This window comes from Nicotiana tomentosiformis, chromosome 11 (genome assembly GCF_000390325.3).
Source record: "Nicotiana tomentosiformis chromosome 11, ASM39032v3, whole genome shotgun sequence".
In the NCBI taxonomy this organism is placed as follows: Eukaryota; Viridiplantae; Streptophyta; class Magnoliopsida; order Solanales; family Solanaceae; genus Nicotiana; species Nicotiana tomentosiformis.
In genome coordinates this window covers 12,536,215-12,608,303 of record NC_090822.1, presented here as the reverse complement: position 1 = coordinate 12,608,303, position 72,089 = coordinate 12,536,215, and the positions used below count along the sequence as shown (strand labels likewise).

General features: G+C 38.0%; 2 protein-coding genes, 1 long non-coding RNA gene and 1 pseudogene across 4 annotated transcripts; 2 read left to right on the top strand and 2 right to left on the bottom strand.

Moving 5' to 3' along the window:
* Window positions 1–40,399: 40,399 nt before the first annotated feature.
* LOC104086935 (uncharacterized) lies at window positions 40,400–45,789 on the top strand. 2 transcript variants are annotated; one of them, XM_009591295.4, is made up of 10 exons: window positions 40,400–40,559; window positions 42,648–42,729; window positions 43,377–43,451; window positions 43,549–43,585; window positions 43,875–43,958; window positions 44,045–44,105; window positions 44,232–44,338; window positions 44,540–44,605; window positions 45,283–45,423; window positions 45,494–45,789. In XM_009591295.4, the coding sequence occupies exons 1-9, from the start codon at window positions 40,478–40,480 to the stop codon at window positions 45,376–45,378; spliced, it is 690 nt and encodes a 229-aa protein (XP_009589590.1). In that variant the 5' UTR covers window positions 40,400–40,477; the 3' UTR covers window positions 45,379–45,423; window positions 45,494–45,789. The 2 variants fall into 2 exon arrangements, with proteins under 2 accessions (XP_009589590.1, XP_033509487.1); XM_033653596.2 differs by having other exon boundaries at window positions 45,283–45,789.
* Window positions 45,790–48,538: 2,749 nt separating this feature from the next.
* LOC104086934 (uncharacterized) lies at window positions 48,539–49,538 on the bottom strand. The gene is made up of 2 exons (XR_684197.1): window positions 49,450–49,538; window positions 48,539–48,735 (listed from the first exon to the last, which is right to left on the bottom strand). It is a non-coding gene; the product is annotated as an uncharacterized lncRNA (long non-coding RNA).
* Window positions 49,539–57,055: 7,517 nt separating this feature from the next.
* On the top strand, window positions 57,056–60,223 carry LOC108943503 (class V chitinase CHIT5-like; annotated as a pseudogene).
* On the bottom strand, window positions 59,964–62,607 carry LOC104086933 (nod factor hydrolase protein 1-like). The gene is made up of 2 exons (XM_009591293.4): window positions 61,448–62,607; window positions 59,964–60,304 (listed from the first exon to the last, which is right to left on the bottom strand). The coding sequence occupies exons 1-2, from the start codon at window positions 62,553–62,555 to the stop codon at window positions 60,279–60,281; spliced, it is 1,134 nt and encodes a 377-aa protein (XP_009589588.1). The 5' UTR covers window positions 62,556–62,607; the 3' UTR covers window positions 59,964–60,278.
* Window positions 62,608–72,089: the final 9,482 nt, after the last annotated feature.

The window sequence follows — 72,089 nt, the reverse complement described above, 5'->3', positions numbered from 1 at the left end:
CAGATCTGCAGTCGCATATGCGACCGCATAATGCTTCTGCGGCCCACATAATGGGTCGCAAAAAGGCCCTCTGAAACTGGGCAACAATGTTTCAGTCTACGGCCATTATGCAGTCTGCATACCTGTTCTGCGGTCGCATAATACATCGCATAACTGGTCTGCGATCGCACAATACGCCGCAAACCTGATCTCCAAACTCGCCTCACTTGCTTCACTCTACGGCCATTATGAGGTCCGCAGAGTGATTCTGCGATCGCATAATGGACCTCAGAAACGCATTTCTCTCCCATAAAATTTTCTTTACTCCCCAGTGCATTGTTCAACTTAAGGTCCGATCCGTGGCTCGCAAGTTCGCCGCAAAAAAAATTCTATAATCTTTGTACTATTGATCTACCTCGGCACCACAAAATCTTAATTTCTTTACCAAAAATTCTCAGGGGTTGTTACACATAAGTCAACATCCGGTCAACCTCACCGGACCCGAACTAATCACCCGGCAAGTCACATAACAACTGTAAAGCATAAATCGAACAGTAAATGGGAGGGGGGGTTGTAATACTCAAAACGACCGGCCGGGTCATTATATTAAATGTTATTGAGCTTTTGATATAATATAGTGTATGCTTGTCACAAAATTCATGTCCCTTACAATAGTTATGGGGGTCACTATTTATAATGGCGTCTAGGGAATGAGGTCCTAGGATCAAGCCCTTCTTTAGTGACAATTATGAGGGCCATTGAAGAATGTATAACGATGAACAATGAATGATATATTCTCTATAACGGACCGTTCACTTAATACTATGGAATATTCCTCATTAAATGCTACCAGGTGGTGGGCATTTATTTCGCCTTTATAGATATCATTCTCTCTGATACCAAGCGAGATTATTTCCCTCAAGCCTTTTTGTCTTCGGATCCACGTGTCACTCTCTCATGCTAACATTAAATATGAACATATTTTACCCCATACAAATAGTCCCCTTACTTTCCGGTGGCATAATTTTGTGTCATTAGGAAGTTGGTAGAGATACCTTTCTTGGCAAAAAATTCTCTAACCCCCTCTGAAAAGTTTCTATCGGTTGATTAGAGGCACGTCTCTCCACATTTAATGCCCTGAACACGCATCATCCCACAATTCAGCATCACTTTTGCCGGTTATCGAGGTAATTATGGCCACTATTTTAGCCATCTATTCCTTTACTTATACGCATCAAACTTCTTCGTCAGAGAAACTCTTCCTTCCTTTATGATAAAAATGGCTTCTTATTCTAAAAACCGTAGTTCCTCAAAGAACAAAGGTAAAGTCGACGATGTTTCTCCTCTTACGGTGAGCACCATCATCCCAAGAAATCTTGTCACAACTAAAGACTTCAAAGAGAAGTTTCCTTCCGCTAACCCTCGTACGTGGGCCTTTGGCGTGTACCCTTCTTCCATCTGTCCTTCCGGTATTTCTGTTATGAAGGAAGACTACCATTTCCAATGATTTAGACATTATCGTTTCTGATCTAGTGGAGTGGGTAAATTTAACCAAGAAGGGTTTTACGTATTTTTATACATATCCTTTCACTTTTGGGGACATTCTCTTTGAGTTGGGAGCTTGATTCTGTTATTGTGGAGTTCTGCATCCGTTACCAGGTGTACCTGGCACAAGTAAGTCCTTATGTGTGGAGGACAGTTGCTTGTCTTTGACGTCTATGCTAGGAGACTGGAGAGGAATTAACTTTAGCTTGACTAATAAACCTTTACTCCCCCAAGATTCGCGGGGGAATGATAAATTTCAACAAATATGGCCATCATGCTCTATTAGTTAACATTGATGATGATAACGACCATGGGTGGATGAAAGGGTTCATTGCAATAGCCACCAGGTAAATCATTCCGGCCACCAGGTAACCTTTCTTCTACTGTTGAATTCAGGTCTACCCTAGGGCTCAATTGTCATCCCCGAAGAGGACGTTTTGGCTAATCCTGCTGACTCAGCAAGTCTGCTACATGAGGTTTTTACCCAAACAGGTGTCCCGGGACTTGCTTCTGGTGCGAGTGCCTCTACTTGAAGTCCCCGGCCGGAGAACAAGCAACAAAAAAGGAGACGTTCCCTACGGTCGAGAAAAATAATAAAAAGGTAAAGAGTGTCATGCCCGAGCCGTCTTCGGATACCGTGGTGACGGGTGCCACATCTGAGCTGTTCATAGACACTATGGTGATTGACGATGATAGGAAAGCCAATGATGAGGGGACTTCTCTACATAGAAGATGATGACCTTCATCATCTCAACAGAATGCTCAATTTGTTGAGTTAGTTACGTCAACCGAGGACTAAGCCTCGACACTATGGAAGAGTTTCATGTGGTGGAAGATCCTAACTCCTACTTCTGAGTCCCAATTTCCATGCCTGGTGTTGTGAGGCTGAGTACCGGGTCCCTTCCATCTTCGGTTGACGAGCAACCAATAACCAGCACTGCGTTCGTCGCAGCTGCTTCTCAGCCTACAACGCCATCAACTTCATCTCCTTCTTCGCCCACTCTTCCTTTGCCACCAGCAATTGTTACATTATCTCCACCAACCACAGCTGCCTGAGATGATGATGTCCCTCTTCCCCAGTCCCCAGTTCATGGGAATTTGGGGCAAAATTATGTTGTCCCTTCCGAATATCCCCAAAGGAGAAGGAGTGTTACCCTCTCGGTCTCTATTGGGTGCCATCTGTTATCCCAACCGGTGGCGCTTGCTAACTATCTGAAGCCTTTAGCTTCAAAAAAAGATAGGGATAAGATACAAACTCTCTCGGGAGAGTGTTTGTTGAACAACATAATGCACAACACATCAACGATATAATCTTCATTTCCTCAGTTGTTTCTTCTATCTTTGTTATGGTAGATTTTGAATTTGCATTTTTGTTTTGTAGGCCAACTTCCTTGCTTCTGAGGGTATTCAAAAGCTGATTCGTGATAAGGAGGAACTTACCTCCGTGCGAGATCAACTTTTGGCTGAGCGAGACCAGACTGTTGCTCGCCTTTCAGAACTGGAAGCACAAGCTACTGAGGTCGTTGAGTTGGAGGTTCGGTTTCAGCAAAATGAGCAAGAAGTAGTGTCCCTTAGCCAAGAGGTTGCCCCATCAAGGGCACAATTTGAAGAAACTAGGGCCAAATGGGTTGAAGTCCTTAATGTCGTTCTTGCTGTATTCGATCGTGAGGCTGCCTCCGCTTAAAGGTTGAGAAATTTTGAGGTAGCCTTAAACTTCAAAACTAAAGAAGTTACTGATGCCAAGGCAAAGTATGCCCGGTTGGAGGAGAAGCATAAAAAGACCATCGAGCACTATAGAGTTTTCAGTTCCACTATCTGCGACCTTGATGTCAGCCTTCGGGCTGCCAAATACGTGCGGGATAACCTTTCTACTGAGGTTGGCCAGCTTAAAGAAGAACTTCAATGCCAAGCAGCTTCCCTCATTATTGAATATATATATATATATATATATATATATATATAGCATGGGGACAAAAACCTTTGAAGAGGCCAAAGTGGGTGTCACTGGCTTTGATGCCGAAATCGCTAAGGCCCGGGAGCTGGAGTCAACTGCAAAAGGGGTCTTCCGATCCGGCCTGATGCTATCAATTCTTCTGGTTCTGATTTTGAGTTCTCGGGAACTGAAGAAGAACCGTAAGGTGATGATGTTGAAGGCAAAAATGATGAAGGCCAAGATATCGAACCGTTGGCGGATCTACCTACTTCTCCTGGGGCGTAGATGTTTCTCTTCCTCCAAGTTCTGGAGATGCAACTTAATTTTTGCTTTCTTTTTCACACTTTTATACTTGTGTTGTTTGGCACATTTATTGTGAATAGAAGTATCTTTTTGTTCACGTATTGTGCAAGTTTTTCTCTTTACGTCCTTTTTGTTTAAGTATTTGCACAAGTTTGCTCTTTGTGTCTTTTTTCATTTAAGTGTTTGCAAGTTTTACTTTTTGCATCGAATTGTGCAAATCTTCAAGTGTATTTTCCCCCGAAAGCATTTTGGATTTCGGGCATAAGTTCTTTCGAAATCAACCCTTTAATGTGAGGGTTTTCATAAGAGAGGGCCCTCTTATGTTTACTGTTCTCTTGAAGAGGATGTCTCTTGTTCATTACATCACTAGAATTTGAAGTACTTGTTTAACTTTCAAATGATAAAATCAATTCATCATTCAGACAAGAAACAAGATAGAAATAAAAGGACTTTACTTTATTCCTTCCATTTTCAAAAGTACATAAGCATTCGTTGTGCTAAAAAGAAATTGCTATTTCTTGTGGCTAACTTATACAACTTGTTTCTACGGGGTTGGTCGCGCAGTCCCCGGTCCCGATGATATAATTATGTTTCTGGGTTTCGTATTTCGGTCGATGTGGGAGTCAATTCATGCCGTATCCTCATATCATTCCCCCAATGTTCGAATACAAAGAATGCGAATTTGAACATTAATTATTTTGCACCTTTGAGGTTCCACTAGTGAATTGCTAGATAATCTTCAGTTCAATAACAAACTTCACTTCCCCTTAGGAATTTATGCTATCGAGCCAAAGATTTTCTAACAATCCCCCAATGGCTTGCACTTGTGAACGATCGGGTAATCTCTGTTCGACAACAAACTTAACTTCCCGGTAGGAACTTTGCTATCGATCAAAAGACTATCTAATCGCTCTGTAGTGGTTCTTTGCTTATGTGCCTTGTCATTTAAAGGTCTTATTGTTGCTGCTGAAGCTTCCTTCGTAGTATGCTTTCCATTGTTGTCTCGTTAAAAACCTTTCTAGAAAAATCCAATTAGGATAAAAACTGGACGAAGGGAAAAAGAGTGCAACACATACTTTTAGTACATACGATGTTTATCGGCAATAATATCTCTTGAGGTATGCCACATTCCAGTTGCTTGGCAACTTTTCTCAATCTTGATTTTCTTACTCGTATGACCCTTTCCCAGTGACAACTGAAATTCGGTAGGGGCCTTCCCATGTTGGACCTATCTTCCCCGCATTGAGCTCCCGGGTGTTCTGAGTTACTTTCATGAAAACCAAGTCTCCTACTTTGAAATAACGAAGGTTGGCTCTTCGATTGTAATATCTCTCTATTCTCTGCTTTTGGGCTGTCATTCTTATTGCACCAAGTCCCTGCGTTTATCAAGTAGATCCAAATTGACTAACATTGCTTCATTGTTTTCTTCTTCGCTTGCCCGAAAATACCTCAGGGTAGGCTCTCTTATTTCCACAGGGATCAGGGAGAGAGATGTTACAACCCATGTTTTCGTACGTACGAGTACGTCGTAAGTCAATTGATGTAAACTCAGAAATGAAATCATATTTGAAAAGTTTACAAAGTAAGTTAATCATGTTACCTCGGAGCTTACAAATATTGAAGATCATGAACAACAAGTACAAAGATGGTTGGAAGGTTCTAAAGCTAAAGGAATTGAAAAACATAATATTTCATCGAAAATCGACAAATTGGGAATGTTATAGCATGTACTTTTGGAGTGAGACCAGGGTGTTTGACATGATAAGGAGGTTATGTTATGAGTTATGTTAGTAGTATGATAGTTGTGTGTTATGTTTTGACGTCAAGCGAGTGGTGGAACAAAAGTCGATGAAAGTCATCACAAGTTACGTTCATAAGTTTTACTGAAACTTTGGGTCAAATGTAACTGAAATTTTCTCCCAATATACGTAGATTTATGGGGTGTTCCACCTATCAAATTAAAGATCTATAAGTCTATTTTCCAACACATTAAACCGTTTGTCAATACGATATTGGAGTAGAGAGATATGGGCATTTTTGCGAGACTGCGCAGACTGTCACCTACTTGCTTAAACGAGAATCCAAAACTGGGCTTGTTCTGGTCGTCCAAAAATAGGCCAGTTCGGGTCATTCAAAAAGGCCCTTTTAAAGTCTTATCCCCTTCATATATTAGGCTGATAATAGGGAAAAATAACCGGACTTAATCTCTGCAAAAAATCCTCCCATAAATTTCCCACAAACCCCAATTGATTTTCTCTCCCTTTCAAGTTCTAATTGGAGGTAAGGCCTAGAGTTTGAAGAACTAAGATAGAAGCCGAGTTATCCAACAAATAAGGTATGTTTACTGCTCTCTTTCATCCTTTTTTTCTGCTGTAGATGCATAGTAAGTCGTTCTATATTTGTAAGAACTCACGGGACGGTGATCGGAAGCCGTGAGTTCGAGTTATTCACTTGTAGCGGACTGTTTTGTGGACTGTTTTGTGGTGCTGTTGGGCTACGTGTTTTACTACTATTTTGTGGAGTTTTGGAGGAGGAAGGGTGTGGAGAAACACCACATAAATGCAAGATGTTGGGTTGGTCGTTCGTCGTAACATATTCGGGTTGTTGACACTACTACGATGGTCGTTTTGTGTATGAAGAGATTGGGGTGTGTTGGGCTATTTTGTAGTATTGTATGGTGTACATAAGGTTGGAAAATAATGTATATATGTTGTTATTTTTGTTTTTGTTGTTGTTGGTGTTATCTTGAATTTGGAGGAAGTAAGGATTATAGGGGAGATGTTGTCCGTTTTAATACAAAATAAGCTTGTCGTTCGTTGTGCGTTAGTTGCACCTTTCGTAACTTAATGATAGTATTATTATTGTTATTGTAGATTAAGGTGAGAAGAGGCAAGTTCAAGTTGGTGATTGGAAATATTGTGATAAGGTATGTTAAGGCTAAACCTTTCTTCATTTTGGCATGAACCCGTAACTACATGAGTTTGATAACGAGGCATAAAGAGAAGTTCATATTCCTGAATTTATTCAAATTATCCTAGTATCAGAAGTTACAGTATTCTCCCTTATCGGGACTTCATATTCAGTTTAGTATTGTCTTCGTTCAGCCAAGAGAGCAGAGAGTGTATATATATATATATATATACAGTATTACAGTATTTTCACCACCATCGAGCTATAATCGATGGGCAGGCCCCTATTGGGCAACCTCTGATCAGATGGTAAGTTATATACCGAACCTACTATGGCCGAGCGCCTATGAGCGAGCCTAGAATGGCCGAGATACAGAGCCTAGTATGGCCGAGCGCCTATGAGCGAGCCTACTACGGCAGGGCAGTTACACATACCGAGCCTTATAGGGCCGGGCAACTATTTTACATACTATATGGAGAGAGTTGAGTCAGTATCAGCAGGTAAGCATGTCTTCAGATTGTTTTTGACTCCCAGTTACATTCAGTTTTTATATCATCAGTTCAGTTTCAGCTTTCAGTTATTCTGTTGCCTTACATACTCAGTACATTATTTGTACTGACGTCCCTTTGCTGGGGATGTTGCATTTCATGCCTGCAGGTCCTGATAGACAGCTGGATAGACCTTCCCAGTAGACAGAGCCAAATATCAGCTTGGTTGGTAAGCTCCACTTCCCCGGAGTTACCAGGTCTAGACCTTGGAGTCCGTTTTATATATACAGGTTTGATGGGTAGGTCTAGGCCATGTCCCGACCATGATACTGTTCAACTATCTCTAAAGGCTTGTAGACAAGTCATGTATAGTTTGTATATCAGTAGATATTCATGGCGGCCTCGTCAGCCTGCACATTTATATATAGATATAGATATATTTAAATATATATATATATATATATATATATATATATATATATATATATATATATATATATATATATATATATATATGTTTTTGGGTATGTTTACCCCTCAGATGAGGGAGACGATATTTTCAGATGATTCAGAATATGGCCTTATCGGCCTAGGTTGAGGGTTACCCCTCTAGAGTTCACAGTTACAAAGTGGTACGCTCGGGTCGAGTATGGTACCGGGTGCCGGCCACGCCTCTTCAGGTTTGGGGCGTGAAAAACTTGGTATCAGAGCAGTTCTATCCTAGGGAGTCTACAAGTCGTGTCTAGTAGAGTCTTGTTTATGGGTGTGTTGTGCACCACACTTATAAGCAGGAGGCTACAAGGCATTTAGGAGTCTGTTACCCTTCATTCAAATCCAAATCGTGCTATAGAGCTGAGTCATAAGAGTTCGAGCCAAAGCTTATGTTTGCTAGTGATATAGTGATGCTTTCAATTAGAAAAAGTATATCTAGCTAGAGGGCTAATATAACAGCAGGTAAGGGCATTAGTAGAGAGAGAATTCTTGACAACGTGGCCCTATTTGAGACCCTATTAGATCATGCTTACCATATATGTGATTTTCCCATTTACCCTAAGACGGGAATATCTAACATACCCCGTGAATAGCAGGCCATGTGAGTATCAGAAGGTAAAAGTATAAGTTTGAACAGGTAATGGAAGCAAGGTGAAAAAGGGTACGAGGTACCTAGTTACTGAAGATTATCCGAATTTCCATGGCAGGCAGAGAAATAAAAGGATTCTAAGTTACCTTCAACAAAAATAAAGTATGTACAATTGGTCACACCCATCTCAGTTATGCCCTATGAGAGCTAACATATATAGTTTAAGAGAAGGATGAGATATCAAGATCCATCTTGGGTTAGAGTAACCCGAAATGGTGGATTGAGCCAGAGGAGCTAAAAGTGAAATAATGTTTTGTTGAAGTTTTCAGAATAATGTGATAAACAGAAATATTATCAGGAAAATAAGAAGAGAGTAAATGAAGTATTATGAGTAAGATGTGATAAATGGTTGATAACGGTAAATCAAAATATGATATGATGACAGAGTCTATAGTCAAGTGAAGGAAAAAAACAAGAGGTGACAGGTCTTGAGACAATAAAAGAGTATAGGCCAAAAGTCATATCCTCATTTCGAGAAATGAGTTGGTGCGTCCAACGTGATTACCAAAACAAAAATATTTAGACCCCCGGAGTAATAGAAATCAGCATGGGCTAGTGAACAAGATAAACTGAACATCAATTAGGGATCGAATGAGGTGATGATAGTCGACATCAAGAGAATTTCAAAGATTGCATTCCAGCAATAATACAATCGACAACAGAAGAATAACCTTTTAAGGTCACTCAGGAAGACGCTTCCCTAAAGCAAGCACTTTGAGCAAAGTTAAGCTTAAGGGACTAAGTGTTCCAGTTACACTAGGTATCTGATACCGTCGTGTGTAAGATATTCAATTATCCTTGGTACATAAGGGTTACTGCAAGGCGAGTAAGAGTCAATAAAGACGTGAAAAGACGTCGAAGATGAAGAGGTAAAATATTTATAAGTAAGTCTTCATAGCATTAAATGTTAATACTCTCCAAAGGGGGGAAGATGGTGTAATATGGTATTAAATTGGAGGTAAGTGGTTTAGGTAACTATGGAATAGTAAAGGAAGAATGCAGTAAATGGCGAAAGGAATGATATTGCATTTATTCAGATCCTATAGACATGATACGACTCCAGAACATTATGCAAGCACAACGCCGAGGAGAGGCAGTAAGGGTTCTCACACCAGATGTTATTGATAAATAAGTGCGAATGAACACTTGATACGTTAGAAGCCAGTGCAAAAGTTAAGTTAAGGTAGAAAACATAACCCAAGAGAGGTTACCCAGAATGTAAATATGAGCATGGACTGGCGAGTAGTTAGTAGTTCATTCAGGAATATAAGAGCCTAGTCATGTCTAGACAAGAGGTCTCAGATAAATCAGTAGATCATGCAAGATGAACGAAGTGAAAACCAGTATAGGAAATTCGGTCTCGTAGATATGACATCGTAATCCTTGAGAAATATTCTGATAGGAGTTGGGTAGTAAAAGGTACCGTATAAGTGTTATGGAAATAAAAGAGAGAGTGCCACTAAGGAGATAATAAAAATTTGAGTGCAGAAGTAACCCTACGAGCATAAGGGCGCAGAGATAAGTAACTAAGGATAATTATTGGCGAGTTAGTACATCAAAATTTTTGTCGGGTATACGATGTAAAAAGCTCCCAGCTTTGCAAGAGTCAGAGGGTCTTCCCTAAGTGCTACAATGAAAGACTAGCTGAGGAAATAAGGAACAAGGCATCAACATAAGCATAGTGACCTAAAGAAGAAATGATCTTGTAACAACAGTCTCACTAAAATATTGTATACACTCTATAAGAAAGTGGCACCTATCGTGGCTAATGAACGGGAAGTAAAAAAATTAAAAGTAATATTTGAGATCATATAAGTTGCACGAAATTCCAATAGGTGTGGACACTAAGATAAGCCAAGTATTCATGCAACAAGTGGCAGAACGACCGGGATAAGTAATTGCTCACTTTTAAAGAAAACTGAGAAGACACGAAAGGAATTATTCAATCAATGACCCAGAGCTAGTTACGTTATGACCGCACTTAACATTTCAGAGTATTATCCCTGCAGCATATATGTTGACATTCCTACAGCTATAGGAGACTCCAGTATAAAGTTAAAAGAAAGAATTGAGTCTACCTCACAGACAAAGGCTTGAATTGTTAGAAGATTATATTATGGATATTCCATGGCGTCCACAAAAGGCGAAAGTAATAATACCCTGAGCAGCAGATCAGAAGATAGCTTAAGCCTACTTAAAGGCTGGAGAGAAGAGGAAACTAATGAGTTACATCAGGTAAGTGAATTAGGAGTTTGATTATTAGACAAATATAATTATAGAAATCATGATTCTGAACATTGCAAAATCACTCTTAAGATTAGAGGTACAAGAAAGATAGTACAATGGCCATATTCTATAACGGCTCTACAATAAAGCCAGAAAAAAAAGTACCAGTCTTATAAGGATTAAGTATGAAGCTCCCACCGGACTGTGTACGCACTAGATGTGCAAGTTTATAGTAGAGCTTCAAGTTGTGGATGTGAATTCTACCTATGTGGAAGGGAGGTTATGAAAGAGACAGAAGATACAATGCGATATTAAAAGCTAAGTAAGGTAAATATTAAGAAGGTACGAGATGCTCAAGTGTAGAAGGTTGTGAATAGTCCATACATCAGATAGAGGGCTAGAAGCGCTGTGATTGAGTATCCACAAATGATAGTGGTGTTGTCAGTGACATATCTTCTAGCCTATAGTTTCCAAGTACCGAAAGGTGTAGTTAAAAGAGTAAAGAAAATTAGAGACAATTTGATGTCTCGCTTGAAGTTCCAGAATAACATAAGGAAATTTATAGTGCTAGAAAGTTAAAAGAAGGTTGTGAGTACTATAAATAGATATGGGTAGGTCGTAACCTAAAGTATGGTAGAGAAACAAGGCTATAGTAGGACGTGAGTAAGGATAGGAAAAGGTGATTGAGAAGGTGACGAGAATAGGTAAGGCCTCAGAATTAAGCCCATCAAAACAAGAGAGCTAATGGTTTCCGTAAGTTATAAAAAAAAAAATTCAGTATAGCTTGAATGAACTCAGAAGAGTCTAAGACTATGTGCAATTTGAAGAGATAAAAGGTTGCCCTGGTAGTAGAATAAGGGTGTAACTGTGATAGATAAGAGGATGACGTTAAGGCCATTGATTGGTTAATGATTCAAAGAGAAGGGATCTCATGAATTTCATGATATTAGAATACCATTCATAAGATGAATCACATTGGGATGTGATGAAATACAGTTATTGAAGTATAGTATCGTCCCTAGATGGATCAAGCAAATAACTTCAGATGTTTCCTGATGAGACGTGATCCTTAAGGACAATGTATTACGTAAGAGGTTTCAAGTTATCAATGGTAGATTATAGATCAATATTAAGGTGAATCAACAATAGGGGAATAAAAGTTCCAAAGTATGAGATGCTATTAGGTCATTATTCTTAAGATGGACAGTAATGTGGAAGAACTAAAGGACTTAGATTTATACATATAAGATAAGCAGCGGGAGGTAACCTAGAGTTGGGTAGCAAACCTCGACAATAATAAACTGAAGTAAGTGTGATAGTGTAGTATAACCTACCTAGATGTAGTAAATCCATAAGGATATATTTACAAGGCTACGAAACAAGATATCGCAAAAGTCGTAAATTTGACAAAGTACCGAGTGAAGAACTTCACTGCACCTATATACACCGGGAAGAACAACTTGTCATAGTTCTGTATATATTCCAAAAGTGAGGCCTAGAAATGGGCTAAACTCTGGAGGAAAAGGAACAGAAGAGTCGCATAGGTGCACATACAAGGACAAAGTCGTACAGGCTGCATAACAGAAGGTCACAATAATTACGTGATTGTAAGTATTCCGATCACAAGTCGTGGAGTGAGAAAGAAGCCTAAAAGGAGGAATGCACTGGCCTATGGATTTATTCATAGAACAATTTCCTAGATGGAAAGGCCAGCAATAAAGTATCTATGAGAGCTATAGGTTATGAGACTGATAAGTTCACCAGTCAACATTCGAGGCCGAATGTTCCAAAGGAGGGAATGATGTTACAACCCATATTTTCGTACGTACGAGTACGTCGTAAGTCAATTGATGTAAGCTCAGAAATGAAATCATATTTGAAAAGTTTACAAAGTAAGTTAATCATGTTACCTCGGAGCTTACAAATATTGAAGATCATGAACAACAAGTACAAAGATGGTTGGAAGGTTCTAAAGCTAAAGGAATTGAAAAACATAATATTTCGTCGAAAATCGACAAATTGGGAATGTTATAGCATGTACTTTTGGAGTGAGACCAGGGTGTTTGACATGATAAGGAGGTTATTTTATGAGTTATGTTAGTCGTATGATAGTCATGTGTTATGTTTTGATGTCAAGCGAGTGGTGGAACAAAAGTCGATGAATGTCATCACAAGTTACGTTCATAAGTTTTACTGAAACTTTGGGTCAAATATAACTGAAATTTTCTCCCAATATACATAGATTTATGGGTTGTTCTACCCATAAAATTAAAGATCTATAAGTCTATTTTCCAATACATTAAACCGTTTGTCAATACGATATTGGAGTAGAGAGATATGGGCATTTTTGCGAGACTGCGCAGACTGTCACCTACTTGCTTAAACAAGAATCCAAACCTGGGCTTGTTCGGGTCGTTCAAAGAGGCCCTTTTAAAGGCTTATCCCCTTCATATATTAGGCTGATAATAGGGAAAAATAACCGGACTTAATCTCTGCAAAAAATCCTCCCATAAATTTCCCACAAACCCCAATTGATTTTCTCTCCCTTTCAAGTTCTAATTGGAGGTAAGGCCTAGAGTTTGAAGAACTAAGATAGAAGCCGAGTTATCCAACAAATAAGGTAAGTTTACTGCTCTCTTTCATCCATTTTTTCTGCTGTAGATCCATAGTAAGTCGTTCTATATTTGTAAGAACTCACGGGACGGTGATCGGAAGCCGTGAGTTCGAGTTATTCACTTGTAGCGGACTGTTTTGTGGACTGTTTTGTGGTGCTGTTGGGCTACGTGTTTTACTACTATTTTGTGGAGTTTTGGAGGAGGAAGGGTGTGGAGAAACACCACATAAATGCAGGATGTTGGGTTGGTCGTTCGTCGTAACATATTCGGGTTGTTGACACTACTACGATGGTCGTTTTGTGTATGAAGAGATTGGGGTGTGTTGGGCTGTTTTTTAGTATTGTGTGGTGTACATAAGGTTGAAAAATAATGTATATATGTTGTTATTGTTGTTTTTGGTGTTGTTGGTGTTATCTTGAATTTGGAGGAAGTAAGGATTATAGGGGAGATGTTGTCCGTTTTAATACAAAATAAGCTTGTCGTTCGTTGTGCGTTAGTTGCACCTTTCGTAACTTAATGATAGTATTATTATTGTTATTGTAGATTAAGGTGAGAAGAGGCAAGTTCAAGTTGGTGATTGGAAATATTGTGATAAGGTATGTTAAGGCTAAACCTTTCTTCATTTTGGCATGAACCCGTAACTACATGAGTTTGATAACGAGGCATAAAGAGAAGTTCATATTCCTGAATTTATTCAAACTATCCTAGTATCAGAAGTTACAGTATTCTCCCTTATCGGGACTTCATATTCAGTTTAGTATTGTCTTCGTTCAGCCAAGAGAGCAGAGAGTATATATATATATATATATATATATATATATATATATATATATATATATATATATATATATATATATATATATATATACAGTATTACAGTATTTTCACCACCATCGAGCTATAATCGATGGGCAGGCCCCTATTGGGCAACCTCTGATCAGATGGTAAGTTATATACCGAACCTACTGTGGCCGAGCGCCTATGAGCGAGCCCAGAATGGCCGAGATACAGAGCCTAGTATGGCCGAGCGCCTATGAGCGAGCCTACTACGGCAGGGCAGTTACACATACCGAGCCTTATAGGGCCGGACAGCTATTTTACATAATATATGGAGAGAGTTGAGTCAGTATCAGCAGGTAAGCATGTCTTCAGATTGTTTTTGACTCCCAGTTACATTCAGTTTTTATATCATCAGTTCAGTTTCAGCTTTCAGTTATTCTGTTGCCTTACATACTCAGTACATTATTTGTACTGACGTCCCTTTGCTGGGGACGCTGCATTTCATGCCTGCAGGTCCTGATAGACAGCTGGATAGACCTTCCCAGTAGACAGAGCCAAATATCAGCTTGGTTGGTAAGCTCCACTTCCCCGGAGTTACCAGGTCTAGACCTTGGAGTCCGTTTTATATATACAGGTTTGATGGGTAGGTCGAGGCCATGTCCCGACCATGATATTGTTCAACTATCTCTAAAGGCTTGTAGACAAGTCATGTATAGTTTGTATATCAGTAGATGTTCATGGCGGCCTCGTCAGCCTGCACATTTATATATAGATATAGATATATTTAAATATATATGAGTTTTTGGGTATGTTTACCCCTCAGATGAGGGAGACGATATTTTCAGATGATTCAGAATATGGCCTTATCGGCCTAGGTTGAGGGTTACCCCTCTAGAGTTCACAGTTACAGAATGGTACGCTCGTTTCGAGAATGGTACCGGGTGCCGGCCACGCCTCTTCAGGTTTGGGGCGTGACAAGAAAGGCTCTCTTCGAGACATTTACCTTTAGCTGCTTCCAATCTCTTTTTGAGATTTTGTATAATTACTTTGTTCATTGATTCTGCTTGGCCGTTTGCGCTCGGATGATAGGGTGATGATGCGATCCTCTTGATTTTCAAGTCTTCAAGGAACGTTGTGACCTTTGCGCTTATAAATTGCGGCCTGTTGTCGAATGCTATCTATTTTGGTATCCAAATCTGTAAATTATGTTCTCCCACAAGAAATCTACTACTTCACGTTCGCCGATCTTCTGATAAGGACCTTCTTCAACCCACTTAAAAAAATAGTCAGTTAAAATTAAAAGAAATCTTACCTTACCGGGGGTCGGTGGTAGTGGTCCGACGATATCCATTCCCTACTTCATGAACGGCCATGGTGACAAACATAAGTACAATGGCTATGCTGGTCGATGTACCAACAGTGCGTAGCGTTGACATTTATCACATTTTTGAACATAAGCTTTGGTGTCTTGTTCCATTCCGGGCTAATAGTATCCTGCCCTAATTAATTTTAATACTGAGGAATATGCGCCTGAATGATTTCCGCAGATCTCTTCGTGAACTTCTCGCATAACATAATTAGCTTCGAAAGTTGCCAAACATCAGGCCAACGGGCCTTGAAAAGATCTTCTATACAATTGACCCCTTGAAGCTGTATCAAGTTGCTCTAGTGCATAGTTCCCGAGATGCCTTAGGATCTTTAGGCAATTTCCCGTGCTTGAGATAGTTAATAATCTTGTTTCTCCAGTCACAGACCAAATTAGTCGCGTTTGCCTCTTAATAGTTATCCGCGTCCAATACTGAATGCATAATTTGTACTATCGTACCAGAGTCTGATCCTTTCATATTTGTGGACGATCCAAGTTTAGCTAGTGCATATGCTTCTATATTGTCTTCCCTCGGGATTTCTCCCAAAGGCATGGTTAACATTATGCCAATCTCGAACCCTTTCACATTGGAAGCTCCGTCCGTGAACAAGGTCCAAATGCCTGATGTCAATTCCGACACCATTACTGCTTCTTTGGTAGCCAGGTAAAAGTCTCGGACTGAAACCAGCCACAAATTCGGCCAAAACTTGCGACTTAATTGCAGTCATGGGTTTATATTCTATGTCAAATTCGCTCATTTCGACGGCCCACTTAGACAACCTACCTGAGAGTTTAGGTTTATGAAGAATATTCTGTAGGGGAAATGTGGTCACCACAATTATCGGGTGACATTGGAAATAAGGCCTTAGCTTTCGAGCGGCGACTACGAGGGCTAAGGTCAATTTTTCCATATGTGGATAGCGAGTTTCTGCTCCTATCAAAATTTTACTTATATAATAAATAGGAGATTGCGTACCTTTATCGTCGCAAACTAAAACAACACTTACCGCTACCTCTGAGACCGCTAAGTAGATCAGTAGTTGTTCGCCTTCCTCCGATTTTGATAGTAACAGAGGACTTGACAAATACCTTTTCAGATCCTCCAAGGTCTGTTGTCATTCCGGTGTCCACTCAAAGTTATTATTCTTTTTGAGAAGTTCGAAGAATTGATGACATTTTGTCGAAGATCGGTAAATGAATCTGCTCAAAGCGGCCAGTATCCCCGTTAGCCCTTGAACCTCTTTTTTGCTTGATAGCTGGTCCGGGATGTCTTCGATAGCTTTGATTTTATTAAGGTTAACCTCAATCCCCCTTTGCGACACGAAGAATCCCAGAAACTTACCAGAGCTAACCCCGAATGCACACTTCTCGGGGTTAAGCTTCATGTTGTGTTTCCTTAAGATATCAAAGGTCTCTTGCAGGTGTTTCAGATGGTCACCTGCGTTAAAAGGCATAGCCAACATATCATTTACGTAAACTTCCATAGTTTTCCCTATTTGCTTCTCAAATATTTTATTTACGAGCCGTTGATAAGTGGCTCCGGTGTTCTTTAGCCTGAAAGGCATCACATTGTAAAAATATGTGCCAAAGTTCGTTATGAACAAAGTTTTTTCCTGATCCTCTGCGTTTATCTTGATTTGGTTGTACCAGGACTAAGCATCGAGGGAACTCATCCACTCGTTCCCGGTCGTCGTATCACTCATTTGATCAATGTTTGGCAATGGGAATGAGTATGTTGGGCATGCCTTATTTAAATCCTTATAGTATACGCACATGCAAAACTTATTATTCTTCTATGGAACTTACTACTATATTAGCTAGCCAGTTAGGACACTTTACCTCTCAGATTGAACCGATATCAAGCAAGTGAGTTACCTCTTCTTTGACAAATTTGTTTCTAACCTCGGCAATAGGACATTTTTTTTGTCTTACCAGAGGGATGCTAGGGTCCAAGCTTAGCTTGTGCACGACCACTTTTAGCGGGATACCTATCACATCTGCATGCGACCACATAAAACAATCGATATTAAATTTAAGAAATTCAATACATCCAAACCTGAGTTCGAGGTGCAGTCCTGTCCCCAAGTGGAACTTCCTCTCCAAGAACTTTTTGAATAATGTGACTTGTTCTAGTTCTTCCTTTGTAGACTTTGTTGCGTCAGTTCCTTCTGGTACCTGGAAATACCTTGGCACCTGATAGGATTATGACAGCTCTTCCCCCTGGTTGACTTCACTTGGCTCGGGAGCAGGTGCCGATTCCTGTAATTGCTATGCCGCATGCTCCTTCCCTTTGCTACTGGAGACCGATATTGTATTCATCTCCCTTGTTGCCGATTGGTCACCTCTTGTTTGTTTAATTCCCTCGGGAGTTGGGAATTTCAGCAACTGATGATATGTTGATGGCACAACCTTCATCTCGTGCAACCATGGTCTCCCTAGGATGATATTGCAACCCATATTACTGTCTACTACCTCAAAAAGGGTCATCTTAATCACCCCCTCGACATTCGTGAGCATCAGGATCTCTCCCCGTGTTGTCACACTTGACAAATTAAACCCGGTGAGAAGTTTCGTGGTAGGAATAATACTTCTGGTGAGCTTGACTTGCTCCAACACTCTCCACTGGATAATATTGGCCGTTTTAAATTTAAAATCTAAGACATTTTGAGAGATCACTAGGGCGTTGTTATGCGGTAGCAGCAATCCGTCCGCATCTTCCTCCGTGAAAGTTATGTCGTCCTCAGCGACTTCCCGGTGTCTCTTGCAGTGTGTTACCGACACCTTTGTCTTTTGTGCCGCTGAAAATGTCATACCATTAATCTTGTTCCCCCCGAAAATCATATTGATCGTCAAATGTGGAGGATCCTCTCCTTCTTTTGAAGGCTCCGTGTTATCGCGACTGCGGCCGTAATTGTTTTTAGCCTGATCACTCAAAAATTTCCTAAGATAGGTGTTTTTCAGCAATGTTGCCAACTCTTCGCCCAAATGCCGGCAGTCCCCATTCTGGTGACCGTTTGTCCCATGGTATTCACACTACAAATTAGGATCCATTTGGCTAGGATCGAATTTCATTGGCTTCGGGAACCATGCTTCTTTAAAGTTCCTTATTGTCACGACCCAGAATCCATTAAAGGTCATGATGGCGCCGGACACCGCGGTCAGGCAAGCCAAAAATAAATACTTAATTTGGTTCTCAATTTTAATATTTCTGAAATCATATTTCCTTCAATTAACTAGTAAAATATGAAGTTTACAAAATAAATAATAATATCTTTAAAAATTCCAAAACAATGCAACCCATAATCGCCCAAAAATCCGGTATCACAAGTGCATGAGCATCAACTAGAAATATAAAATAAAATACAACATCTGTCCGGAATACAAATTGGACAGGAAAATATAAATACTCTGATGGAGACTCTGCTGGCTGCGGACTCGTAACGTGGAATGCAGCACACCTAAGTCCCCGCAATAACCGCGCCTCTGCGCCCGCAAGGCCATTAGACATATATGCACCTGCACAAAAACATGCAGCAAGTGTAGTATGAGTACGTAAATCAACACGTACCTAGTAAGTATCCCGCCTAACCTCGAAGAAGTACTGACGAGGGGTCGACTCCGACACTTACTAAGGGCCAACAATATGATAATATGAAATTCTAATTAAACAAGATATATATAACAATAAAACTCAGAACAAGAAATAACTGAACAATTCATCACCATATTTAAGAACCCAAATCACTTCCTTCATTTAAAACAAATGATCTTTCAAATAAAGAATTTATACCAATTAGAAAAAAAGACTTCCAATTCTATTTTCACTCACAAAATTCCACCGAGGACGTTCGGCCTGATCCAACATAAATGTAAATTATACACTGCCGAGGGTCGAACGACACGAACCATAGATGCATCTATTAACCTGCCGAGGCGAACGACCCACTCCCATGAGAGTAGTAGAAAGAAATACCCCGCTCGTGGATCATACTTGCGACGCGGTCAAATATAAATTATCAATAAATCATGACTCTTTCTTGATTCTTTTCAAAATAAAGATAATTCAACTTGAAGCTTATAAATCCTTGACTTAGTTCCATTTGATACAATTAACAAATATAATCAAATAACGGTGTCCACAAAGCATGGTGTAAACCTAAAACTACCCGCACATAAACATGAATAGTAGCTACGTACGGACTCTCGTCACTTCGTGCGTATGTAGCCCCCACAAATAACAACACATATTAATTAAGTTCACATATGGGGTAAATTCCCTCTTACAAGGTTAGAAAAGAGACTTACCTCGCTCCGAAGTTCCATCACCCGCTCTCAAGCCCTTCCAATAACTCAAACCAATGTCCAACGCTCTAAAACTAGTCAATAAACGTGCAAATCCATAAATATACACTCTAATACTTATTATAATACAATTTATAATAATTCCTAACTCCGCTTGAAAAGTCGATAAAAATCACCCTCGGGCACCGTGCCTGGATTCCGAAATTTTTTGAAGATAATCCTTACCCGTAGCACTACGAACTCAAATATATAATTTATTCTCAATTTCAAGCCCAAATTCGTGATCAAAATCCAAGAATACCAATTTCTAGGTTTTTCTTCAAAATCTCAAATTTCTACAAATTTTCATGCTTGAATCCATGTAAAAACCATGTATTTAACTCAAAATGTGAAGAAATCACTTATCCCATTATAGTTGATGAAGATGGCACTCTAAAGTGCTCCAAAATCGGCTCCCATGGACGAAATAAAGTGAAAATAAGCCAAAACCCCGTTTTATAAAACCTCAGTGCCTAGCGACTATCGCACCTGCGGTGCTTTGGGCTACATCTGCGGTCCCGCACCTGCGGCAAATGCCTCGCATGTTCGCCTTTCCCTCAGCTGGCCGGGCTATGCATCTGTGGACAAGGAGGGCCGCTTCTGAGAGCCTATCCGCACATGCGACCATGTCTCTCCCACCTGCGCTCACGCAGGTACGCCCAATCTTCCGTATCTGCGAATTCTGGGCTGCCCTCTATTTCTCGCTTCTGCGGCTCGTGGTTCGCACCTGCGGCTCTTTTCACACAGGTGCGATTGCACCAGGTATCAGTTGCCTCAGCATTTTTCTTAGTCCAAAAATCGATCCGTTAAGCATCCGAAACTCACCCAAGGTCCCCGGGACCCCGTCCAATCACACCAACCAGTCCAATAACTTAACACGGACCTGCTCGAGGCCTCAAATCACATCAAACAACATCGAAATCACAAATCACCCTCCAATTCAAACTTAATGAACTTTTGAACTTCCAACTTCTACATTCAATGCTGAGACCTATCAAATCACATCCTACTGACCTCAAATTTTGCACACAAGTCACATTCGACATTACGGACCTACTCCAACTCCTGGAATTGGAATCCGACCCTGATACCAAAAAGTCCACTTCCGGTCAAACTTCTGAAAAACCTTCAAATTTCTAACTTTCGCCAAATCACCCCAAAATGACCTACGGACCTCCGAATCCACTTCCGGACGTGCTCCCAATACTAGAACTGCCATACGGAGCTATTCCCAGTCTTGGAATCCCAAACGGACATCAATAACATTGAAATGCACTTCAACCTAAATTTATGAAATTCTTTCAAAATGCCAACTTCCACAATAGGCACCGAAACGCACCCGGGTCATCCAAAGCCCGATCCGGACATACGCCCATGTCCAAAATCATCATACGAACCTGTTGGACCCTTCAAATCCTTATTCCGAGGTCGCTACTCGAAATCCAATCTTGGTCAATTCTTCCAACATAAAGCTTTCGAAATGAGAATTTTCTTTCCAAATCATCTATGAACTTCCGAAATTCAATTCCGACCACGCGTACAAGTCATAATACATGAAGTGAAGCTGCTCATGGCCCCAAACCGCCGATCGATGCGCTAGAGCTCCAAAATGATCGGTCGGGTCGTTACATTCTCTCCCACTTAAACATACGTTCGTCCTCGAACGTGCTAAGAATTGCGCTGGAGTTGTCTGAAATCACTGTTTAGCACCTCGTGCACCTACCCATGCTACCACAACCCAGTTGAGCACATTTGCTCGAGCAAACATGAAAATCCTTCATTTTAGCTAGTCAAATAAGCCTTAGAGCCAAATTCCAACATCTGAAATTCTCTACCAGGTCTGTTCCAACATACGAATATCGTATCCATCACTACATGATGTACCAAAACACATGATTGTATACCCTTACTGAATTCCTACCATGCACCGCATAATTTACATGACCAAAATAACATCCCCTGATAACAACAGCCGAAAACCCACGAATCTGATGCTCACAACACACCTCATGAATCATATAAATCATGTCCCAACTCTTGCAATATTGTCACGACAGAGAAGATGTGTAGAACTCATAACCACCTGCCGAATCACAATTTATGGAGTCTCTCCTCCCGACAAGAACCATTACCTCATTCTGGACTGAATAGCAATATTTACTCTTTAATATGCTTCATATAAATCCGATCGCACTGATCCCAGGTCCAATAATCTCGTCTCACCCAGTACAAGCTGCTCAAGCAATAAGCCACCTCAGACACTGCCAAAAGTTTCATAGGATGCCACAATGTGCCAACAATCCACAAACTAGAATGTGGTACATAAGGAAAAATGAACTCTGGAAAGAGTTACTCAACCCACGTAGCTAACTAAACAACCGAAAGGATGTTATGAACCTTCCTCAGGAAATGAGAAGCAAAACACGCAATAATAGATATGGAAAACTGTACTCAATAATACATTGTTGCGGCGTGCAACCCGATCCACACATGATACCGTTGCGGCGTGCAACCCGATCTAACCAAGATACCCGTGGAGGTGTGCCACCCGATCCAATCAACATATCCGTGGCAGCATGCCACCCGATCCAACCATATGCCTGTGGCGTCGTGCCACCCGATCCGCACATAATAATCTAAAAAAGACACATATTGAGTTGTAACACTCATACACACAAAATGCCCGAATATCAACCATAAGCACGCCAAGTGCATAATGCAAATCCTGGGGAGACGGGTAGCATCACGCACTACAAAACTCAAGCACCACTAAGGTACGATATATGACCTGCATCTCGAGAGCCATCCTGCTCACATAATACCACAAACCATATAGGATCAATACAAGTGCGAATAATCAAACCACCTCACAACCCACTTGGTATAATATAGATTACACAGGATAGCTAATGACAGGAATAACATCCAAGACCAGAAGACCCTTTCGAAAACAACGCTATCTGAGATGAGCATATCCGGCCTGATATAGAGCCCACATTCACATTTAGATCCATCCACGGACCTCAAACCGATTCTGATAATATCATGCTTGGCTAAATAGCCTCTCAAGGACCCACAATGACCTATTCACGACACATAAGAACAACCGTCAAATCTGAAACAAACTTTGACATTCCACAACCAAATGAACTGAGCGCCCTTCAGGCATAAATTCTCACATTAGCGATAGTACCACAATCTCCATACTTGGTTTTAAATCTTTAACCAATCAAGTGACTACATGTCACACTTATACAATCTTCCCGTGGGATACACTCACACGACCCTCCGCACCAGGTAACAAGTCTGCACATCCATACCACCGGTCACACTAATATTGTAAAGCAAATCAAGAAGCTGCAAATCAGTACACAAAGCCTCTTACACATGACACCGATCTCAGGTGCCGCTAAGGACAATACCAGCTTACTCTAAACATCTAAATTCTTCCCTGCTTATCCGAGCTCGTGACATTCTTGTCCACATCAACTGCAACCTTGATCCTTAACTTCCAATTCCCATGCCGCTCACTGCACCTAACATACCAATACGCAAGAGTACAAGAATTTCATCATAACTCCCGAACCACCAATAGGGTACACACTTCATCATATAGAAACTTTTCACTTAACTCATTTCAGGAGAACCATTGCCAAGCGTGATTGAATTCCCATAACCGCGGAATAAACAAACCTCGAGTGGTGGTCTAAACCACCATAATTCTTCCGGGATCCATCTACACATAACAGGCCATAATACTCAAATGCCTCCAAATAAAATCAATTACGGCGGTCGTTAAACCTCGCACGTACCTCTACAAATCACATGTATAACTCAACACGCTGAAGGAACTGATCATTGCCACCATCATGCCAATTCAACCATAGCTAATCGAATCCGACTTCTTCTAATTTACTCTGGACTTGCCTTAGGAATAATAATAGCCCCATTCAAAACATCATGAACCCAAATCCGCACTCATCCTGAGTGACCCTATTTCACGAGACCACGTTGTCTCCAAAACCCACTAACCATCCCATACCCTCCTTATGCGCATATTCGCATCTTTAACTGGTACACCCACTCTGAAAACCCCTATATGAACCCGAAGTTATTTTCTCCCATTCCTCAAATGCCACACCGCAGACCGACGATAACATAGAACATTCCAAGTCCCCTTTTCCATAATCCGCTGCCAAACTCGGTACTTAACCATACCACGGACTCGAAATCCTTAGGCACTGCACCTTAAATTTTGAACATACTAGGACCATTGTTGAGAGTCACCCACTCTGACTTTTCCCCGAATACAATCAAACTCAAAGGCCCTGCTAGCAGATGAACACCCTCTCAAAGAAGCAACCGACTAAATTCCTCTCCTTATACATCACATCTACACGAAGCATAAACTCTGGGTCTTCCCAAAACCTAAACATGAACCGATAAGGTCAAAGATAGCACACATTCCTCAAATCCTTTACTCAATTACCGATGATGTTTTCTTCCCTTAGTCATAATAAACCACCAATATGCCGATAACCAGAAATCTCACAAGTAGACAACCATGCAATCCAATCGTAGGCAGTGAGGGCTCTCCCACTTAGCTTGAAGATACCATTGCATGACCCTGGAACCCACCAAGATTCCTTCTTCTTCATTGAAATGACCTCGCACAATCGACCCGCTAAATTCCTCGAAATCTTCCTGTTAACCATTTCATGAACGCTCTGAATCACTGGCCACATTCCCATATTCAACCTCTTATCAGATAGCTAGTAAAATTCTTCGTAGAAGCTTCGTCATCATCATGCAACCGCTAACCTGCTCACAGGAGATAACCCACCTATGGAAACTCCATGCCAACATCATCCAACGATGTTGCATTGGGTACAATTACCACGAAACCAATATACCATCCTAAGCCTGTGCTCGTTCACCAGTTGCACAAGTCCGTTCACTCCTCATGGACATCAACTAAAGGTGCGACAATACATTCCAATCCAAAGTCATGTTGTATTCTTCTTCATACCATGCAACTCATTTCCATCGTATTCAACCCTTCTCCGTATAGCAGCCGATATTCCAAATTAAGTTAGTAGACTCAGTCACTGTCCACCATGAGTTCCAAATCACTCTAAACTTTCCTCAACGCGTGTAGCTATCCTACCACAGAACCCATCTGATACTCTGCCACTCTCCCACTTTGGTCAAACCCTCTCCTTTAAGCAACTACTCGACTTTTGCTTCTCATACTTGGCCTTCTAGAAACTTAACAGCAACAAGACATCTCCCACATGTCTTTCCTCATCCTTCGCTGCCCAGTTGTTGCCTTAAATCAAAATCTATCTCTGTAGCACTTGAACCAATCGATCGCTACCAACTTTAAACCTTTCCGAAGATCATCTTTCTCAAGCCATCAACACTAGAAACATTGATTCGATCCTAAACCACTGCACACCGCGATCTCTGACAGTCGCTTCCATGATACTATTTCACACTACCCTGCCCCGAAGGCAAATTGATGAAGACCATAACACCGGCGAACTTAACACATTCAATCCGGGGCGACGACACCACATCACAAATGAAAATCCCACCATGATCGAAATACCAAGTTTCGTTACTCCGTCAACCCAAACTTGAACATTCATAGTCCGATTGCCTTTCATTCGCCGGAAATAAAATATTGGATCTCTGAATCAAGCACTGAGTAAACCTCATTCTAAGTCATTCACTACTTCGACGCATAGACAAGCATCCTACCATTACATAAATATGGTGCGATAGCAACGCATGAATCATCATAACAATTGATGCCAAATCTCAAATCCTTAGGAAATGCTAATACTGAGCTGCAACGACAGAACGGCCTTCCGCGATGCGATGACAATAGCCCAATCAAATTCGTAGGGAGAAACATCCTGCACCACATTTGTAGTACAATTAAAATCCCTCGATTCCCAATTTATAACAAGCGCTTCACTTCACATAAGACTGAATAGGAAAGGAATACAGGCATAAGCCTCAAAGGAATCAAATCGCACGATGAGGAATCAAGAAGGGAAGTGCTCCTAACAGTCCTGTAGCCTCTCGAAGATAAGTATAGACGTCTCTGTACCAATCCGCAAGCCTCTACTAGACTCTCTCATGACTCGTGAGACCTAAGTGAACCTAGTGCTCTAGTACCATGTTATCACGACCCAAAATCCATTAAAGGCCGTGATGGCGCCGGACACCGTGGTTAGGAAAATAAATACTTAATTTGGTTCTCATTTTTAATATTTCTGAAATCATATTTCCTTCAATTAAATAGTAAAAAATAAAGTTTACAAAATAAATAATAATATCTTTAAAAATTCCAATACAGTGCAACCCATAATCGCTCAAAACCAGTGTCACAAGTGCATGAGCATCAACTAGGAATATAAAATAAAATACAACATCTGTCCAGAACACAAATTGGACAGGAAAATATAAATACTCTGAAGGAGACTCTGCTGGCTGCGGACTCGTAACGTGGAATGCAGCTCACCTAAGTCCCCACAATAACCGCACCTTTGCGCCCACAAGGCCACTAGACATATATGCACCTGCACAAAAATGTGAAGTAAGTGTAGCATGAGTACGTAAATATCACGACCCAAACCGATGGGCCACGACGGGAACCCGGTACCTAACTCAACCGAGTACCAACGTAACGTATCTTTCGTATCATACTATCATAAGTAATTGAGCCGGAGAGGCTGTCGTGAGATAAGTAGAATAAAACATGAGAAAATACTCAATATAGGGTGACCCAACTTGATATACCGACTTATACAAATGACGTACTGGCCTATAAGGCCATACCAGTATCTGTATACATGACATCTGTCTACAAGCCTCTAAGAGTACATAAATATCATAAAGGTTGTGCCAGAGCCCCATCATACCAAACAATACATATTCAAATCATACTGACCAAATAGGCAACTCCGGAGCAAGTGGAGTGCACAAACACCCTCTGCTGAGTTAATAGCCTACTAGGAGAACTCTCAACCTGTCTATTGGGACATGCGGGCATGAAACGCAACATCCCCAGGCAAAAGGGACGTCAGTACAAATAAAGTACCGAGTCTGTAAGGCATGAGAGTAGTATATAAAAGACATGAAAGAAGCATGGAGTAAAGAAGTTAACCTGTAATTCTGAATAGCTCTATGAATCATGAAAATGTATAATGTCATGCATGTGTGTATAAATTTCATACCATGCATAGGTATATGCGCACATAACATCATCAAGCCTCTGAGGGCATCCCATCATATCATCTCAGCCACTGTGGGCAAAATCATCAACGTATACCAGCTGATCAGGTGGTGGTGCATATATAACGCCGTAACCTTTTCACATATCCCATATACATATAATATACGCGTATATAACGCCTTATGTTCATGGGTCAATGTATATGTATAAATGTATGAAATGCATAAGAAATACGTTAATAAGATTTCTCGAATATCATAAAATCAATATGCCTTTCGGACAAACTTTATCAAATACGTATTTTTCTGAGACCCGTGAATAGAGGATATAATAATAATTTACATGGGGAATCAAGAATATAGACACCCCTAGTATTTCTATGAATAGAGTCATTTATGAAAGTTGCGTATTTTGCTCGTTTCATTTGTATCATTTGGATCATGCCAAAAAGAAAGAAGGGATAGCCTTAACATACCTTAACTCTATTGAGTCCTTAATACCTTCCAAGAAATTCTTCAAACAACTCAACTCAATCTACCATAGCATAAGGAGAATTAAAATTAGTGTTGAGTAAAGGCTAAGTCCGCAACTTAAACTAGTAGCTCGTTTACGTAAATTTGGGCAGCATCTCCCTTGTAACTAGGCCCTCCTCCAATACCATATACCAAAAACAACAAGAGCACAACAATAACAACATGTAAGCATCATTTTCCAACCTTATCTCCATCACAATATACCACAAAATAACCCACACCCTAATCATTTCATACATAAAACGACAACCAAAGTAGTGTCAAACAACTTAAAAAATGTAACGACGAATAACCACCCCACCATTCCTTCATTATGTGGTGTTTCTCCACACCATTTGTCCTCCAAAACTCTATTAAACAGTAGAAAATATACATCCCAAAGGCAATACGAAACAGCCCACAAAATAGTCCACAAAATAGCCTACTACAAGTCAAATAACTCGAACTCACGGCTTTCGATCACCGTCCCGTGAGTTCTAACTATTAGGAAATGAATTTATCAATATTCCTTGATATTTAAACACTTAAATACAGAAATTAAGAATTTTATTAACTATTAAATACATTCCAAAACCCAAACTACAAGGAAAAGGAGAGGTGATATAGCGATACTTACATCGTAGGGATCGTTTTAATGTTATCGCTTCTTGATTTCGTGCCCGGGATGATAGTCTTGTTTGAAGCTCTTGTAGAGAGCTTAAGGGTAAGGTTAGGGGTGTTATTTGGGCGAGATCTCTGGAAATATGGAGAAAGAGACGAGATGGGATGTAAAAATTCCATTTATTTAAAAGTTAAAAATGTGCTACTTGGTACCCTATGATTGGCCCTTCTTCCAACGCTTATAACTTTTTATCCGGGTGTCATATGAATAAACGGTTAAGAGTGTTGGAAACTATATTCCAAGACCTTCAAATTGGTATATAATATGTCCCAAAAGACCTCATATATTACACTAAATGTATTTCGTAAAAAGCTCTGTTATAAGGCAAATCCTTAGTCGGTGTTTCCGCAACTTTAATCTGATTTTTTCCAAACTTCATATTTTCTATCCAAACATCATATATAGCCATATTATGACTTTAAAATCATTTAAATCATGATTAACAAGTCTCATATTCATTACGTCACCTTGAGACGCACAGGGTGTAACAATCTTCCCCCCTTAGAAACATTCGTCCTCGAATGTTAAACTCCCAAAAATCTATAGAAATTTTGGCAGAGTCTCCTCTGTAACGGTACTACTACCAACTTATCACACATTAAACCCAACAATACACCACACAGGTCCACAATCATCAATAACACCAATGGCCTCACACGACCAATAACAATAACTAACATACGAATCAAGTACCATATACGTACCTAAAGGCTGTGATGTCTTAGTCTGATCCTCCTCTGGAAGTGGAAAAAAGTGAGGATACCTAGTCTTCATTTCTTCTTTAGCTTCCCAAGTCATCTCATCCACATTATTGGTAATCCAAAGTACTTTAACCGAAGCTACACCCTTAGTTCTTAATCTCTGAATTTGTCTATCTAGTATAGCAATGAGAGCTTCCTCATATGATAGCTGCTTTGTAACCTGAACATCGTCAACTGGAATGCCTTTAGAGGGATCTCCAATACACCTACGGAGCATAGACACATGCAATAGTGGATGTACAGACTCCAATTTGGAAGGCAACTCTAACTCATATGCTACTTGGCCTACTCTGCGTATAATCTTATAAGGTCCAATATACCGAGGGCTAAGATTTCCTTTCTTACCGAATCTCATAACGCCTTTCATCGGTGATACCTTTAGGAATACCCAGTCATCTACCTGAAACTCCAAGTCTCATCATCGATTATCAGCATAGGACTTATGACGACTATGAGCTGCTAATAGCCGTTCCCGTATAAGCTTAATCTTCTCAACTGCATGTTGTACCAACTCTGGTTCTACTAACTTAGTTTCCCCAACCTCAAACCATCCGATAAGTGACCTACACTTCCGTCCGTAAAGAGCTTCGTATGGAGCAAATCTGAATGATGGAATGATAACTATTATTATATGCGAACTCAATAAGTGGAAGATGATCATCCCAGCTACCCCTTAAGTCCATCACACAAGCCTGTAGCATATCCTCCAGTGTATGAATAGTACGCTCAGCCTGACCATCTGTCTGGGGAAGAAATATTGTACTAAGACTTACCTGAGTCCCCAATACTTTTGTAAGGACCTCCAGAAATCAGTTGTAAACTGAGCACCTCTATCTGAGATAATAGATATAGGAACACCATGAAGTCGTACTATCTCCCTAATGTAAAGCCTTGCATAATCCTCTACTGAATAAGTAGTCATGACATGCAGAAAATGGGCTGATTTTGTAAGTCTATCGACAATAACCCATATAGAATCGAACTTACATTGGGTACGAGGTAAGCCTATGATGAAATCCATATTAATCATTTCCTATTTCCAAGTCGAAATCTCTATAGCCTGTAATAATCCACCGGGTTTCTGATGCTCAATCTTAACCTGCTGACAATTAGGGCATTGAATAACAAACTCTGCTATATCCTTCTTTATTCCGTCCCACCAGTATATTCCCCTGATATCATGATACATCTTCGTCGCTCCTACATGAATAGAATAACGAGAATAGTGAGCTTCTCCCATAACCTGCTGACGCAACCCTGCCACATTAGAACACATAATCGACCTCGATATTTGAGGACTCCATCTCCTGAAATCTCAAACGGTGTATTATTCTTTTGAGGGGATGTATCTCTGTAATGAGCTAGCACATGATCCTCATACTGGCGTTCCTTCACTTCAGTTACTAAAGAGGATGTTGCCATGTCCTGAATAGTAACTCCGGTATCACCTGAGTCCAGTAATCGAACTCCAAGACTAGATAGCTGATGAATCTCATGGGCTATCCCACACTTCTCTGGCTGTAAATATGACATTCTACCCATAAATCTACGGCTAAGAGCATCGACTACTACATTCGCCTTCCCCGGATGGTATAAAATATTAACGTCGTAGTCTTTCAGTAGCTCCAACCATCTCCTTTGGCGTAAATCCAATTCCTTTTGATTGAAGATATATTGAAGGCTCTTATGATCCATATATATATCAACATAAATGCCATACAAATAGTGTCTCCATATCTTTAGTGCATGAATCACTGCGGCTAACTCTAAATCGTGGGTCAAATAATTCTTCTTGTGCTTTCTTAGTTGTCTTTAAACATAAGCAATTACTTTTCATGATCGTTCTGCCACTTGTTGCATGAATACATGGCTTATCTCATTGCCCACAAATACTGGAATTTCCTGTAACTCATATGATCTCAAATGTCATCTTTTGATTTTTTTTTTCCCGTTCATTAGCCATGATAGGTGCCACTTTCTTATGGAGTGCATACAATGTTGTTGTGAGACTGTTGTTACAAGACCATTTCTTCCTTATGTCACTATGCTTAAGTTGAAGCCTTCTTCCTTATTCCCTCAACTAGTCTTTCTTTGTAGTACTTAAGAGAGACCCTTTGAATCCTGTAAAGTTACGAGCTTGTTATATTGTATACCCGAAGGAATTTTCGATGTTCTTACTCGCCTACAAATATCCTTAGTTATATACCTATGTTCCCTTGTGCTCGTAGGGTTACTTCTGAACTCAAATTTTGATTCTCTCCTTAATGGCATTCTCTCTTATTTCCGTAACACTTATACGGTACCTTTAATTACTCCAACTCCTATCTGAATATTTTTCAAGGATTACGATGTCATCATATTTGCGAGACGGAATTCCCTATGTTGGGTTTCACTATGTTTATCTTGCACAACATGTTGATTTGTCTATATCCTCTTATTTATCCATGACTAGGCTCTTCCTGAATCAACTACTAACTACACGTTAGTCCATTATCATATCTATATTCTGCGTAATCTCTCTTGGGTTATATCCTTTGTCTTAACTTATCACGCACACTGGCTCCTTATGTATCCATTGTTCATTTGCACTTATTTATCAATAACATCTAGTGATGGAACCCTTACTGCCTCTCCCCATCGTCATGCTTACATAATGTTCTGGAATCATATCATATCCGTAGGATTTAAATAAATACAATCTCATTCCTTTCGCCTTTCTAGCACATTCTTCCTTTACTATTCCATAGTTACCTTAACCATATAACTCCGACTTAATAACATATCACATCATCTTCCCCCCTTTAGGGGAGTACTAACATTTATTGCTATAAAGATTTACTTATAAATGTTTCACCTCTTCAAATTTGGCATCTTTTTACATCTTCACTGACTCTTACTTGCCTTGTGGTAACCCTTCTGTACCAGGGATAATTTAATTTCTTACACACAAAGGTGACACCTAGTATAATTAGCACACTTAGTCTCTTAAGCTTAACTCTGCTCACAATGCTTGTTTTAGGGAAACGTCTTCCTGAATGACCTTTAAAAGTTATTCTTCTGTTGTCCATTCAATTATCGCCCGGAACGAGATCTCTAAAATTCTCACGATGTCAACTATTATCAAATCCTTCGGTCTCGAATTCATGTTCAGTTTATCTTATTCACTAGCCCATACTAATTTTTATTACTCCGGGGGTCTAACTTTTCCTTCTGGTAATCACGTATGAGTCACCAACTCATTTCTCGAAATGGGGACATGACCTTATGGATTATAATCTTTTATTGTCTCAAGGCATGTAACTTCTTATCTTTTCCTTCACTTGACTATAGAATCTGCAGTCCTGTCATATTTTGATTTACCGTTATCATCAATTTATCACATCTTACTCATAATGTTTCATTTACTTTCTTCTTATTCTCCTGCTAATATTTATGTCTATCACCTTATTATGAAAACTTCTTCAAAATATTTTTTCACTTTTAGCCCCCCTTGATTCAACTCACTGGCTCTTCGGGTCGCCTAACACTCTCTCTTTATTAGGGACGAGAGCGATACAAAGGTAAATATTTATCCCTTCTAGGATTCCAGTGCCAATCTTCTGAAATTTCTGAACATTCTAGTATTCATATCTGATTGTACTATTCTAGAGTGCACCATCTAGGTGTATCACAAGGAGAACCATTACCACTCTTGCAATATCCCTAAAAACAATGTGAGCTAATGATAACAATCCATCCATAATTTTGGGTTACTCTAACCCCAGCTAGATGCTGATATCCCATCCTTCTCTTAAATTAAATCTGTTAGCTCCCACATGGCATAACTGAAATGGGTGTTGTCAAGTGAATATATCTTTCTTATTGTTGAAAGTAACTTAGAATGCTCATATTTCTCTGTCTGAATTGTAAATACAGATAATATTCACTAATTGTGTACATCGTATCCTTCTTCACCTAGCTTCTTTTACATGTTGAAACTTGTATCTACCTTCTAATTATCTCTTTGCTTTTTTTTTTTTTTAACCATAGGGGTAGATAGATATTCATGCCTTAGGGCTCCTTATAAAGAGGCTCACACATCGTAGTACACACATATCTACTGAAGGCCTTACATTTGCTCATCATAAGCATCATGCAAAATCGAGTTCCTCTGACTCAACTCTTCCACAGCCACATTCAATCTCTTACCAACTATCTTTCTGGATGTAGATGTCGTTGTATAACGAATAAAATAGAATTTAGGAATTTGAATTTCTTACAACTGAGCTCTACCACACGATCTAGAGTAAGAAGAAAGAGTGACAATCCTAAATGCCCTGTAGCCTCCTGCTTATAAGTGTAGTGTACAACACACCCATAAATAAGACTTTACTAGACACGACTTATAGACTCCCTAGGACAGAACTGCTCTGATACCATTTTTGTCACGACCCAAACCGATAGGCCACGACGGGCACCCGGTACCTTACTCAACCGAATACCAACGTAACGTATCTTTCGTATCATACTATCATAGGCAATTGAGCCGGAGAGGCTATCGTGAGATAAGTAGAATAAAACATGAGGAAATACTCAATATAAGGTGACCCAACTTGATATACCGATTTATACAAATGACATACTGGCCTATAAGGCCATACCAGTGTCCGTATACATGACATATATCTACAAGCCTCTAAGAGTACATAAATATCATAAAGGTAGGGACAGAGCCCCACCATACCAAACAATACATATTCAAATCATACTGACCAAATAGGCAACTCCGGAGCAAGTGGAGTGCACAAACACCTTCTGATGAGTTGATAGCCTACTACGAGAACTCTCAACTTGTCTATCGGGACATGCGGGCATGAAACTTAGCATCCCCAGGCAAAAGGGACGTCAGTACAAATAAAGTACCGAGTATGTAAGGCATGAGAGTAGTATATAAAAGACATGAAAGAAGCATGGAGTAAAGAAGTCAACCTATAATTCTGAATAGCTCTGTGAATCATGAAAATTTATAACGTCATGCATGTGCATATAATTGTCATACCATGTATAGGTATATGCGTACATAACATCATCAAACTTCTGAGGGCATCCCATCATATCATCTCATCCACTGTGGGCAAAATCATCAACGTATACCAGCTGATCAGGTGGTGGTGCGTATGTAACGCCGTAACCTTTTCCCATATCCCATATACATATAATATACGCGTATATAACGCCTTCTGGTCATGGGTCAATGTACATGTATAAATGTATGAAATGCATAAGAAATACGTTAATAAGATTCTCGAATATCATAAAATCAATATGCCTTTCGGACAAACTTTATCAAATACGTATTTTTCTGAGACCCATGAATAGAGGATATAATAATAATTTACATGGGGAATCAAGAATATAGACACCCCTAGTATTTTTATGAATAGAGTTATTTATGAAAGTTGTGTATTTTGCTCGTTTCGTTTGTATCATTTGGATCATGCCAAAAAGAAAGAAGGGATAACCTTAACATACCTTAACTTCATTGAGTCATTAATACCTTCCAAGCAATTCTTCAAACAACTCAACTCAATCTACCATAGCATAAGAAGATTTAAAATCAGTGTTGAGTAAAGGCTAAGTCCGCAACTTAAACTAGTAGCTTGTTTACGTAAATTTGGGCAGCATCTCCCCTGTAACTAGGCCCTCCTCCAATATCATATACCAACAACAACAAGAGCACAACAATAATAACATGTAAGCATAATTTTTCAACCTTATCTCCATCACAATATACTTCAAAACAACCCACACACCCTAATCACTTCATACATAAAATGACAACCAAAGTAGTGTCAAACAACTTTAAAAATGTAACGACGAATGACCAGCCCACCATTCCTTCATTATGTGGTGTTTCTCCACACAATTTGTCCTCAAAAACTCCATTAAACAGTACAAAAAATATACAGCCCAAAGGCAACACGAAACAGTCCACAAAATAGTCCACTATAAGTTAAATAACTCGAACTCACGGCTTCCGATCACCGTCCCGTGAGTTCTAACTATTAGGAAACGAATTTATCAACATTCCTTGATATTTAAACACTTAAATACAGAAATTAGGAATTTTATTAACTATTAAATACATTCCAAAACTCAAACTACAAGGAAAAAGAGAGGCGATATAGCGATACTTACGTCGTAGGGATCGTTTTAATGTTATCGCTTCTTGATTTCGTGCCCGGGATGATAGTCTTGTTCGAAGATCTTGTAGAGAGCTTAAGAGTAAGGTTAGGGGTGTTATTTGGGCGAGATCACTGTAAAGATGGAGAAAGAGACGAAATGGGATGTAAAAATTCCATTTATTTAAAAGTTTAAAAGGTGCTACTTGGCACCCTATGATTGGCCCTTCTTCCAACACTTATAACTTTTTATCCGGGTATCGTATGAATGAACGGTTAAGAGCATTGGAAACTACATTCCAAGACCTTCAAATTGGTATATAATATATCCCCAAAAGATCTCATATATCACACGAAATATATTTCTCAAAAAGCTCTGTTACAAGGCAAATCCTTAGTCGGTTTTTCCGCAACTTTAATCCGATTTTTTCCAAACTTCATATTTTCTATCCAAACATCATATATAGCCATATTATGACTTTAAAATCATTTAAATAATGATTAACAAGTCTCATATTCATTACGTCACCTTGAGACGCACAGGGTGTAGTAGTAAATCAACGCGTACCTAGTAAGTATCCCGCCTAACCTCGAAGAAGTAGTGACGAGGGGTCGACTCCGACACTTACTAAGGGCCAACAATATGATAATATGAAATTCTAATTAAATAAGATATATATAACAATAAAACTCATAACAAGAAATAACTGAACAATTCATCACCATATTTACGAATCCAAATCACTTCCTTCATTTAAAACAAATGATCTTTCAAATAAAGAATTTATACCAATTAAAAAAAAGGACTTCCAGTTCTATTATCATGCACGAATTCCACCGAGGACGTTCGGTCCGATACAACATAAATGTAAAGTGTGCACTGCCGAGGGTCGAACGACACGAACCATAAATGCATCTATTAACCTGCCGAGATGAACGACCCGCTCCCATGAGAGTAGTAGAAAGAAATACACCGCTCGCGGATCATACTTGCGACGCGGTCAAATATAAATTATCAATAAATCATAACTCTTTCTTGATTCATTTCAAAATAAAGATAATTCAACTTGAAGCTTTTAAATCCTTGACTTAGTTCCATTTGATATAATTAACAAATATAATCAAATAGCAGTGTCCACAAAGCATGGTGTAAACCTAAAACTACCCGGACATAAACAGGAATAGTAGCTACGTACGGACTCTCGTCACTTAGTGCGTACGTAGCTCCCACAAATAATAACACATATTAATTAAGTTCACCTATGGGATAAATTCCCTCTTACAAGGTTAGAAAAGAGACTTACCTCGCTCCGAAATTCCATCACCGGCTCTCAAGCCCTTCCAATAACTCAAACCGATGCCCAACGCTCTAAAACTAGCCAATAAACGTGCAAATCCATAAATATACACTCTAATACTTATTATAATATAATTTATAACAATTCCTAACTCCGCTTGAAAAGTCGATAAAAATCACCCTCGGGCACCGTGCCCGAATTCTGAAATTTTTTGAATATAAACCTTACTTGTAGCACTACGAACTCAAATATATAATTTATTCTCAATTTCATGCCCAAATTCGTGATCAAAATCCAAGAATACCAATTTCTAGGTTTTTCTTCAAAATTCCAAATTTCTACAAATTTTCATGCTTGAATCCATGTAAAAACCATGTATTTAACTCAAAATGTGAAGAAATCACTTACCCCATTATAGTTGATGAAGATGGCACTCCAAAGTGCTCCAAAATCGGCTCTCATGGACAAAATGAAGTAAAAATAAGCCAAAACCTCATTTTATAAAACCTCATTGCCCAGCGACTTTCGCACATGCGGTGCTTTGGGCCGCATCTGAGGTCCCACACCTGCGGCAAATGCCTCGCATGTGCGCCTTTCCCTCACCTGGCAGAGCTCCTCATCTGCGGACAAGAGGGCCGCTACTGCGAGCCTAGCTGCACCTGCGACCATGTCTCTCGCACCTACACTCACGCAGGTACACCCAATCTTCCGCATCTGCGGATTCTGAGCTGCCCTCTATTTTTCGCTTCTGCGGCTCGTGGCTCGCACCTACGGCCCTTTTAACGCAGGTGCGATTGCACCAGGTATCAGCTGCCTCAGTATTTTTCTTAGTCCAAAAATCGATCCGTTAAGCATCCGAAACTCACCCGAGGCCCCTAGGACCCCGTCCAATCACACCAACCAGTCCAATAACATAACACGGACCTGCTCGAGGCCTCAAATCACATCAAACAACATCGAAATCACGAATCACCCTCCAATTCAAACTTAATAAACTTTTGAACTTCCAACTTCTACATTCGATGCTGAGACCTATCAAATCACGTCCTATTGACCTCAAATTTTGCACACAAGTCACATTCGACATTACGGACCTACTCCAACTCCTGGAATTGGAATCCGACCCCGATACCAAAAAGTCCACTTCCGGTCAAACTTTTGAAAAACCTTCAAATTTCTAACTTTCGCCAAATCACCCCAAAATGACCTACGGACCTCCGAATCCACTTCCGGACGCGCTCCTAATTCCAGAATTGCCATACGGAGCTATTCCCAGTCTCGGAATCCCAAGAGGAGATCGATAACATTGAAATGCACTTCAACCCAAATTTATGAAATTCTTTCAAAATGCCAACTTCCACAATAAGCGTCGAAACGCACCCGGTTCATCCAAAACCCGATCCGGACATACGCCCAAGTCCAAAATCATCATACGAACATGTTGGAACCTTCAAATCTCGATTTCGATGTCGCTACCCCAAATCCAACCTTGGTCAATTCTTCCAACTTAAAGCTTCCGAAATGAGAATTTTCTTTCCAAATCGTCTCTGAACCTTCGAAATTCAATTCTGACCACGCGTACAAGTCATAATACCTGAAGTGAAGCTGCTCATGGACCCAAATCACCGAACGAGCTAGAGCTCCAAAATGATCGATCGGGTCATTACACTTATAGCCGAGACCAGCTCCACTACGCTGACGTTAAAGTTGTATTCGAAAAGCATGTGGTATGAAGAATCTAGAGAACCTGACGTTTCCTTGTCCTGCAACGACCTGTTAGTTCGTCGCGATCAATTCTCCTATCTGTAGCAAATCTATCCGCCGATCGAAAACCTCTACAATGTCCTTCGGCCCGTAAATAGGGCAAAAACCGACCCCTTGAACACCATCGATCTGTGTCAAAATTATCTTTCAATTTTTCTTTATTCTTTTCCCGATTTCGACCCCTGGCCGATGCTGAGAAACTGAGATGATCATCCTCAATCCTTATCTTTGACTCGTATCAATTGTGAACATCCGCCCAAGTTGTTGCTTGGAACTCGAGCAAACTTTCTTTTAATTTCTGGGAAGCATTGGAACTTCTCGGATTCAGACCTTTGGTGAATTCTTCAGCTACCCATTCCCCCGGTATGACCGGTAACAACATCATTTCTTTCTGGAATACGGTCACAAACTCCTGCAGCAACTCAGATTCTCCTTGTGCAATCCTGAATATGTCGGTCTTTCGGGCCTGTACCTTTCGGGCCTCGGCATGGGCCTTGATGAAAGAGTTTGAGATCATCTCAAAGGAGTCTATTGAATGCTCGGGAAAAAGCGAATACCATGTTAGTGCTCCCTTCATAAGAGTCTCCCCAAACTTTTTCAGTGAGACTGACTCAATCTCGTGCGGAGCTAAATCGTTTTCCTTCACAACCGTTGTATAGGTGGTGATGTCCTCATGAGGATCTGAAGTCCCATCATACTTTGGCACGTCTGGCATTTTAAATCGCTTCGAGATCAATTCTGGTGCCGTACTTGGTTTGAATGACAATTGTGTGTACTTCTTTGAGTCCGGCCCTTTCAGACTGGTGGTGCACCCGGAATTTGATCCATTTAAGCGTTTATTTTCCTCATAAACCGCATAAGTTCGGTTTTAAAGGGATCATTCTTGTCGTTGTTACTGGATCCGCCACCGTCCCCCCCGATCCTATCGAAGCCGACCACGCCCCCGGGGTGTTGTTGTCGACCCTCTGTGTTGTTTAATTTGCGGGAGCACCGGGAGGAACTGGACCTCATCCATTCGCGTTGTTGGAAGCACCTGACAACGCCTGCTTTAATTCCGCCATGATCTGATTTTGCCACGAGAGATGACCCATACTGGCCCTTTGTTGTTCCCTCATGATCCGTATTGTTTCAACGACGTGCTCATCTTCAGCATCGTCAGGGGTTGCCTCTCAAACATGTCGTGGATATTGCCCGTCATGAACCGACATGGCCTTGTTCCCCTCGTTACGTGTATCACTGATGGAATCTTCGTGCTGAGGCTGATTTCCTTGAGCCTCAACGTTGTGTGTGGTGTTGACACCGTTATCTGCATTCTTAATGATTTTTCCTAAGAATCAAAGAATCAAACAAGTTAGTAAAAGATGCAGGGATCTATTCAATTACACGACTGTCTATGCCCTACGGTGGGCGCCAAACTGTTTACTTGTAAAACGGTATAGTTGACTTTATACGTGGTTTATAGACAAGTGAATCGATTTGATCCAAAAATAATAGATGAATTGGACAAAAATGTAAGACTTAGCCTTGAAATTGAAATAAAACGACAGATATCTTAGTCCCGGGCTCAAAGCTACCGGAGACAATAAAAACAATATAAATAAGCAAGAAAGTAAAATGTTATTGAGCTTTTGATAGAATATAGTGTATGCTTGTCAGAAAATTCGTGTGCCTTACAATGGTTATGAGGATCACTATTTATAGTGGCGTCTAGGGAATGAGGTCCTAAGATCAGGCCCTTCTTTAATGACAATTATGAGGGCCATTAACGAATGTATAACAATGAGCAATGAATGTTGTATTCTCTATAACGGACCGTGTATTTAATACTATAGAATATTTCTTATTAAATGCTACCAGGTGGTGGGCATTTACTTCGTCTTTATGGATATCATTCCGTCTGATACCAAGCGAGATCATTGTCCTTAGGCCCTTTTGTTTTCGCCTCCACGTGTCACTCCCTCATGCTAACATTAAATATGAACATATTTACCCATACATACGTGGAATTATTTATCTCATCTTTTATATGAGATAACTAATATCACAATTTTAATATTGAAATTTATATTAATATTAATTAATATCCACAACCAACCATGGGATAACTATAGTTTTAATTTTATATTGGAATTAATATTTTTATCCCGGTAACCAAACGACTCACGTTAGAACATCTAAAATTGTACTTGGGGTACATTTTTACTTGTCATAGTTTTCTTTTTTTCACCTTCTATTTTGTCCTTTTAGTTTTACTGTGGGTGGAACCTTCTCTTTTATCCACATCCCAGTGGGTACGCCCCCTGACCACCCCCTACACTTACCTACCCCACAACACCCACCCCTATACCTTTATATATTCCACACTCTGCAAAGCAAAAACCTCTCCAAATTCCCCCTTAAGAGGCTTTCAAATCGTACTGCGAATAATGCCTCGAGCATCTAAGAGAAAGTCCGACTCACCCAAATCCACTTCTGCTAAATCTTCACGCACTGAGTCTGTCAACTCTGGTAAATTCTTTTTCCCCCTTTCTCTATGTAACATATCTTATCTATGTGATCAGTAGTTACTGTTCATTATAAGTGTTTTTGGGTTTATTTGCTTACTGATGGAAGCTCTTTCTTTTTGGGGGGGTGGGGAGGGGGGGGGGGAGCTTTTGAATTTCAAAATTTGTTTAATGTGTTGGATTTATCTTGTTTCTTGGTACTTGAATGGGTATTTGGGGATTTGGGTCCCAAGAAAAATAAAAGAATGAACACTTTTATTGTTGCATCAATGTCAATTGGGTATCTACTGGCCCCAGGGATTAGTTCAAGTGGCAAAGGTTGAGGGACTTGTAACTTAGGTCATATGTTTAGAGTCCTACAAGTCCGGTATTTAAGTGGAGAAGGCTAGAGGAGGGGGCGATTGTTCCTGAGTTTCCAAGGCTATGGTTGGTCCTATGGATTGGCCCCAAGTGGGTTTCTCGGACTTAAAAAAAAGAATATCAATTGGGTATCTACCTGTATTGGAGAGGGATATAGAGGATTCCTATTACCGACCAAAGTAGTTTGAATATTAACATTTGCTTAATAAGATGGACATTATTATTATTATTTTTCTTTCTTTTTAAAAAAATGTGTATTGGGGAAGTAAATACTTACCCACACCAAGTTTAACTGAGAATGTATATCACTTAAACATGATTAAGTGATAAATGTGTGTGAAAGGCACATGTCTACTTACATTTATTGGTTTGGTGTAAACACCAGGTGCGGGTAAGTTTTTAGCATTATGGGGATTGGGTCCCAAGAAACAGCTTAACTAAATATTTCTGTCTTGCATTTACATCAAGTGAGTGTTTGTGGACATTGGAATGAGATGGGCCCGAATGGGGCATAACGTTTATAAAAGGATTCATAGAGCTGACTCCAACTAATTTGGATCAAATGAATGGATATAGAGGATTCATAGATCTGACTCTAGTTTGGATTGAATGAATGTATATAGAGGATTCATAGGGCCGTTCCTAACCAATTTGGAATATGAGTCTTAGTTGAATGGTTGATCTGTATTAAGGGGATGTTGAAACTTTTGCTAATCTAAGAAATATTCGTGCATGTATATTACAATAACAACCCAGTATAATCCCACTAGTGGGGTGTGGGGAGGGTAGTGTGTACGCAGACCTTACCTCTACCATGGGGTAGAGAGGCTGTTTCCGATAGACTCTCGGTTCCCTCTCTCCAAGAACTACCCACCTTGCTCTTGGGGTGACTTGAACTCACAACCTCTTGGTTGGAAGTGGAGGGTGCTTACTACTAGAGCAACCCACTCTTGTCATTCATGCATGTATATTGTGATCGTAATATCTGAAGGAAGCGTAAGATTCAACCTGCATTGCTTTTCTTAAACCCTAGTTTGAATAAATCTTGAAATTAGGTAAATTAAAATGCACAAGGACACAATGCAGGTCAATACTCTATTTTTTTTGAGTTTCTGTAGCTTGTTTGAGGTTAATGGTATCCAAATACACCCTTACAGAACACTAGATATGGCATTTGAGTCTAGGTTCTGGTCTTCACATGGGATTGCTGTAAGAAGCTACTGGACTATAAGTAAACTGCCTTTTGTAAACTAAGGCATGGAAAGTTGATTTACTTACTGTGGGTCGTTCTATACATTGTTTCCTGGTAATTGTTCTTGCTCTATATTTGAAGTGAGATTTATCATGCTTCAGTAGTCTCAAATTCTTTCGTTATGTATAAACATGTTGAGTATGTAACTTCTGGATGTCCCACCTTACAGTTTGGTCCCTGTTTATTTCATTTCTGTTTGGAATAAGCATAAAATTGTTTTCTGTCTTAATTTCCAAGTTCTGGTCCAAATTCTGCTCATTTTTTAAATAAAATTTTGTTAACAATGTCGAAGACCATGAATGTTGTATTATGTGTTGATTCAACAAGTTCTCTTTCCATGAAAGAAATTTTCTCTAGCTAGATGTTTGTAATTTTTGTTTAATTTTTATTCTCGTCTTTCTTAGTATGGTCAATGTGTTACAATTATATTGTTCTTTGCCTTCACTTGTAGTTTCCTGACCATTTCATTGTTTTATTCAGCTTCAGGCAAGACTTCGAAGTTCGGAATATCTGTTGATAATCTTTTTCAGAAGTATGCCAATAAGTTGCTAGGCATGATCGAGTGAGTTCCTTTGTTTCAATTGATAATCTATTGTTCGTATGTTTCTTTCCGTGAACTTTGTGATTTAAGGGTTATATATATATATAGCAATTCTACAAATTATTTTCCCAAGCTTTTCTACTTTAAAACTAATTTCACCTTTTGCTAATTGTTTGATCCATGATTTACCTAGCCGAACAACGGATACATGATAATCTACAGCCCCTTAAGTACTTAGCTTTGACGGAAGCAACAGCTGAAAATTACGTCATTCTTAGGATTTTTTTGGAAGTCGATTGATTTGATTCCCAATTTTGTGAAACCAAGATTACCTAAAATAAATGTTCTTGATTAGCAACATTACTATGGTCCGCTGAGACCAAATAGTTGTTGGTCCAGTCATCTAGGCATTAGCTGATAGTCAAAAGAATATCAGAATTACCTCTTATCTAGTATTTCTTTCTTTAATCCTAGCATTTAACTGAGATATGATAAATTTATGAATGAAGTTTTAACAATTGATTGCAATTATGGTATCAGAGGTAGATTGTGCCATCACTATCTTTTAGTTAACATTTGAAACTTACCTAGCTTTGCATATGCGGGTTGACAAGAGGCGTAAAGGATGTTGGAATCTTCATTGAGTTTCTATATATTTTGTTTCACAGTCCAGAGGGGATTGAGGCACTATGCTCAGATCTAGGAGTGGATCATACTAATGTCAGAATTTTGATGCTCGCTTGGTAAGCCATCTGCTGCCAATATGTGCTCTGTGATCAGTCGTTATTAAAGGAAATGTTGTGTTTCTGTAATACATGACTGACCATTCACATGGATCAGGAAAATGAAAGCCGAAAAGCAGGGATATTTTACTCAGGTAAGTTACTGCTCTTTATTTGTTCAGCTTTCTTTTGACTATAAACCATTTCAATGTGTTTTATTTTTGTGATGTATTCATACGGATGCTGTATCATTGGAATTGTCTGGCATTTGGTTCTTTTGTGATTGCCTATATTTTGTTTGTTCTTTCTGTTGATTCAACTAAATTCTCATCTGAGTTGGTTTTGGCATTTTGCTTTTAATCCTTGATATGCTCTTGGTGCATTCTTCCTCGGTGACTAATCTAGTTCTCTCTACGTGTCGGGGATCTCTTTTCCAATTGTCAGGATGAATGGCGAAGAGGGTTAAAAGATCTCGGGGTTGATACTATTAACAAATTGAAAAAAGCGCTGCCAAAATTGGAAGCAGAGGTATGTTATTGCCAGCTCTCTTTAGTAACTTAGCTGGGCTGATTTCAAGATTCGTAATGGTGACCTTGGTTCATTTGCATATTCAGGTCATGATGCCTGAAAATTTTGAGGATTTTTATTGCTACGCTTTTCGTTACTGCCTTACCGGTAAAACTTCTCTTTGAGAGGCAATTTTGTAGCCTAGTAGGTTTCATATTTTATTTGACGTTTATGGTGCATAACTCTTGATTTAGCTAATCCACTACTAACATGTGCCTGGTTTGTCTTTCTCAGAGGATAAGCAGAAGTGTGTGGACATTGAGAGCATTTGTCTACTGATTGATCTTGTTCTGGGGTCCCAATTCCGGAGTCAGGTCGACTCATTTACTGAGTTTCTCAAGGTAAGTACTCACCTTTGTAAATTGTATAGTGTATGTCAATAGATAATGAAATGTGCCTAGGTTCAGAGGCTTAACTCTTCATATAATTGCCTGAAGGATCCTACAGTTTAGGCTTTTATATTGTTATGAAAATGATGTTAGTCTTTAATTTTCATTAATTTATTTGAAAGCACTGATTCTCTGTATTTTCCGTGATACTAGAATCAGACTGATTATAAAGTTATCAACATGGATCAATGGACGAATTTTCTTCGATTTTGCCAAGAGGTAAACTATTTTTGCTGTATAGTTCCTTCTAGCTTACTTGATGCTCTAGTTGTTTTCTTCTGCGGCAACTCATAAAAATGCCACTTAAGCCTGTAGTTTTCCAACGAGTGTGCGCGCGCGTGTGTGTGTTGTGTGTGTTTTATATGGTAAAAAGATACTCCAAGTCTTCCTCTCGGTTCCTAGTTCATTTTTCCCAGTTTCTCCTTCCTTTTTGTCAGTATTCATTATGACATTCTTCTTCCAGTTTTGCACTTGTGATTCATCAAATTGTAGTTTATGTTTCACCAGAAATGGAATTTGATTTGCCCGCCAATGACCTAAGGCACTGTGTAAACACCAATCTCAAACTCTGTAATTCAGGGTGATATGATTAGAGGAGGGAGACCAAATTCCAACTTTGGCCAAACTTTGAGGACCACACAAGTAATTTTATTCAAATGCTAATTTAACGGAAATAAAGATTTCATTTAACTTTCTGGCATCCTTGTTTTGTTTCTATCAACTATTTTTTGCACTATGATCAGACGCATATGGGAGCACCTATAGATGTATCTAGTTAATTTCCGTTATTTGTTCTTTGAGAAACACTAATCGGCTTTTCAAGTACTATTTGATTTTTTTCATGAATTGAATTGCTGGTCATTCTTTTGGTGGGCGTCGTCATCACTTTTTTGCAGATTAGCTTTCCAGACCTTAAAAACTATGATACAGATCAAGCATGGCCTGTGATTTTGGATAATTTTGTAGACTGGATGAAAGAAAAGCAAAGCTGACCTCCGCATGAAAGCGAGTTCCTTCTGAAATGCTAACAGGACCAGGTTTGCCCCATACTAATTTCAACAAACGAACAATGTGAAAAAACTAAGGTGTGCATCTTTTCCCTCATAGTGGTCGAAGAGTATGCGCCATTTTTGCTTGCACGATTCATGGAAGCTGCAAGAGCTGATATACTGCATGTCTGATGATGGTTTGACACATTTGTTTCAAGGGGGATATACCAAGTTTTTGATTTTTTGCTTTCTTCTTCTTTTGAGTTACAATCAAAATGTATGCTACATCTTTTTTTTATTTTTTATTATTAATTGATTTTGAAATTTCAACAATTTACAAAGTGATGGGCATCATTCGATCTCCGGATGGCAATCATACATGTGAATGGAGTGAAAACAGCTTCTTAAGTGAAACTGAATGTGTGGTTTATCTGTTTTTCTTTTTCTTCTGAGACAAGATCTTCCAATGTGTCAGCCTCCGGTCGTTATTATAGTGATAAGAGCGTACCACGTGATGTGTGGTTTAAGGGCAGAGTTACAGGTTTGATTCTAACTACCGTAGACAAAACCTTGTATTTAAGTGAAGAATGGTAGAGAGGCGGGTTCCATTATTCAGTGAGAGTTTCGTAGAATGGCCAGGATCATAAGAGTCAACCACATTCCCACAAAACAAATTGAAACATATTAACCAAATGAGAGCCTTCACCACCTTAACCATGCCAATTGCCACAATCATATAATACAACCCACCAACCAAAAAAATCAACCACTAAAGACTCAACTTCATCCCTCAAACTCCACCACCACAACCCACCAAAACTCATAGCTATAGCCACCTTCTTAACCCACGTCTTATCCTCTTCTGCAATGATGCCAAAATTTACCATATTATTTCGCCACTGGCTTCACCACTTTAATTTCTTGGACCAAAACAACATCGTCTCATGCAACCCTAAAAAGAATATAACCCTAGTCAAGTACCATATTCTCTCGTGACGATTATAATTGCCAGAGCCATTTATTCAACAGCTAGGCTACCTCATATGCCTATAAAGGCGCATATTTGAAACATGCAAAGAAAAAAAAACACGATAAAAAGATGAGGTATAGAAGTGCACTGGTCTGAGGATTGCTTAATGAAAAATATGGTTCGACCTGTGAAGCTGTGGATGAGAGCCAGGAGCCGATGCAACATGAAGGTACCGGGTTCGTTTGAACTCAATACTTATCAGAGTATTCAACGAAGAGTACATTGATAAGAAGAACATTGGGCTATGTGTTAAGTGGCAACGAGGTATCGAGCAACTAAAAGCCTGACAAGGACGATAAAAGAGAGGGGGAGGATAAGGCTGAGGTTGATAATGTTCAGGCATAGAAATAACACTTTTAAATTTAAAGTGTTTGGCCAAGCTTTTAGAAGAAAAAAAACTACTTCCGAGGAGTAGCAGAAAAAAATAGCTTCTTCCGGAAGCACTTTTTTTATAAGCACTTTTGAGAAAAATACACTTAGAAGCACTTTTTAAAAGCTTGGCCAAACAATAATTGTTGCTTAGAAGTACTTTTTAAATTAATTAGTTAAATACAAACTGTTTCTCACCAAAACTACTTTTGAAAAAAAATACTTCTAAAAAAAAATAATTTTTCTAACTTGGCCAAACGGGCTATACGCTGGTTTGAATATCGAGATTCATTTAACAAGATGGAATTTATCTTGTTTCTTGAATGTCTATTTGAGGATTGGGTCCCAAGAAACAGATTAAAATAATATTTTCATCTTGCAATTTTATCAAGTGAGTATTTATTGATATTGGAATGAAATGAGCCCGTATGGGGCGGAACAGATACAGAGGTTTCATAAGGCTGATTCCAACTACTTTAGATTGAGTGAATGAAGATAGAGAATTCATATAGCTGACTAGAGTCGGTTTGAAATTTAAGTCCTAATTGAAAATTGAATTTTATAAAGGGGGTGTTGAAACTTATGCTCATCTTAGAAATGAACGTGCGCCATTTATATATTGTTATTGTAATTTCTGGAGGCATAAGAATATTCAACCTGCATTGTTTTTCTTAACCCCTAGTTTGAATAAATGTTGAAATTAGGTGAATTGAAATGTCCGACGACACAATACAAATCAGTAAGAGCGCAACTTGTGATGTGTTGGTTAGACACACATCATGGATTTGAAACCTATCACATACAAAAAAAATATATAATATTTAAATGAAGAATGGTAGTGGTCGGACCCATTATTCATAGAGTTTCAAACCGTATCCGTCAGCAGGGGCGGAGATAGAATGCGCGATACGGGTTTGGCTGAACTCAATAGTTTTGGTCCAAACTCTGTATTTGTCTTAAGAATTTCATTAAATATGTTTAAATTATTAATTTATAGCCCAGTAACTTAAACATACTACAATCTCGAACCCATAAACTTCAAATCATGGTTTCGCCTCTGTCTGTAAGTGCTCGAGGATGGACCCATAAAAATGTAATAATGATAAAAAAAAAAAAGTTACGAAAGACTATTTTATACTTGATCATCAAAGGATATATCAGGATACAAATAAGTTGCCAGGCATGATAGAGTAAGTTCTTTTTAGTTCAACTGATAATATATTGTTCGTATGTTTCTTATCATGGACTTTGTGATTTAAGGGCTATATATATAGAAATTTTACAAGTTATTTTCCCAAGTTTTTCTTCTTTAACAGACTAGTTTTTACTTATTTACCTAGCCGTGATTTAAAAGCGAGTGACTCCAAAAGTGAATACGAGCACACAAACTCCTACCTTGTGTGAGATAGAGCGATTGTTTTCAATAGATCTTCGGATCAAGAAAAACGTTTTCAAAAATAAATATAAAAAATAGTAAAACAAGGCTATTATAAAAATACTGAAGAAAAGAAAGATATTAATAGAAAAAAATAGTACAAATATCAAAGTAAAAAAATAACAATAATAATAAAGTTGAAGAATAAGATAATACTATAATAATAATAACAATATTAATATGGAGAAAGGATATATTAGTATTAAAAAGCTCCCAAATGCTACCATTCTATAATTGATCATCAAAGGATACATTAGATTATATGCTAATTATTTAATTAGGCCTCATAAAGAATTACATAATTTTAACGTAATAAGAAAAGAAAAATATTTATTAATTAAGGGAGATATTAATTAATTGGGAGGGCATGGCTTTTCACAATAACATTGGCCTTTGTGGCTAAAGCTAGTACACTGTCCGAATACGAAACCCTCTTTTTTGCAGGCATCCGTACATTTTCCAGCGTCTACCTTCTCTGTACATGGTCCCTTGTATGTTTTGCTAAATCCAATACAAACCTTTGCCTCTGTCATAACCAAAAAAAAAAAAAAAAAAAGATTAAAATGAAATAAATAATACAACAAAATATTCTTCCTTGTGTTTTTCTTTTTACTTTTTCAAACTTCCTTTTGTGAAACTAATATACTCACGGGTGGAGTATGGAAACGGTAGAGTGTATGTATATCCTACCCCTACCTTGATAGAATAGAGATATTATTTCTGATAGACTCTCGACTCAAGAAATTTTTTTAAAGAAAAAAAGCAATAGCAGCAAGCAATAATAACAGTACGATAATAGATTAACCGAAGCGAAAGAAACATGAATAGGAATACGAATAATAAACAGAAATAACATGTAATAAAAGAAAACTAAGCATAAGAAAATACAAAAGTAATACTAATACTGCTGGTATTGTGAAATTAATATAACGCATCAAAATTCGGGAAGCTGCAATAAGTCTACGATTAGGTAAATAAGGTCATAGCACGAAGAATTGTACAATTGGAGGGCGGTCTGGGATCGATTCCTCCCTTAATGTCTTCTGGGTTGAGCCTGTCACACGGGACTTGCCTAGTGGTGTGGTTTGCAGGCTATTACACAGGGGGAGGTTTACCCAGTGCGCACAAAGTGCTCACTACATAATGCTCACTCGAAGGGCAGAGACTATGGCACAGATCGTAGCGGCTGCGAATTTCACCTCTTACCAAAAACAAAATGTAACAAGTAAAGAGATGGTACCTGCATTGCCCATGAAAAACAACACAAGGAGAAATAGAACTTTAAACAAAGGCGAAGATTTTTCCATACTTTTTGTTTTTCTTAAAAATGGAATTTTGATAATGAAAGGATGAAGCATTTGGATAGCTTATATAGAGTTAATTATTCATTGCTATTTAATAAGGTTGCATTTCTTTAATAATTATCTGGATTTTCTTACTATTTCATTTTGATTCATCCCTTTAATTTTTTGATATTTTTAGAGTACTATTTTAATGAGGTTTCATCTTTTTAATAATTATCTTGATTTTGTTACTATTTTAATGAGGTTTCACCCTTTAATTTTATGACATTGTTAGAATAATATTTAACGAGGTTTCATTTTTATAATGATTATCTTGATTTTCTTACCTTTTTAATGAGGTTTTATCCTTTTAATTTTCTGATATTGTTAGAATAATATTTAACGAGGTTCCATCCTTTTAACAATTATCTGGATTTTGTTACTATTTAATGAGGTTTCATACCTTTAATTTTCTGATATTGTTAGAATACTATTTAACGAGGTTCCATACCTTTAATTTTTTCGATATTGTTAGATTACTATTTGTAACAACCTGACCGGTCGTTTTGAGAGTAGTAGTCCCGAACCCCTATTTATTGCTCCCTCCACTTCATTTAGTGGTTATGTAACTTGCCGGGAGGATTTATTTTTGGTTTCGGAGTAAAACGGGATACACAGTCCCTAAAATAAAAGTTTAAGTCATAGGAATTGACCGTAATTCGAACTGTGTTAAGAAGATCCTGGAATAAAATTTTGACGGTTCCTATAGCTCCGTAGGGTGATTTTGGTCTTAGGAGCGTGTTCTGATGTTGAATTGGAAGTCCGTAGGTCATTTTAGCGTCAATTGGCGAAAGTTGAAAAATAGGATGATTTTTGGAAAGTTTGACAGGGAGTGAACTTTTTGATATCGAGGTTGGATTCTGATTTCGGAAGTTGGAGTAGGTTTGTAATGTCAATCATGACTTGTGTACAAAATTTGAGGTCAATTGGACTTGATTTGATAGGTTTCGACGTCGGATGTAGAAGTTTGAAATTCTAAAGTTCATTAGGCTTGAATCGATGCACAATTCGTATTTTTAGCGGTGTTTGATGTGATTTAAAGGCTCGACTAAATCCATATGATGTTTTAGGACTGATTGATATGTTTGGTTGAGGTCCTGGGGACCTCGCATGAGTTTCGGATGATTAACGGATCATTTTTGGACTATAAAGATTTTCTAGTGTTGGGCTGGTTCTAGTATAATCGCACCTGCGCAAGGTTGACTGCAGGTGCGAGCCCGCAGAAGTGAGCAATGGAACGCATGTGCGGGGCTAGGGAAAATGGCCAGTGGTCGCATGTGCGGTGTGAGGGCCGCAGAAGCGGAGTCACTTCTGCGGAAGGTCTTCGCTTATGCGGAAGGTCGATCGCAAAAGCGGACTAGTGCTTGGGGAGGCCTGTCCATAGAAGCGGACGTATAGGCGCAGATGCGCACCCGCAGAAGCGGAAGTGCCGCTGGTGCGGAAGAGTCGACCCCCAGGAGTGAGAGAACCGCAAATGCGGGTATGTTGTCGCTTCTGCGACGTCGCAGATGCGGCTAAGTGTCCGTAAAAGCGGAAATGCTGGACAGAACACTTAAATACAAGGTCTCGCGATTTTTGCTCATTTTAAACATTTTGAGCTCGGTTTGGCGATTTCTTGAGAGCATTTTCAAGGGATTTCTTGAGATAAGTCCCTTGTACTTATTTTTGATCAATAATCTTGCTTCCTCGTTTATTTTTCCACCTAGTTAGTGTGTATTTAAGGTAGAATTTGGGAGTTTGAGGCTAGGGATTTGGAGAGTTTGATTTGAGGATTTAAGGGTCGAGTTGATGTCGGATATTGGTAATTATGGTATGGTTGGACTCGTGGTCGAATGGGTGTTCGTAATTTGTGACTTTCACCCGATTCCGTGATGTGGGCGCGGGTTGACTTTTTGGTGCGGTTTTTTCGATTCGTTGCTAAAGTCATAAATTTATGATTTAAATTAGTTCCTTGTAGTTTTATTCATGAGATGTAATTGCTTTTGATTAGATTTGGGCCATTCAGAGTCGGAAAATCAAGAGAAATGCATCCTTCTCGATTGATTGAGCGAGATTTGAGGTAAGTGACTTGTTTAATCTTGTGTGGGTGAAATTCTATTAGGATTTGGTATTGTTGTAACAATTTGTGATATGTGAGCGCCGTGTACGTGAGGTGACGAGTGCGTACACGGGCTGATTATGGAAAAATTTGGTTCTTGCTGATTTGTCATCTTTTGAATTTCCTTAACTGAGTTGTCTTCTTTTAAAATACATTAACTGAGTTGCCTTAGCATATATAGTGATCATGTTTAGCATAGTATCGCATGTCCACGTGCCTTATCTCTTACTTGCAATTTGTGCTACATGTTTAGTTGAATTACCTGCTTACCTTGATTTGAATTAAATCTTTAACAATAAGATTCTTGCTGAAAATTTTGTGTTTCCTTCGATTACCTGATATTTACTTTGGGACTACGAGGTGGTTACTCGGGAGATCCCCCTGTACTGCATATTTACTTTGGGAGTACGAAGCGGTTACTCGGGAGATCCCCCTGTACTGCATATTTACTTTTGGACTACGAAGCGTTTACTCAGGAGACCCTCTCCTCCCGGAGATCCCCACGTACTGCATATTTACTTTGGGACTATGAGGCATTTACTCGGGAGATCCCCCTGTCTTGCATATTTACTTTGGGACTACGAGGCGGTAACTCGGGAGATCCCCCCCTGTCTTGCATATTTACATTTGGGACTACGAGACGGTACCTCAGGAGTGCCCCTTACTATCCTTACTATGTTGTTTTTCCTTATTTTCTTTAGACTCTGATGTATAGAGACGCCTAGTATTTGCTCTTAGAAGCTTGTGACTTGTTTCCACCGGGTTTTGGGAGTTGTAAATATGAATTTGCAATTTTATATTTATTTCACGTGTTGAGAATTGGGCTTCAGTTTTATATTATGATATTCTGCAAATTATTAGAATTACCTAATATTAGAGATTAGGTGCCATCACGACATCTTACAGAGGGTGAATTGGGGCCGTGACACTATTTTAACGAGGTTTCATCTATTTAGTTATCTGCATATTCTCTTTAATTTGGATGGATCAATTTCATTTCACTTTCTTTTGGGGTTACAATCTGGTTTCTTCTGTTTTTCACTTTTTTCTTTTGGGATATTTGCACAAATAAACAGCCAAACAACACATTGCACCTATGTAGCTATATTTTTATGTTTATAGCCTCATAGCCAATTTAACTTTTTCTTTTTTCTTTTTTTCGCACCAATATTTATAATATCTGTTTTAATTTGTGTGAACTTATTTTTTTAGTCCGTGTAAAAAAGAATGACCTCTTTCTATATTTGAAAATAATTTATCTTTATGCAATGATTTATAGCCACATAAAATATATGTGTCTTTTTTTACAGCACAGGTTCAAAAGTCTCTCTATTCTTAAACTCTGTGCCCGATCAAATATATTCATAAAAATTGAAACGGAGGGAGTATTATACACATGCTATAAATAATCTGTCAACCTTGTATAAAAGTTATAAGAAGTGCTTATATATACATTTATATAATATTATACAAGCTTATACAAAAAATGAATTTATTCTCCTATGAACGCCAACCCACGAAATTTCATCATTGGTCAAAGATATCACTAACAAGAGTGGTTGATAAGAGTGAGTTACTCTATTAGTAAGCACCCTTCACTTCTAACCAAGAGATTGTGAGTTTGAGTTTCTAAATTTTAAAATAAAATATTGCTTCCAAGGGGAATAGAACCCCCATCTTTTCCAACGAACCCACAACCCTTACCATTGAACCAAGACCCCTTTTGTTACTGGATTCGGCAGTATATATTTATATAAATTTAGTAAATATTTCAATACAAATATAGGGTTCCGGAAAAAGTCACTGGGTTCGCCCGAACCCACACCCACTACTGTAGCTCCGCCTCTGCTCTCTATCCCAGGGTAGGGGTAAAGTCGTACATACTACTCTCCCCCAACCTTACTAGTGAGATTATACTGGATTGTTGTTATTGTTGGTCAAAGATATCACTAAATAGCTCAAATCTTTACCTAATAACTTTAAAATTTAACCACAACTTCAAAATAACATCCCAACAAACATTAGTTAAAAAATTTAACAAATCACAAAACTCATGTGTGAGTTTTCAAGTTTTTAAAAATATTTTTTTCACTTTAGTTCACCTAACAATATATAAATCTGTAATGATAAACATGAATTCCACTCCCAATCAGTTTCTAAGCATACAATGCAGGAATCATAATCACAAATTAAGGAATTATTTTGTCTCTTTATCTAATTCAGAAAGGTGAAAACTAAGGATTAATATCAACTGAACTTTAATAAAAGTTAAAGCTTAGATGAACATACACCAATCACACCGAATAAAGCGGCGATGGTGATTAAGTGGCGGCTAAAGTGGGTGAGAAAATTAAGTGGGCGTATGGACATAAGAATCTTAAAATTCCGGAAAATTGTAAAATATTTTTTAAGTAAAAATAATATTTAAAAATTAGAGTTGTGTTTGGATATGAATACAATTTTGGGTTGTTTTTAGATTTTTGTGAATGATCTGGAGTGAATTTTGAAAACAACTTTTTTGAGTTTTTTTAATTTTCGAAAAATTCCAAAATTTATCTTCAAGTGAAAATTGAAAACTTTATGGCCAAATATTGATTTCGAAAAAAGTGATATTTTTTCAAAAATAGTTAAATTTTTTTATGGCCAAACGGGTCCTAATTATGGGCTAAATCGGCTAATGTTTGCCTCCTAAATTTGTTATCTAGAGGTTTTGATTTCGAGTCCCAAATCAAATACCGAGTGGATAAAGAAAAAAAGAACTCTCAAGGAAATCAGGGAACAATGTTTGTTTTCACATAGATTTTAATTTGCAGTAGTAACTTATTTGTTTGTTTCATTTGAGTTAAATTCCTTCTTGCATATAACTATGTTATTGGTTCAACAATGCCCTGTACGTTGTACCAATACCTACCGGCTCGTAATTTATTTTCAATATTTTTATTTTGCTTATTATCTATATATCTATATTTTAAAAAAATTTAACAAAACGGTGTCACGTGATATCACTAAAGCAATGGCTCCACCCCTATTACCTTTTTAATTCTAATTCTAATAAAAGAAAAAAAAAAATAGGGGTGGACACACTCCGGCTCAAGTGGTGTACGTCGAAGAGATAAAGGGAGTAAAATGTAATATAAAAAATTCCCAAATACTATTGTATAATTGAACATCAAAGGATACATTAGGTTAATTAGAGGCTAAGTATTTAGTTTAAGCCTCATAAACATTAATAAAAAAGAAAAAGAAAAATTGATTAAGGAAGATGATAATTATAATTGGGAAAACATGGCTTTTGGCAGTAGCAATGGCGTGGAAGCCATAGAGAGTGCACTTTCCAAGAAGGAAACCCTCGCTTTTGCAGGCATCGTTACACTTGTCCCAGTTTAGACACACCCCCTTAAATTTATGGCTTAATTCAACACAAATCTTTGCCTCTGTAATAACCAATAAAATAAAATAAAATAATATGAAATAAATAATATATAAAAAAGATCTTCGTCCTTTTTGTTTCTTTTTTATTATTTTCAAACTTTATTTTTATGAAATTAATATACTCTCTCCGTCCTAATAATATATGAATGTGTTTGACTAAACACAAAGTTTAAAAAATAAAGGAAGACTGTTGAAGCTTGTAGCACTGTTTTAAAAGGCGAGAGCGTGAGACGAGACGTTTTACTTTATATGGGGAGAGGCAAAAGCCTCGAAACATAGGGCGTAAGCCCCACGGATCTTTAATTTTTTAATTTATGAATGAATAATATAGCATTATAACACAATAAAAATATAAACGATACATTATAAGTTCAAGAAAACTAAAAAGAATTAAAGAAACTCATATGAAATAAAATATTTAGCATGTTTTAGAAGTATAAATAATATAATATTGTTAAAGTTACTATAAAATATAAATTAACTACAAACTCTTTACTTTCAAATAATTAAAATTATAATTTCTTGAAAAATATTATCAAACTGCATATTTGACCCCTTTAAAAGTAAATACTAAATAATTTTATCAACGCTGTAATTTAAAATATTACTCCTTCATGAGTAAATATAAAATAATTTTTAACTAGTAAAATAAGAAATATATGATAATTTTGAGAGACATAGAACTACGACGTGAAGATCTATTAAGTAAAGATATAAATTTTGGTTATCTATTTTTAGAAGAAATATTTAAATGATATTCACATTCATGATGTTCTCAATTAGTAAATATGCAATACTATAGTTTGTTATTTGTGTTATTCACAATTTTTATATTCCTATAGATAAAAAGAACTTTAATCATCCATTTATTAAAGAATTTTGAGAGTCAACAATGCAAATTAGTGAATTCAACACATGATTTGCATAGGAACTGTTGGGCGAGTCTTGATCGTTAGGCGTGTTTAGGGCGCACAGTCGGGCGTTTAGGAGTGTAAGCCTCACAAAACTAAGCCCCACACATGAGTCTCAAGGCGTTTTGATAGTGCCCCGCCCGAGGCGAGCCTCGAGGGAGTCCCCAAAAAGCCTTTTAAAATACTGGCTTGTAGCCTAAAATAAACCATAGAAGTTTATGTGACTAAATATTATTGCATTAAAGATAAAAAGAAAACTAAATTGATGTTATTTTGAATAGTGCATGAATTCGAAGAGAGCGGAATTGATATAAAGGATTCAAAATCATCAAAATTTGAATTGAGACATAGTTGATTGATTGATTTATTATTTGAAGACGAAAAGACTAAAATACCTGAATTGCCCATGAAAAACAACATTAGGAGAAACAGAACTTTAAACAAAGGCAAAGAATGTTCCATCTTATTTGTTTATCCTCAAAAAAGGGATTTTTTGATAATCAGAAGATGAAACATCAGGTTAGTTTATATAGAGTTAATGATCAATTACTATTTAATGAGGTTTCATCCCTTTAATTATCTTGTTATTATTACTAGTTAATGAGGTTTAATCCCTTTATTTTTGGATATTGTTACTATTTAATGAGGTTTTATCCCTTTAATTATCTGGACATGAATGTGAAAGTAAAAACAAAAGAAATGGATTTTTTTTCGCTCTTAAGTCGAGGTCTCGGGTTTGACTTTCGAGCTTTGAGAATGAATTGAAAAATTACTACCAACCATGATAAAGCAGGCCTAGGATTATCCAAAATCAAATTAGAATAAACTTATGTTTGCAGAATTTTACATCGACGTGTAAGGATCCAAAATCAAATTCGAATAAACTTTTATTTTACATAGAGATATCGATACAATCAGAAGTTTAACATTGTTACATTTACGTAAATATCATAAGAAAATACAAACAGACAATGTAGTTATATTCAAGAAAAATATTTGTACTTTGGCAACCAACCAAAGATAGCATTTCCTATTCTTATTTTCCAATCTTGCTTTAGTTATATATATATCTCATTTTATGTTGTTGCTGGTGAAGAAAGAGTGACTAGTTAATAAAAGATGGCTATTCCTAAAATCTTGTCAACTTTTTTGGTTATTTTTCTTGTAGCTGGTGCTAAATTCCAAGTGTGTTTTGCATCTCGTTATGTTTCAGCTCCTGTTTCAGTGTCTCCTTCGCCCTTGTCTGGTCCACTCCCTGTATTTCCACTGCCTTTCGCTCCCGAGTTTCATATACCATCCTTGCCTCCATTTCCAAGCACTAGTCCACCGTCCACGCCTCTAGCTCCAGGCTTTCCTGTACCATCCGTGCCTGTGATTCCAGGCTTGCCTAGTTCTCCGTCCTCGCCTGTAATTCCAGGCTTCCCTGTACCAATCGTGCCTACATTTCCAGGCTCACCTAGCTCACCGTCCTCGCCTGTAATTCCAGGTTTTCATGTACCAATCGTGCCTACATTTCCAGGATCGCCTAGTTCACCATCCACGCCCCTAGTTCCGGGCTTCCCAGTACCATCCGTGCCTACAATTCCAGGCTCGTCTAGTTTACCGTCCTCGCCTGTAATTCCAAGCTTCCCTGTACCAATCGTGCCTACATATCCAGGCTCGCCTAGTTCACCGTCCTCGCCTGTAATTCCAGGTTTCCCTGTACCATCAATGCCTCCATTCCCAAGCACTAGTCCACCGTCCCCACTTTTCATTCCAATTTTCCCTGTACCATCCCTGCCTCCATTTCCAGGCACTATTCCACCTTACATGCCTCTAATACCTCCCTCTATTTCACCATCTATGCCTCCGGTTCCAGCTTCCTGTCCACCATCCGCGCCTTCGGTTCCCTACTCTACTCCACCTTCACCATCTATGCCTTCAATTCCCGTCTCTAGTCCACCAATCATGCCTCCAGCTCCAGCTCCTATTCCACTATCCATGCCTCCAGTTCCTGCCCCAGTTCCATATCATGGTATACCTGTTCCCGCACCAGGACCTACGCCTGCTGCTTCTGGCATCAAAGGTGCATACTGGCTTTCATGGCTAGCTGAAACGGTTCCTTCATCAAGCATCCCTACTGAATATTTCACCCACATTTTCTACGCGTTTGCTGTGCCTGATAATACATCATTCCAGTTGAACGTCAGCCAAGCTGACGAGCAATCAATGATTAACTTCACGGCTACAATCCATTCTAAGAGCCCTGCAAGAAAGACCATGTTGTCGATAGGAGGAGATACAGGTTCTCCGATTCTCCCCAGTATGATGAGTTGCCACGATAATCGCGCTGCATTCATCAAATCAACGATCGATGTAGCCCGAAAGTGTGGCTTTGATGGCCTTGATCTTGATTGAGAATTCCCAACCAAATCAGAAAACATGCACAATCTAGCATTACTATTAAAAGAATGGCGTCTCGCCATCAGCATAGAGTCATTAACTTCCTCTAGACCTCCACTCATCCTATCTGCCGCTGTTTCCTTCTCTCCTGATCCTCTCTTATCAGGTACATTTTATCCTAGAGAAGCTCTAAAAAACTATCTTGATTTCTTGAACCCCATGTGCTACAATTACAAGGGCTCGTGGGATACTTCAGTGACTGGTGCTCCGGCCTTGTTATACGATAAGTCTAGCAATATTAGCACCAGTTATGGAATTTCAGCCTGGAAACAAAATGGGGTTCCTTCAACAAAGCTAGTAATGGGAATTCCCTTATTCGGAAAGACATGGAAATTGAAGGATCCAAATGATCATAGAATTGGAGCTTCTGCAGTAGGAATTGGTCCTGGAACTCAAGGAGAAATGTCATATAATAATATAGTAACATTCAATTCAGAAAACAATGCCACTATAGTATATAATAATGAAACAGTTTCAACATATTCATATGCTGGAACAAATTGGATTGGATATGATGATATTAATTCCATCAAAGCCAAGATTAAGTATGCTAAGACTCAGGGAATTGGTGGTTACTTTTTCTGGGCACTTGGCTATGACAGCAACTGGACTCTTTCTAGAGCAGGTAAAATTCCTAAAGTTCTTCCACTTTTAGACATTCAGTTTAAGTTTTATGCACTTACGGTCTAATTCACAATTAGGACACTTATAAGGTAATTACAGTTAAATCTTTATGGCAAGTAATTAAATGCTAAACTTATAAAAATACCTCCTATAATAGGTTAAATGATACTAACCGATAAAGTTGTCGACATGTGACCAGAAGGTTACGGGTTTGAGCCGTGGAAACAGCCTCTTGCAGAAATGCAGGGTAAGGTTGCGTACAACAGACCCATATGGTCCGGCCCTTCCCCGGACCCCGTGCATAGCGGGAGGTTAGTGCATCGGGTTGTCCCTTTTTTTAATGCTATAAATTCTTTTACGAAATTAAATAAAAAAAGGACAGTCCGGTGTATAAGGCATCCCGCATTCATGCAGGGTCGGGAAGTCCCCCACCCAAACGGGCGATGTAGACAGCCTACCCTAATGCAATCATTAGTGACTGCTTCCACAGCTCGAATCCATGACCTATAGGTCACAAGGAGACAACTTTACGAACTTAAATACTTAGACATATATGTCCTCTTTTTCAAATTTATACTACTATTTATAGTATGAACATTTGAAACTGAATTAATGATTGTGTACAATGATTTCAGCTTCTATGGCATGGGATGACGAAATCTGAGATGCAGTTGCGCGTGCAGGATTAGGCATCGATCATTGGATCGTTTATTGAGTTTATTTGATATACCCTTCATTTCTATTTACACTTCACATTTGGATTATTGCTGAGAATTATGGTTTGTATTTGATGCATTTCTGGTTTTCTTTCTGTTTGGAAAATTTAATTTTTCTGTTAGGAATCACAAGCTTTTGCAGGCAGTGGAAGCTGCAATATACTGAAAGTTATGGATCAAAACCAACAGAAAACTGAAATTTCAGAATGTAAATTGTAACAATAGTTGAACTAGAGTACAATTTCTATTAGGACTTATCCATAATATAAGTCCAAAAGTTCTAAGCTAAAGTTTGTATTCTTCTACACTTACAAATTTTATTAGCTGAAGGTACATAGTACAGATGCTACAACATAAACAAACTACTCAGCTTTATTACACTTTCATTCATATATCAATTCAGTTCCAAGAAATTTTGAGAATCACGATTTATATTGTTATATATATATATAACAATAGCTGGTAGAGTTGGCAAAGGAAGAAAGCCTTCTTCCCTTCATCTCTTATGAAGCAATCCACAACTGTTTAGCTGCATAATAAGAAAAAGAAGAAAAAACAATTCTCTGTAAAAACTAAGAAATATAATCAATCTCAACTTAGGAACAATCTATATGCAAGATCTTTCTTCCCACTTAATTCTCAAACATTTCTTCTTAATCAGCAATTTAATTAATTTTGCTTAATCAAAATCTTAATATATGTTTGACTCCTATAAAGATATATGAAGCAAGAAGACCACATGATCTTTGCTAGAAGGATTTAATATATATACACCGACATTATAAAGAATTTTTGCACTTATCACATATTTTAACTTGTATGAGCAGGCGACCTGTCTTATTTTTCAGGCAATTAATCCCATTAGTTATATATAATACCTATAAAAACTGGTAATATCCATAGCAAGTATGATAAGATAGCTTGAAAGTAGAGTAAATGTTGTAACGGGGCCGGATTTAGGCCTAAAGTATGGTGTACTTGAACCCATGGTCTTTCCAGCAAACTAGGTATTTTATGTACATATTTCCTAGAAACGATCTAATATTATTTGTTGGCCCCCATGCTCCAGAAAGGTTGTATGTTGCACTTAGTTGAATATTGAGTTATTTATCCAAAGGAAGAGGGATCAATTCCCGCTAAGTACATATTTCTCTTTGTTTTTAGTAGTGAACCCATGTTATAGATATCCTATATCCACGTATGTGTTGTAACAATTTTTGTTTTTTGGAACCCATAAAAACCCGCAGCCGCTACAGCCTCTGCCCTTTGAATGAACACTTTGTGCGGCACTGGGTAAACCCCCACTATGTAGTAGCCTGCAAACTACACAGGGATGTAAACCGCACTAGGCAAGCTATGTGTGACAGGCTCCACCCAGAAGGCATTGAGAAGGATCAATCTCAGGTCATCCGTATGGATAATTGCCCTCCAAATCAACTGGCCATCCCGAAGGGACGTGTTGTAACAAGTTAAAGTAAAAGATCTTGACAGTTTACGCCGGAAAGATATGAAGTTGGACTAGTTTAGAAACACTAAGTAGGCAGAGGACTACTAAGGTGAAAAGACAGGACATATGACACTACCAGCGTATATAAGGTGAAAAGACAGGACATATGACACTACCAGCGTATATAAGTTAAATTCTTTACAAAAATAAGTGTAAGCAAATTACCTGTTCTGGAGATTTTCCAATCAAGATCACCAGCAACAGCCCAAAAGAAGTATCCCCGAAGTCTTTGAGCTTGAGCATATCCTATCTTCATTGAAACAGATCTAGTATCATCATATCCAATCCAAGAATTCCCAGCCACAGAATATGTAGAAACTGTTGCAATATCAAATACAACCTTAGCATTATTTTCTTCATTAAATTTCTCTACTTCCCTATATGTCATTGTCCCTTCATCTCCAGGACCAACACCAATTCCTGGTGCACCAATTCCATGTACATTAGGATCTTTTAATTTCCATGTCCTACCATATAATGGCAATCCCATAATTAATTTACTTCTTATTGCCCCGGCTTTAATCCATGACCTTAGTCCATAACTTGTACTAATGTTACTTTTCGTGTCGAATAATGCAGCTGGTGCACCCGTGGCAGAAGTGTCCCATGATCCGCGATAATCGTAGCACATTAAGTTAATCCAATCTAAATTCTTGTTAAGTGAAGGTACAGGGTATGATCTGAATTCACCAGATAAAAAAAAATCAACAGAGAAGTACACAGCTGCTGTGATCAAAAGGGGTTTCCTTTTTGTTGTCCAAGATTCTTTTTTTACCTCAACCCTCCATTGGTCTAATAAAATAGCCAAATTTTCCATGTCTTTTTTGTTTTGAGGAAATTCCCAATCAAGATCAATTCCATCAAAATTATACTTTCTAGCTACTTCTATGCTAGATTTTATAAAAGTCAAACGAGAGGCAGTTGTTGACGCCATGCGTGAAAATCTAGCTGGTCCTTCGCCCCCTCCACCGACCGAAAAAAGCGTCTTAACGGCCGGTCTTTTCGATCGGAGGGTGGAGGTGAAGTTGAAGAGGAGAGTGGACGTTTCGTCGTCGATAACGAATTTAAATGTGGTGTTGTTTGGAACAAGAAAAGCATAGTAGACATGAGTGAAAAAAGAAGTATCTATAGATGATGGTGGAAAAGTTGAAAATGCCCAAGAAGGATAATATGCTCCTTTGACTCCTTTAGATGGAGGGTGTGCCATAGCACAAGATAAGGCAAAACATAAGATCACAAAACTGAAAAGAACATGAGTTTTAGGACTAGCCATGGTTTTTTGATATTGAACAAGACAATACTACTATATGGCTCCTTAGTTTTGATCTCTATTTATAGATAAATGGAGCCTTGATAAAGTTCAAACTTGGGATTGTTCTCTCTTCTTCTTTTTTTGAAAAATAAACACTTTTATAGCTGCTCCCAAAATAATAGCCGAAATATTTTTGTATATTTTTTGTATATATATACATTATGTATGTTATATACAAAAATTATATAAATTTTATACATTTTTTTAACTATCGAATGTAATAATTTTTGGCGCGGGCTAAAAGTGATAATACCTTTTTGATTACTTTTTTGGTATTAAGGAATTGGCTGTTTCTATTTGGACCCATGAGATGAATAATATGACTTTTTATGTGTGGATGGAGTTTAAGATTACCTTAAGGAATTGGTACTATAATAGGTTGATATTTTTGACTGGTTGGTTATGGCTATTGTCCCACTACTTAATGGAGTTGTGCCTTCTGACTAATTCAACGTAAGAGGATCATTTAATATAACATGAACCAGCAGAGAAAAAGTCTTATTAAGATTAAAACAAGCTTATGTTATCTAATGAACGTAGAAGATGCATTTTAATATTTAATGGAATATATTGAGATATCACTTGATCTTTGGATCTTGCGCCACTACTTTTAACTCGATTCCCTTAGGATTCAGGCATAATTATAGTAATTTAACTGACATTAATAATAAAATATATTGATAATATAAAACTCTTTACATAATAACACACAAAACTTACTCACTCGGGTTCATATTACTTGTCATGTTTGTCATTTGCGTGCCCCTTAAGAAAATACTACGGCAAAAAGAAATGTATCCCAATACACGAAGTATTCCGCATTCACGAAGGGTCCAGAAGAGGGCGGCATCCCAAGAGGTATGTTATAGGCTACCTACCTTGATGCAAGCATCAATGGTTGTTAAATGGCTCAGACGTGTGACCTATAGGTCACACGGATACAATTTTACCGTTGCTACAAAGCTCTCATTCCTTAAGCAAATACTAAATACAAGAATAATTTAACTAAATTATCCTTATTTATTCTTTAATCTCGATTTAATGCTACTTTTACTTTCACCATATTAATCTCTCTCCACATTTATAAAAATACGGAAAAGAAATTCACTCTATCTTGATTTTTTAAAATGACAAATATTTTGGACCAGCAACCACAAAAAGGTAGTCCGGTGCACGAAACATCTCACATTCACGCAGGGTCCGAAGAAAGTCGCACCCCAACAAGTGAGATATAGACAACCTACTCTGATGCAAGTATTAGTGACTAATTACACGACTCGAACGCACGACCTATAAAACACACAAAAATATTTTTTGTTTTCGTTTTAAGCCTCCTCTTCAATTATTTTTGGTAACCGCAATAAATAAAATGGACGGGAGAGAGTAATAAGTAAATAATTTTTTAAATTGTAGTGGGGTTGACCCTTCTCACCTCAATGAACATGCCCCATGAAGTAAATGGCCAGGTACGGAGCAATTAAAGGACACATAAATCATAATGGATATGGACCACAAGAGCACCAAATTTCAGCAATGACTTAGTCATGGATTAAACAGTTTATATACGTATGGAATATTCTTGAAAATTAAAATCTTGAATGAGAACTAATTCTTTTTTGTTATAAAATATAGCTTAGAGTAACAATATAAAACAAGAAAAAATAAGTTAAGAGATATAAAGAGAAAGAGAGGAGAGATTCTTATTTCTTCTTCAATTGTGTGTTTTTTCCTATCTATTACAAGACCTTTATATATGCATGAAACGTGAAAAAAAATATGTTATTGAATATGTCATTAAACATAGAAATATGTCCTTAAATATGTCATTAAGCATTTGAGAAAATCATGGAGGAAGAGTAGATATCCACCATAATTTTATTTTTCTTGTAACATTCCCCCTTGGATGTCCATAGATAACGTGTCTCGTTAAAACTTTTTTTTAAAAAAAACCTATGGAAAAAAAATCTTAGTGAAGAAAAAAGAGTACACATGTTTAGGAATAAGTCTTTTGGTTGCCTCGTTAAAAACCTTGCAAGGAAAACCCAGTAGGACAAAACCTTGTAAGGGAATGAGAGTATAACGTGTATTAGCTCCCCCTGATGAGAGCATCAATTCACATCCTTGAGCCTTCGTATCCCAATCTTGTATACTAGTTTATTGAAGGTTGACGTCGGTAGAGATATGGTGAATAAATCAACTATATTATCACATGAACGAATCTGTTGCACATTGATATCACCATTCTTTTGAAGATCGTGTGTGAAAAATAACTTTGGTAAAATGTGCTTTATTCTACTCCTTTTATGAATCCTCCATTCAATTGGGATATGCATGCTGCATTGTCTTCATACAAAATTGTGGGTAGTTTGTCATACTTCAAACAACATTTGTATCTAATAAGATGTATTATAGACCTCAACCATACACATTCTCAACTTGCTTCATGAATAGCAATTATCTCAGCAAGATTAGATGAAGTAGCCACGATTAATTGTTTAGTCGATCACCTCATAACCAACAAGATCAGGATCGCAATCATTGCCATAAAATAAGCCCATATCGGTAGTCCCTTTTAGATACCGCAATATGTGTTTGATTCCATTCTAATGTCTCCTTGTAGGAGCAAAGCTATATCTTGCTAAGACATTAACTGAAAAAGTTATGTCAGGCCATGTAGTGTTAGCAAGATACATTAGTGCACCAATTGCACTAAGATATGGTACTTCAGGACCAACAAGCTCTTCATTATTTTCATGAGGTCGGAAGGGATCTTTATTTATATCGAGTGATCTCACAACCATCGGGGTACTCAATGGATGTGCTTTATCCATATAAAATCGCTTTAAAATCTTTTTAGTGTATGCTGATTGATGGACAAAAATTCCATCTTTCATATACTCAATTTGTAGACCAAGACAAAATTTTATCTTTCCAAGATCTTTCATTTTAAATTATTTCTTTAAACAGTCTACTGCTTTAGGAAGCTCCCAAGGAGTTCAAATGATATTTAAATTATCAACATACACGACGATTATAATAAATTCAGATCCAAATATTTTTATAAAGACACAAGGATAAATTGAATCATTCTTATACCCTTCTTTCAACAGGTACTCACTCAGGAGATTATAGCACATGCGCCCTGATTGTTTCAATCCGTATAAGGATTTTTGAAGCTTTATTTAATAAATTTCTTGGAAACCTTAATATGCTTAAGAACAATTTAAATCTTTCAATGATTTCCATTATATGCATATCAAGTTTTTCATGTATTGCTAGATTAAAACCTGAAATGACTACATCCACCATAGGAGAACATGTCTCTATATAAGCAATGCCAGGATATTTACAAATCTTTTTGTGACACAAGTCGTCTTTATGTCTATCGACTTGACCTTTTTTTCACACAAGAACACATTTATACCTCCACTAGCTTTATACTTTCAGGTGTTGAGACTATCCGTCCAACTTCATATTTTTCAAGTGAAATCAATTTTATTGCGTATTTTTCATTTGGCCAATCATTTATCTGTCCAAATTTTATGACAGATTTGAGCTCAAGATCCTCATCAATATTAATAAAATTGAGCGCTACATTATATTAACAACATCGTCAACGGTCATCTTATATCGGTTATATTATTACCCAATAAAGACATAACTTATTAAGATCTCTTTTATCTCATTATTTTCAGGTACCTGAGTCTCTCTCATGAGGTCTTATGAAGTGCTATGTCATGGTGCTCTTCTAGAGCACTTGCCTCCTTATTATGACCATCTTGAACATTTGCTCCTCTCCTTCTTCAAGGAGTTTTATCCTTGGAACTGATTAGTCTATTATGCTTCATGCATGCCATAGACTATATTCATTATGAACTTTATTTTATTTGGAGCATTAGAAGCTGGAATATGACATTTAGCTTTGGGTCAGCAAATACGCCTAATAATATTTTGCAAATGAATTATCACTTGAATTTCAAGTTCACATTTTCTCGTACAGGGATCTGGATGTACTCATAATAATTTATTACATGCATTACTTTTTCAGCTGCCCATTTTATCCCCCTATTGTTGGGATCACCAACACATATCCCTAGCCTTGTTTGGGGATCCATCTTTGTGCATTGTGGTGGAAAAATTAAATCATATAGCACATTCATATTTCTAGATGGAAATTATTTGGTTCCTGACCCTGAACCGATTGTGATAAGGAGAACTTATCATAACTTGGCTAGATGCGTACAAGTGCCATTGTATATTAAATAATACATTACATACCAAATTTTATTTTGGCAGTTTGGTTCTCATAACCAACAGTTTAGCTATAATTGAAGGCATACAGTTTATGCTAAACCAACTTGGATTTAAACCAATATTATCAAGATAAATCATCATAATTTATATTCTGGAACTGTGCTCTAATAATTTGAGCAATCAATCTTGCAAAAGTCAAACTGCAAGTTGATAACAAATGCACATGTGACCATAGAATAGATGCATCTATTAAAATCATATAATAGTAAACGGTCCATATGGTAAATGAATGGGCCCATATATTTATCACCTTTTATTTGTTCCAGAAATTATGGGATTCAATCCCAACCTTAACTGGTATATCATGAGAATAAGCAGCACAAGAGAATTCTTGAAGAATCTTCTATTTCTTCAATATATGCCAATGTAATTCTCAATTAATATTTCGCATCATAATTGAACCGGGATGGTCAACCGGTCATGCCAACTAATATTTATTTTAGTAAACCTCAAGTTTACTTGTGACATATGATTACATCATCATGCTTATATTTGTGTAGTACAAATAGAAAGAAAATCAGGTAACCTTTCATATTTACCCGTTATGATTATAGAAATATGAAGATATTCAATATTCCTTTCATTTATAGTCTCAATATGCCAACCACTTTGACTTATACATTTGAAACTCAAAAAGTTTCTTTTGAGACTTCACAATATCAATATCGTGAATAATTTTATTCATCCGGATAGTAACAAATTAATTTTTCCAGAGCTCTTAAGAACTTTTGTATTACAAGATCTTTTGTCACACCATTCATATGGTAAATGTCTCCTTCACAGAGAAAATTATATCATAATAAATTGTCATGGTCAAAATCATCATAAGTAAAATTATTTCTTGCTTTAATTTTGTATTTAATAACCTTTTATAAGGCATAACAAAATATATTTTTTTGGCGTATCACACGTACGCGACCAATGACATTGTCACGACCCAAAATCTATTAAGGCCGTGATGGCGCCGGACACCACTGTCAGGCAAGCCAACCATAATTCGAATAACTTAATTACACATTTTTAGTATTTTTGAAATAAAAATTTCTTCAATGAAATAGTAAAGATAAAACTCATAGAGTAAATGATAAATATTTTTAGCAACTAAATTTCTAAACAATTCACAACCATTCCCAAAACCCGGTGTCACAAGTGCATGAACATTTACTAGGAAATTTAAAATAAAATACAGCATCTGTCCAGAATACAAATTAGACAGGAAAATATAATAACTCTAAAGGAGACTTTGTTAGCTGCGGATCGTAATATAGAATGCAGCTCACCTACGTCCCCACAATTATTAACCATACCTTTGTGCCCACAAGGCCGCTATACATATATGTACCTGCACAATAAAATGTGCAGCAAGTGCAGTATGAGTACGAAAATAACGTATACCCAGTAAGTATCAAGCCGAATCTCGAAGTGGTAGAGACGAGATAACCGACTTTGACACTCACTATGGGTCAATAATAATAATTGAAATAAATTATAATTATTCAAATCAGCCTGATTCACAGAGTTAACAATAATTTTATTCACTTAGCAGAAAATAATAAAAATCCTTCAAATGCAATAATTTTTTAATTTATTAATTAAATCATGCAATTTCAATAAAACTTCCAATTTATCAAATAACTTTACAAGCTCCAATTCAATTTCATTAAATTTTCAATTTATCAATTAAATCTCATCTACAGGAATAACAATTTAATTCCTTAACAAGCAAGAATAATAATTCATTAAATTTCAAGGATTTTTCAATTTATCAGTTAGCTTCGCAAGCTGAAGTAAACTATTAAAGTATCGTGTAATTATTATTATTAAGCACGATTTCTGCCGAGAACGTACAACCCGATCAAGAGTGTCGTGTACACTGCCGAGGGACGTGCGGCGCGATCCATAGATGCATCTATCCTGCCGAGGCGTTCGGCCCGCTTCACAAGAAAGGAGGACACTTTCTTATGTACCTCCGGAAGGAGAGTATATTTATTATGAGATAAATTCGGGAGGAGAACAATTTTTTTTAACAATTAATTGATTTAAACAGAAAATCAAGCATATGAGATTTCCATCCTTTAATATCTTTATCTAACAATTCACATATATATATATATATATATAAATCAAGCATATGAGATTTTCATCCTTTAATGACTTTATCTAACAATTCACAATATTTTCATATATATATCAATTAATATTAATTAATCAAGGAATATAATTTACACAAGTAATTCATGCTTTGAGTCCTAAACTACCCGGACTTTAGCATTTATAGTAGCTACGCACGGACTCTCGTTACCTCGTGCGTACGTAGCCCCCGCAATTAACAACAATTATTCAATTTAATCCCTATGGGGTAATTTTTCCCTCACAAGATTAGACAAGAGACTTATCTCGTCTTGCTCCAATTTAATCCACTAGAAGGCCTTTTCCACGATTATCCAACTCTGTCTGGCTCGAATCTAGCCAAAATAATATGATACAATCACTAAAAATTATATGAATCAATTCTATAAGAAAATACTATATTTTTAATAAAAATTCAGAAATTAATTAAAATTTCATCCGTGGGGACCACGTCTCGGAATCCGGAGAAAGTTACAATATCTGATAACCCATTAAATTACGAGTCCAACCATATCAGTTTCACTCAAATCCTACTTCGAATCGATACCGAAATCTCAAAAATTCGTTTCTATGAGATTTCTAAAAATTTTCCAAATTTTAATCTCAAAACACTAATTAAATGATGAGAACAATGATATATTTATGTTTATAGACCAAATCTAAGTTAGAATCACTTACCCCAATGTCTTTCCCTTGAAAATCTATCAAAAATCGCCTCTGCTCAAGCTCCAATTTGTTAAAAATGGCGAATTGGACGAATGCCCTCTTTTATAATTCTGCCCAAGCAGCCCTCGATCCTCGGCCTCGATCCTCAGTCTCGATCCTCAGCCTCGATTTTTGGGAGCTCGATTTTGGGCCTCGATTTAGGGCCAGAATTTTTAACAGAAAGGAAAAATTGCAGCAGCTGTTTTAAGTCCAACTTTTGATCCGTTAACCATCCGAAACTCACTCGAGGCCCTCGGGACCTAAACCAAATACACCAACAAGTCCTAAAACATCATACGAACTTATTTGAAACTTCAAATCACATAATACGACGCTAAAACCACGAATTATGCTCCCATTCAAGCTTAATGAAACTTAAAATTTCCAACTTCTACATTTGATGTCGAAACTTATCAAATCAACTCCGATTGACCTCAAATTTTACACACAAGTCATAAATGACATAACGGAGCTATGAAAATTTTCGGAACTGGATTCCGACTCCGGTATCAAAAAGTTAACTCCTCGGTCAAACTTCCAAACTTAAATTCTTGTTTTAAGCCATTTCAAGCCTAATTTAACTACAGGCTTCCAAATAAAATTTCGAACACGCTCCTAACTCCAAAAATTACCATACGAAGCTGTTGGAATCATCAAAATTCTATTGTGGGGTCGTTTGCATATAATTAGACATCCGGTCACTATTTAAACTTAAACTTTTAATGTTTTTTTTCAAAATTTCATATCTTGGGCTAGGGACCTCGGAATTTGATTCCGGGTATACGCCCAAGTCCCAAATCACGATACGGACCTACCGGGACTGTCAAAACACTGATCCGAGCTCGTTTGCTCAAAATATTGACCAAAGTCAAACTTAGCCTTTTAAAGCCAACTTAAGGAACCAAGTGTTCCGATTTCAACCCAAACACTTCCAAATCCCGAACCAACCATCCCCACAATTCATAAATCATTAAAGCATATACAAGAAATTTTATTTAAGGGAACAGGGTTCTAAAAGTTAAAGCGACCGGTTGGGTCGTTACATTCTCTCCTACTTAAATATACGTTCGTCCTCGAACGTGCTAAGGAGTGTTCCGGAGTTATCCAAAATTACTGTTTAACACCTCGTGCACCTACTCATGATACCACACCCAGTTGAGCACATTAACTCGAGCCAATCTTAAAATTCTCCCATTTATTTAGGCAAATAAGCCTTAGAGCCCAATTCTAACATCCAGAATTCTCCACCATGCCTGTTTCTAACCTATGAATGCCGTATCAATCCCTACACGATGCACCAATACATGATTGCATACCTTTGTTGAATTTAGACCATGCACCGCATCATTCACATAACTATAATAACATCCTCCGATAACAATAGCCAAAATTCCACGAATCTGATGTTCACAACACACCTCATGATACATATAAGTCCTGTTCCAACTCTTGAAATGCTTCCACGATGGAAGAAATGTGTAGAAATTCATAATCAACTGCCGAGTCAACAATTATTGAGTTTCTCCTTCTGACAAGAACCATTGCCTCATTATAACTAAATAATGGTATTTGCTCTTTATTACACTCCATATAATCCGATCGCACTGATCCCGAATCCAATAATCTCGTCTCACCAAGTATAAGCTACTCAGGCACACCTCAGACACGATAAAAAATCCTCATATGACGCCACAATTAGCTAATAAGATACAGACTCGATTGCGATACATAAGGAAAACAAACTCTGGGAAGGATTACTCAACCCACGTGACTAATTAGACAACTGAAAATGTGTCATGAACCTTCCTCAGAAAACGGGACACAAAACACACAAAATAGAATATAGGTGATTGTACTCGACATCACACTGTTGCGGTGTGCAACCCGATCCACACATGATACCGTTGCGGCGTGCAACCCGATCCAAACAACATACCCGTGGCGGCGTGCCACCCGATCCGCACAAATAGAATCTATAAGAAAATACTTACCGAGCTAGAATGTTCATTACTACAAAATATCTGAATATCGGACACAAGCACGCTCAATGCATAATATCATCCCTGGAAGGACCGACAGCGCCATACGCTACAAAACTTAAGCACAACTAAGGTGCGATATATGATCTGAATCTCGAGATCCATCCTGCTCACACAACACCATCGCTTCGCGAAACCTCAACACATAAGAATTATATCAAGCCGTTTCATAACTCACATGACACAATATAGTATTACACGAAATAACCGATGACATCCAACATCCGAATACTCCTCCATAGGGAGCTTTTATGCTGAAATGAACACATTCGGCCTGATATAGAGCTTGTATTCATATTTAAATCCA

Bases quoted from the DNA above. Each gene is read 5' to 3' on its own strand.
- LOC104086935 (XM_009591295.4), top strand. From the start codon at position 40,478: ATGCCTCGAGCATCTAAGAGAAAGTCCGACTCACCCAAATCCACTTCT. The intron at 40,560-42,647 runs GTAAATTCTTTT...TGTTTTATTCAG, and splicing joins CACTGAGTCTGTCAACTCTG to CTTCAGGCAAGACTTCGAAG. The intron at 42,730-43,376 runs GTGAGTTCCTTT...TTTGTTTCACAG, and splicing joins AAGTTGCTAGGCATGATCGA to TCCAGAGGGGATTGAGGCAC.
- LOC104086933 (XM_009591293.4), bottom strand. From the start codon at position 62,555: ATGGCTAGTCCTAAAACTCATGTTCTTTTCAGTTTTGTGATCTTATGT. The intron at 60,305-61,447 runs GTAATTTGCTTA...CTTATTATGCAG, and splicing joins TTGGAAAATCTCCAGAACAG to CTAAACAGTTGTGGATTGCT.